General features: G+C 36.9%; 3 protein-coding genes across 6 annotated transcripts; 1 reads left to right on the forward strand and 2 right to left on the reverse strand.

Annotated features, from left to right (window-relative positions):
* Positions 1-2474: 2474 nt before the first annotated feature.
* On the reverse strand, positions 2475-3792 carry LOC110908343 (transcription factor MYB60). Its single transcript, XM_022153269.2, has 3 exons — positions 3619-3792; positions 3377-3506; positions 2475-3187 (listed from the first exon to the last, which is right to left on the reverse strand). Exons 1-3 carry the CDS (start codon positions 3749-3751, stop codon positions 2596-2598), a joined length of 855 nt encoding a protein of 284 aa, XP_022008961.1. The 5' UTR covers positions 3752-3792; the 3' UTR covers positions 2475-2595.
* An 11715-nt stretch (positions 3793-15507) lies between these two features.
* Positions 15508-20207, forward strand: LOC110908344 (signal recognition particle 14 kDa protein). 4 transcript variants are annotated; one of them, XM_022153270.2, is made up of 5 exons: positions 15508-15618; positions 15848-15941; positions 19125-19218; positions 19314-19423; positions 19770-20207. In XM_022153270.2, the coding sequence occupies exons 2-5, from the start codon at positions 15939-15941 to the stop codon at positions 19959-19961; spliced, it is 399 nt and encodes a 132-aa protein (XP_022008962.1). In that variant the 5' UTR covers positions 15508-15618; positions 15848-15938; the 3' UTR covers positions 19962-20207. The 4 variants fall into 4 exon arrangements, with proteins under 4 accessions (XP_022008962.1, XP_022008963.1, XP_022008965.1 ...); XM_022153271.2 differs by having other exon boundaries at positions 15575-15679; XM_022153273.2 differs by having other exon boundaries at positions 15575-15614.
* Positions 20208-37373: 17166 nt separating this feature from the next.
* On the reverse strand, positions 37374-42556 carry LOC110908345 (transcription factor TGA2.3). Its single transcript, XM_022153274.2, has 10 exons — positions 42335-42556; positions 41410-41477; positions 41154-41270; positions 40859-40924; positions 40579-40638; positions 39002-39079; positions 38850-38901; positions 38320-38591; positions 37908-38153; positions 37374-37818 (listed from the first exon to the last, which is right to left on the reverse strand). Exons 3-10 carry the CDS (start codon positions 41217-41219, stop codon positions 37672-37674), a joined length of 987 nt encoding a protein of 328 aa, XP_022008966.1. The 5' UTR covers positions 41220-41270; positions 41410-41477; positions 42335-42556; the 3' UTR covers positions 37374-37671.
* Between the last annotated feature and the right edge of the window lie 29533 nt (positions 42557-72089).

The raw sequence follows: 72089 nt of genomic DNA on the forward strand, positions 1-72089 counted from the left end.
TTTTGTGCTTGGGAATGTTATATATATAATTTGTGATTATAGTTTCATTTCATATAGTATAAACTCTAAATAAAACAAAACAATTTTCATCGTCTCATCCTTGACTTGAAGATGATCATTACATGAAACTATAAGCATGTATATCAACATTCTTTGCGTGTACATGTATGTATATTAACTCGTTACCTGTTGGAATCAGTATCACTAATGATTGTGGGACTTGAACCATATGATGCTTGAAAAAGTTGTGGGCACGTAATGTTTATAGCATTCTGTAATATAACAACCCTAAAGTTAGCTAGGCGAATTTATACATACACATGCAAAACAGGCACAAAAATATACACTTATGGTAGCATTTTAAAAGCTACATTGTATATCATTTTTCTCCATAAACTTGGAAAATAATTTATCAGAAAGGAAACTTAAGTATGTAACTGTACATATATCTTTACACACACACATATGTGTGTTTGTGTGTACACAGAGAGACGTTAACTTAAGAACCAATTGAGAATCGTGAGAAACGTATAATGCATTTGTACCGATTGTTTTGAATATTATCATAGTGTAATCGCCTATGTGTCCCTCTCACGCTAATCCAGATTATATTTTATGCATCATGTACAGTTCTGAAACAAACTTTCCCTGTATGTGTGTGTAGAGATGTATGTGTGTGTTATTTAGATTTTAGCTGGGAAGCAAGGCGTACCCACCCCAAGCCGAGGGTACGCATGCGCATCCCTTGAAAAAATAAATTTTAGTGTTATTTTTTGCTGGAGATTTCGACCGCACCCCTTAGAAATTTTCACCCGCTTCCTTGAAAATTTTCAACCGCCTCACTTAGAAAAAAATTATTATAAAATTATAAAAAATCAAACAATGATTGTTATTTTATGAGTTAATTACACAAATAGGTCCTGTGGTTTATACATAATTTCGCCTTTGGGTACTAACTTTATTTTTTAACAGATTTAGGTTCTATGGTTTCAATTTTGTAACACCTTTGGGTACTAACACCAAAATTAGTTAATTAATGACTAAAATACCCTTGCATTTTTTTAAGTTTATCAATGTAACACATTTGGGTACTAACACCTAATTTTATTTAAGTTTAAATCAATTTTACAAAATCTATTTTTTTTATTTTCATCTTTTTATTATATCTCTTAATTAACATAAAGTCTATTTATTTTTTTTATTTTCATATTTTTATTAAATTTCTTATTTAACATAAAATCTACTTGTTACACCAGTATTTTTTAAATAAAATCTACTAGCTATATAGTTTTACGTAAATTAAATTTCTTACTAGTTTTAAATAATGTAAACCTTAATTGTTTTCAATTTTGGATATATATGATTGATAATAATAATAATAATAATAATAATAAATATCTTTCACGTAAAAAAATTAAGCCATTTTTAACTTGTTTTTTTGTTCATTTACATTTTACTATTTTAGAAAGATATTTAATTTACATAAAATCTACTAGTTGCACCAGTAAAATCTACTAGCTATATAGTTTTATGTAATTAAATATCTTTTTTACAAAAAACGAGTTAAAAAAAGGCTTAAATTTTTTTAGTTTTATCTAAAATACCTAGCTATATAGTTTTATCTAAAATATCTAGCTATATAGTTTTATGTAAATTAAATATCTTTCTAAAATAGTAAAATGTAAATGAAAAAAAAAACGAGTTAAAAAAAGGCTTAAATTTTTTTACATGAAAGATATTTATTACTATCAATCATTTCAATCAAAAATTGAAAACGAGTAAGGTTTACATTATTTATAATTGTTTTTATTAACCTAATCAAAGCCCAATCTATAATTTATTTTTATTAACCCAAGCCCAAACCCAACCCAAAGAAATTTGAACTAAATAAAATAACCAAAAGTCATCCACCCATTCTAATTCCAACTCTAAATCCCGCCCTAAAAACTCCCAACGACTTGACGCCACTGCTCACTGCCGGACGACTTTATTTTGCTGGAAAAACCAAATTCCGGCGAGACCGCCCCATATTACGTCAGAATTCCGATATAGAACTAGTATGGTTTCTTTATTGATTTTTTTTGTTTTATGTGATGATTAGGAGAAAATATAGACGTATAAGGGTTTGATATTTTTATGTCTTTTTTATATTTTTTCGGTTCTAGACTTGTAGTTATATGAATTTGTTGTTTGATTTATAGCTTTGTTTGTTTGAATGATTAGAGTTACAAGTAATCAACATTTAATACTAGGGCCTGAATGTTTGAAAATAAAATTGAAAATTTTGGACTATGGTTGATCATGATTGTTTATTTTTTAAGTGTTTAGTGTTATTTTATGAACTTATGGAGCGATGTATATGTGATAGTAACCATGAGTAAGAATGTAATGAACTTCTAGGGGCCTAAAATCTTTTAAAATATTCCGCACCCCTAACAAAAAATTTCTTGGGTCCGCCACTGCTGGGAAGCAACTTACTAAGAATTCAAGTTAAGGATTTTATTAAGGTAGAATGTTATTCTACCACTTAAAATAGAGTTACAGTTGGATAGAAGAATTGGAAAAAGGAAAGAAACAAATCCATAGCTAGAATGGTTAGTTTACTTGCTGTTCTATGGCTCCATCTAGTTGACTTGCAGATTCATCCAGTAGCCATCTATCAAAGAAAGTCAAAGAGGCATTGTTCAGGCTTTCTTGTTTCTGAAGCTTTCTTTCATGCAAAATGCATGCAGCCTTATCATTGTTGCCATACCCACCTTTTGGATAATAATCCCCACTCTTCATCATCTTGTCCCAGCATCCGTTATCAAAAGCAAGGACAGACTCGAATTCGAAGTCAACACCTTCCACAAGACCGTTCAGACACTCTTTGTTTGTTTCTTGATCAGCAAGTTTCTTCTGTGGAGTTGATGATATCATCCATCCTTCTAACAGTCTTGAAATATTTTGAGTGCTTGAAGCGTAAATGTTGGGATAATGGTGAGCGTTTTTTGCGCTTGGCATGTTCTGGTGGCTTTTGCCTGCTGTTGATATTGACAAAGGAGGGTATGTAGTTGAATCACTTGGCGCCATCTGTGAATCGAATGCTGATTGCAACTTCTTGATCTTCTTCTTCAAATGTGTGTTCCAGTAATTCTTGATATCGTTATCTGTTCGTTGTGGAAGATATGATGCGATTGCAGCCCATCTGCAAATTTTAAACTGCTAATTAATTATTCAAAACAATTTATTTAGAAAGAAGTCCCAAACAAAGAAAAACACATGTTGATGTCAAGACTGAGCCTCCGGCGCCCCACACCCATTCGACTCGATAGACCAACTGACACTTTTAAAAACTTGCTAGTCAAGAAATCTCACCCAAGATGAATAAACTTACTTGTTACCCCACAATGCTTGGAGATGAACTATCATCCCTTCTTCATGTGGAGTGAAGTTGCCTCTTTTGATACCCGGCCTTAGATAATTAGTCCATCTCAGTCTGCAACTCTTGCTGCACCTTAACAAACCTTAAATATTGAATCAGAATCAGACTTTGAGTTCCAACACTTTACCAAATGAATGTGAAAGATGCATGGATGTGCACAAAGGAGAATTAGGGGTGATAGATCAAAGATTTACCTGTGTTTGTAGGAACTGATCTCCAGTTTCCAGGACCATGTTCTTGGATGTAAGTGACCAAAATGATGTCTTCTTCAGGGGTCCATGGACCTTTCTTGATGCCAACCTTATCACAGCATGGTGGTCTCCCCATGGCTATAGCTTAGCTCCCTCCCTCCAAAGCACTCACTCTTTTTGCTGTTATATATATTTATACACTTAGCAAGGATTAATGAATGCTCTTTTCTTTTCTTTGTATGTTGTTCTTACACCCCTTATGTTTGGGACTATCTACACTTTGTACCCGTTATGTTTTACTGTTTCCATTAATGTTTTCGATTCTGATCGGACAAGGATGAGTAAGGTGGACTCGGTAGTTGTTTGTTACTTGATTATTTCATAATAAAAATAGAAATACATCTTATTACTTCGTTGTGTCGTCATATATAGTCATTCGCACATTCTGCTAACTTGAAAAGCCGCTACTTTTCGTAAAATGGTTAGGCTTTAGTATCATTTGTGTTTATTTTTTAAAAAAATCGGCGCAGTCTCTTCTATAAGCGATGCACAAACCACGCACAGACATTGTCATATGTAGACTGTTTGTTTTACCAAAGTTTCATTAAAAAACGTCTGTGCGAGCTCTTTTTGGTGCAGACGTGACTCAACCACTTCTAAGATGTCTACATAAGGTTAAACACCACCATCGTCCACCACCCACCACCCACCACCGTCCATCATTCAGCACCACCACCGTCCACCACCATCGTCTACCACCACCGCCCACCACCGCCCACCACCACCCACCGTCCGCGTCCAGCACCCATCACCACCATCGTCCGTCCATACACTACCACCAATTTATTTTAGAAGTCTACAAACGTTAAAAAACAAACAACCTACTTCTTGCAAACTGCAAAGGTTTAGTTCACTTCTTCTTCTACAAATGTTTGCAGATTGCGGATATGGTCCCACCCATCACCTGAAAACATTTTCCATTCTTCCACAAATATGAAAGCCTAAAACACAATGCAAAAATAACCCTTGCAATAAGAAAAATGGGTGACTTGTAAAAATGAGAAAAAAACAACCCATAAATATGAGCTATTGTAAATGCTCTTAAGTTTGCTCGAGATTAAAATGGTTAGAGGGGAACATATAAACTCCATTCAGAGAATTCATTAAGTAGTAACCTTCTTCCAAATGTTTCGTATCATTTGATTCACCAGTCTTACCCGTTTATAAAAGGGCAAGTACTATAAAAAAACTAATATACTTTTTCAATTTTCTTATAAAAGTCTTTCAAACATTTTTTCACGTAAAAAACCAACATACTTTATGTTTTATTTCATAAAAGTCACTCAACAATTTTCTTAAACCTTAAAGTCCCTTCACATGTTAAATTTGAACAAAATTATTATAAAACTTATTTAAAATTTGCTACGTGAAGTTATGTTTCAATCTAAGATATGTTTGAAAATTCATAGGTCATTGCTACAGAACTGAAAACAGTTAAATACAAAAATAAAAAAAATGATTAAACCCGAACCAAATAAAAAGAATTCGGTTTATATCCCAATAAACCGAGTAATCAAAGTAAACTATACTTTATATTTAGTCGAATAAACCCAGTTATATTAATTCGATGTATTCAGTTTAAGCCGGAAACATAATCAAATTCGAATGCGTTTTGTGATTCAGTTTTAAAGTATATGTAATAAATTAAGCCCAGTATACTTAATGTTATGAATCTACATCAAGATAGTTGGTAAAATTATTAAGGGACTTTTATGAGAAAAATGAAAAAGTATGTCGGGTTTTTATGATATTTCCCCTTTATATTAAACTTTTTTATCATTTTTAAACTTAGCAAACAATTTAAGTGACGTTATATATTTAAAGTGATGTTAGTTTATCTATATCGTTACTTGAGAAACATAGTATAATATTTTATAAAATTTTAAATATATTACGTTACAACGTACTACGATTGAATAAACTTTTACACAAACGAGTCAAATGTAGTTCATATTTTTGTTTTTACCATGACAAATTGAACTGATTTGTCCGAACAACGCCGGTACCGGTGTCGTATTCGTTTGGTTGGTTTTCTTGATGTGGTGGTACAAGATTTGTAGATTTTTAATATAAAGTAACTTCATTTACCATTTTCATTATTTGTGTAACATAATATAGTGTTTTATATAATTTCGAATCTATTGTTGCAACGTGCTTTTTTATCCACGGTTTGATAAAAGTTTTACTCGGACGGGTTAAATATAGTTGTTCTTTTAATTTACCTTGATGCACTGAATCAATATCATCCGAACAATATCGGCACCGTATTCATAGTATGTGGCGGTATAAACTTCATTGAAAACAGAGTTGTATCGTAAAAAAAAATTAATTTTAATACTTGGATGTTTTATTGAATTCATCTTTTATTCACTCACAATCACAAATAAGACTTGGTACTGTAGGCTATAGCGAGTGCCAGTAGCTAAATTAACGACTACTGAACAATATCGGTACATGTACCCCTATCTGTTTTATGGTTTTTTATCAATGTAAAACACGTGTAGATATCTTCTTGACAGTATTTCTTCCGGTTACTATACCAAGTACAAGTATCATACTAATACTTTAACAAACCGAGTTCATACCAACCAAAAACCATCTTCGGAAGCGCGAAGATTCCTAGTAGTTCTTTTATATTTTTCAGAGGCAGTATCTTATATTGAAACAATAAATCTTATGATAGTTTTTTATGCTTGTATCTGAAGTTAAAATTGAGGAACTAAAGGTGATCATCTGAAATCTTAAAGGGTGTAAGTAAATATTAGATGATTTTTTTTTTATTTTTATTTTTATTTTTTTTTTGTATATAAAGGGCAGTGGGTGACAATTTATTAAACTCACAAGTCAATTGGGTGGCAAAGTCAGAAAGAAGAGTTTAATATCATGCCCATCATCTTTTTCTTTCCTTTAAAGGTCACATGCCACACCACCTCCAATGGTTATCACTTATTACGGCTCTTTTCCTATTCTTTTTAGTAAATTCTATTTTGTTTTTTACTTGTTTTGTTAACTGATATCTAATATAATGAATGGGAAATAAGTTTAACATTTTTATATCCTATCACATTGTAATTGTTCAAGGAAGCTATTCAACAACGAAATAAACACGTTTTATCCAAGCTCCATAACCTAAAAAAGTCAGCGTATTTAATAGCGAGCGAACTCGATCAATTAAAAAACAAAATTACATTTTTCATGTCAATTTTTGGTAATCAGGGATTCAAACTTTACTAAAACTTTCAAAAATTGTACAAAAATCAAACTGGAATAGATAAGAACTCTCAACCTTACCAATAGAACATGAGGATCTCTCTGAAATGACTTAAAGAACTTTCTGAATAATAAAATAGACCGATGATGAGCTCTTTTGTAATGCTCCACGGACCCGCAACAATCTTTCCTAAGCCCAACATCATTCCAAGCCCACTTGACTTCTTTTTTTAGCCCAGCTACAATCCTTTATCTCTACTAAAAGCCCATATGATATACCGCAACCCATCAACAACCAATTAAGTCCAAGCCCACTTTGACATATTGTATAAGACCAGTCCTCATGTGTAGTCTTAGCATGTCACTACAATAAAACATATTATAGACATACAAATTGAAGATATTAACATGTCCATTATTAGAAAATATTAACAGAATTTGTAAGTTTGACATTTAAATCGAAGATATAGTAGAGACATATTTCAACATTTCACAAGCAACTTTTCACTTCTAAAATATTAGATAACCTTGCACTAAATATTTAAACTAGTATCATTCTTGTGAGGGACAAACTCTAGACAACAAGATCACTAATAGTAAACAAATTACATAATAGGAAATTTATAAGAAAAGCAATAAGAAGAACTTATCTAAAAAGATCAAACATCCATGATTCAGTGTTCTAATAATATAATGTTTGTAAAAATGATGTGAGTTCAAAATCTTGCAAATACAAGATTCTATTAAGGGGTTATTGTTAAAAAAGTTGAAAAGGTAAAAAATATCATGTATCTTACTTATGACAAACTTTGCTAATTCACAATTGATTCTTCATCTTCTTCTTTATAATTATACAAAAAATCACTATATTTTCTCTCACATTTTCGATTAAATAACATTTTTTATAATGTTATCATTATCTTTTCTCTCTCCTCACTCACAACCATTTTAAAAAATATTAAAAAATTATAGAGAGTGAACAACGCTTTCTCTAAATTTACTGATGAACACTAACATTTTTTTCTCCTCCACACACAACCACTCTATATAATATAAAAAAACTCACTCACATAAATATGAAGGATCGAATGTGAATGCTCTAGTAGATGGTTTAAAGTGAAGATAAACTATTGGTCGGGACGAGATGAGATGTCACCTGTTAAATTGTCACACCAAACATTAAAGTTCAAATATTCAACAATATTCAAAAAAGAAATAACATAAGAAATTTCTTTATCAAACTTCTAAGCCAATGCTATGTGACTTCATTCCATGCATTATCAAGTTTCGTTCCATGTACCACGTGTAAAATATTTCGGTTCAACTACAAAGAGCTGGTGAGTAAATCTAAATTCAATAAGAGTAACTAGTGGTTTTCCCCTGCGCTGTGCAACGAGAGCTTAGTTGGTATCAGTTCTGTTCGTTTCGGTGCTATAACAACTGAAAGAAAAAACTACAAATATGACGTCGTGATATGTCCAAAACGATATCGACACGTGTTTTACATCAATCGAAAATGATAAAAAAAAAGAGTATTGGTTCTGCTACTACCGATATCGGTACCATTGTCGTTTGGTCGAAAACAGTTATGTTCCACGTATTGATACTCATATATTTTACGACTAAAAAAATTACGTTTTTTTAATATTGTTACCGGCACTCGTATAGTTTAATATACAAAAAATTGTATTGTTTTGAAAACCAAAAATAAATTAACATTCTTCGATTCAATTTGCTACGATAGCGGCAAGTATCCCTTTCTAATAAAAAATATATCGTAATATTGAAAAAAAATATAGCTGCGGATAACATGTTATTAAAAATTAAAAAAAAATACTTAAAAATTTAGATCAAAAATTAAAAAGAATACTTAAAAAAATATGATCACTATTCATCAAGGCTTTAAAAACTATAGTTGGAGTTAAAAAAAAATTTAAAAGTTAAGGTACGCAAGTTATAAAAATAAATTAAATTAAGTGATAAATGACATGTTATTAAAAAATTACAAAGAATACATAAAAAGATAGATAAAAAATAAAAATAATATTTTAAAAATGTTAATCACTATTCATGGGGTGTTTATATTCATATGTGCTTTAAAAAATATAGTTGGGAGTTAAAAAAAAATTAAAGTTAACGTACGCAAGTTGTAAAAAATAAATTAAATTAAGTGATAAATGACATGTTATTAAAAAATTACATAGAATACATAAAAAGATAGATAAAAAATAAAAATAATATTTTAAAAATGTGATCACTATTCATGGGGTGTTTATATTCATATGTATAACTTATTTTGAAAACAAACATGCAATTCATGTGACACCCGGCTATTTTGAGTATGTACTGTACTAGTGTGACACGTGTTATGAATTAGGGATGAGCAAATACCGATACTGTCCTGATCTAATACCGATCCCGAATTTTGTGTAAACTTGGCACCGATACTGATACCGAAATATGTCGGTACGGTATCGGTATTTTAAAGGTAAAATTCGGTATTTTACCGATACCGTACCGTACCAATACCGAAAATGACAAAAAGTGGATACCGATTCCGGTACCGAAAAAATCGGGATCGGGATCGGGATCGGGACGGTATTTTATATCAATTGCTCATCCCTATTATGAATAAATAAAGACAATATCTTATTGAATTTGGTGTTAATATATAGTATTTGATGTGTTGGTAAATTTCAACTTCGTTAAAAATTATGTTGGCAATAATAAAAGATAAACGATTATCGCGTAACGAACAAAATGCGAAATGAACGTCGAGGACCGCCCAATTAATATTATGTAACACCTCGGAAATTCCTGTCCAATAAAATAAAGACACGTGTCATGAGAGACAGACGTGTCAGGAAAACCGGGTCAAATAAAAAGATGTATGGTAGGATTTTTAATAAAAAGGGCGTCATGTTATTAAAATACCTCTGAACGACCCAAGGGGCGACATGTTATTAAAACACCTCTGAGCGACCCGAATTCATAAATCCCAAGACCCTTAAATTGTTTGATAAACATCTTATATGCCAACCAGTTGTTCCAAATAAATAAAGTTCCATCTTTATTATGAACTTCGGATTAGTAGGTTTGTTACTACTGAAAATGCTAAATAAAGTCCTTATAAATAGGGAATCAAGAATAGTTATGTAGCTTATTAAACTATTATGAGAATCCAAGACATGTTCTTGGTATTTCCGTCATCTTGCAAGTCCCTTAAGAAGTCAAATAAAGGAGGGGACATGTAAGAACCATCCAAGCATGCAATGGCTGAGCAGATGGCCCCACAACTGAAAAAGATGGACTGAATTCGGAATTGTTTTGGTTGCATGGTCATGACTTAAAAGTTTTAAAAGTTTTGTCCTCTGATCACCGGTTATGGACCGCAAGGCCCTAGTCTTACGGTCCGTAAGGAGGGTACCTGGGCGATTTCAGCAAGGGTCGGTTACGGACCGTAACTGTTTCAGCATACGGTCCGCAAGAGGAGCTTACGGACCGCAAGGCCTTAAGCTTAAGGTCCGTAAGGCAGTCGCTGGCAGCAGAAAATGGACAGCTGCCTGTTCAGCCTGTTACACCGACTTAAATGAATGGTTTTCAAAACCAGGGACTTGCTAGGCAGTTTATAGCATCATAGAGACACCTGGGATGATCTTGTAACCACTCTAGACTATCTTGGCATCATCTTGGACCCCAAGGTTCACTATATAAGAGCTTGAAGTTGTGAACACTTTACATGCTCATTTGAAACATTGGTTCAAGACTTCTCTGGAGCTTCCCTGGACAGCAACCAACTTTCATTAGGTCCCTAATCCTTCTTAGGACTCTTGTAAGTGCCCTTAACCTCCCTTAATCCTTTCTAGCTTAGTTAATTAGCTAAAAGTCAAACCGTCGTAATTAAGGTTTGACTTCGTGATTAATTATAATGTGCTCTGTCAAATCACGAATTAAAGATACCTTTAAGTAGGTAATTATGTGGGTAACAAACCCTCAAAAGGGTATTTCCAGAATCCCACTCTAACTATGTTAATTGTCGAGTCAAAGTTTATTATAAAAAGTCAACAGAAAGGTTATTTGCGAATTAATGCATAATTAGCAATGTAGGTTACATGAAACCTATTTGATCAGTAAAATAACTTGGTAATTAATGTAAGAACATGTTCCAACATGTTCAACTCGACAATTTTCAGTTTAGGCTCGGTTTGGAACCGAAAGTCGCAAAGTTTGACTTCTGCTTTGACTTTCAGTTCTGACCCGTTTAAGCCAAGATTAGGATTGCCTTAGAGCTTCTTTTGAACCTATTTACATATTAGTATAACTCTCTGAGTTTATACAACTTGGTTCATTGGATATCCTATTCACATGCATGTTTCCGTTAATCGCTTATATGTTGACCATTATGCCCATTTGACCTTAAAACGTGATTTTTGAAAATGTAAAAGGGTAAGCACCTTAGCTACTGATTTATAAACTTGCAACCAAAATTTGAAGTCAGTTTGAGGTCTAGATTAAGAGTTATGCTCAATAGCGTAATTAAGGGCTTCTTTGATAATTAAATAGCGTAAATTATGTATAGCCTATCAAAACCCAAATTTTTATACCAAACTTTTTACCCACTGTTATAAAATAATATTTTGGGATTTTTGGTGATTTTTATTTATTTTTAGGCTGAACATAACTTAGTGTTCTAAGATTAATTCGGTTTATGCCGGTTTTACCCTTTTTAGCCATAAAATGAGTTTTACAAATCCTTTTGACCTAAAACCAATTTCTACTGATTTGTTATGATAAATAAATTATTTTGAGCCTTCTGGAATATTAAAAATATCATCTTTTTACAGAAAACCCGGAAACGGCTCCAAATCGCCTTTTAGGCATTTTTAAACGCATAAGTGTGCACTAGAACCTTATTAAGCTTAAGGGGTTGAACCTACTGATGTAATTAGTGAAATTTTATATTTTAAACAGTAGGCAAATGTTTTGAACTCAGAATTCCAGAATTGATCTTTTAGGCACATGTGAAATTACCAAAATGCCCCTACGGTGCATAGTAAGGTTAAAAATAATAAATTTCACATAAATTTGATACCCTACTGTTATAACTTAGTAAATTAAATATATTTACTAATTAAATCAGACCTGTAACTCAGGTTATCATTTTAACCCTTTTACACCTTATAAAATGACCAAAACGCCCTTTTGAGGCATAGTTTTGGTTTATAACCATTTGGGGCATAATGGAAGGTATCATTCTGATATCACAACATATTTTAAGCATATTGACTTCAGAAACTTGTATTTGACTCTTATGGTTACTCGTTACGCATTATACGCGTTCGGATCGGCTTATGTGACTAGTTTGGCCATTTTAGCCGAAACGGGTAAAACCATATCTTTTTGGTCTCAAAATTCAGAATGTGATTATATTACCCATATAAAACAAGTGTGCAAGCTTGTTGGGTCAAAACCACATTCTAAAACGGTCTTCGCCTTATTGTGCGTTTAAAACCGTAATCTTTATATAAAACTAACCGGTCTAAGCTTAAGACCCTTTAGGATTCTAATAGGTTATTAAAACCTTAATTTCCAGATCTAGGAGCCCAGTAAAAGCTACGTGCACTCGTTATATTGGTTTATACTTTGCTCAGGTAAATACGTTTAACTTATTTTCCCTATACGGGCTTGGGGTACGGTATATAAAATACCGCTTGGTCGGGGAATTGACCTTAACCGGTCTTGGTTATGTGCAGTCAAATTAACCCGTTTGAAAATGCTGTTTTGTTTGTTTAACGCCTTTGGGGGCTTAATGACCATGTCCCGGATATCCTTGGCATCATTCAAAGAATGGCCACGACCTTAGCACTCGGGTGTAGGCGTACACCCGTAGTGTTGTACAACATGTATAATCATCGGTACGAGAGAAGTCTCGCGGCGGAATTATATTAAGTGGTGTGTCTATTAATCTTTAACCCGGCACGAGCCGGGCTACCGAACGCAGAACGAACATGTAATTCTTTTACAAGATTATTAAGCAAATAATTATCCCAAGTTATAAAAAGTTTTATGCCATGAGCATTTAAATCAATTTTAAACATTTTCAAAATGAGTCAGTTAAATTGTATTTACCAGTGTAAACTGACGTATTTTCCAAAAAGACTAAGTGCAGGTACTACGCGTAATAGGCTGGTCACTCCTTAAGCATCCATAGAAGTCTCGCAAGCTTAGGATGCATGAAGTCTGTTGAAATGAAGTTTCCTGTTTATTTGATTCTGCATGTGGATTCTATTTCGACATTTTGTGATACTCGAATATTACAATAATTTAAGTTGAAATGAATCTATCTTTGCTTCCGTTGTGCATTATAATTTGTGTTGTTTGACTATGATGATATCAACTACGTCACGTTAATCCCCCACCGGGCCCACCAGTGACACGTGGAAATTAGGGGTGTGACATATTAAAATCCTAAAAATATTTCGTTATAATTAAAATGCTATTTTTAATCATATCCGTGAAGAAAAAATTAACTAAAACGCTTAAAATCTCTATTTGGCGAATTTAAGCGCATACTGTACAATTACGTGCGTATACTGCAAAATACAAACAACGCAGTCAGTCAAGACAAATAAAATATTATTTAGCAATATTATGGCGAGTTAATTTTTATACATGTTTTATTACATATTTACACCTTACTAACTAGGTAAATTTATTCCTAGTTATTTTGTTTTACGGGTTAACTTTTACCAGCTACGGTACTTTACCCGTCTTTTAGTATTATCATGATTTGATTACCAAACCCGTTTTTTGGGTGTTACATTAGTGGTGATTTAGGGTGGAGAATGGTGGTGAGGTGAAACAGACGACCCAGTTTGGGGGTTTGTTTTTTAGGATCTGGTAGCCCTTTGCGGACCGTATAGGATTAGCTTTGCGGTCTGCAAGGCTTTTATTTTATTTTTTTTTGAAAATTATGGTCCCTTGGCGGACCATATTGGGAACCCTTGCAGTCCGTAAGGCCTCTTTTTAATTTTTTTTCATATTTTTTATAAAAATAAAACGCATTTACTTGTTCTCCGAAATTTGCTATCTTCACATATGAGCAACGAATCTCAACAAACTGTTTAGTATGTCCGACCAAAACCGACACAAACTGAAAAAGAAAAATATACAAAAACAAATACAAACTCTTCAACTCGGGAAAAACTCAAGTGTGTTAACCCTCTCAAGTATTAGCAACCGAGCGATCAATCACCTCTTCCTCACTCTCCTCGGTCGGTCCTTCAACAAAAAGTTTTAGCCTATGATCGTTAACCTTAAACCGCTTAACACGAATTATAAGAAAATATATTAAGGTGTTTTAAAGAAGATCAAAATTGACAATTAACACGTTAGAAAGTTAAAAATTAAAAACACCCTTATATAAATATATGTTAAGAAAGAAAAAAAAAGTTTAAGCAAATAAAGAAGAAAAGAAAAAGAAGATGGCGTCCGCTGGCCCTAATTGTTCATATATATTAATTTCTAACATTTGGATGAATAGTGCCAAAATTGTCTTTTTGTGTATTTTGTTTTGTTTTTTTTTTTTTCATAAGCATAGTAAACTTTAGGGGTTTTGAATGTTGTAACAAACTTTGGTTTTTTATAATTTCAGCCACAAGAGTTAAATGAGTTTAGTTTTTTATGGTTTAAGGTTTACACATTGATATTATTGAAAACGTTATCGTTATTTTCTTTCATGGTTTCTGATTAGCCTCACCAATAAACCCCTGGGGGCACAATTACGGTTTTACGCCCATCTTCGCAACACGGAGGCTTAACACTAGTTTACATTATTATGTAGTACGCGGGTTTATAAACTAGTAATATATTAACATGCTTATTTTGATATTATTATTGCTAATCATGTACTCAACACCCCTCGCTTTTTATTCCCTTAATTCTCACATTTCCCCCCGGTCATTCCTCTAATCGCGAGATCCAGCTGCAGATCCCGCAAATCAAGAACACGTCTTCGGGGGTGTTTGGCCTATCTTTTATTTTTGGCTTATGCTTATATTTTAAAGTAGCTTATAGCTTATTTTCTATCATTTGATAAGCTATTATTAAGTGTTTGGATTAGCTTATAGCTTATTTTATATCATTTATCCTGACACAAAGAAGCTTCTTCAAATAAGCTAAAAAACCATCTTCAAATAAGCTTTTTCAAATTAGCTTATATAAGCTAATAAGCATAAGCTTAAAAAGTTAAACCAAACACCAAATTAAGCTTATTTTGTAAAAAAAGCTATAAGCTTTGTTAAAAAAAGCTAGGCCAAACACCCCTTCGCCAATGATCCTTTGGTGCAGTGGTGGAAAAGATTGTTGTCCTCAATAGAGGCGGCAGTTCGATCCCCACTCACCACAAGAGGTGAGGTCAGGGGGGGTTTACACTAGCCATGGTTGCGTGGTTTCCTTCTGAAGCGGACCGGATGAGAATGAAATACCTATGATATCCATTCTGAGTGGGTTGTTACCCTCAGGTGGATTGAGGGCCAGGATGTACCTAGCCCAAAATGAAGGGTCTCCTGATTTCGAACCCGAGTCTCTCGTGTACCTCTGAGTTTGGTGCGAAAGCCCACCAGTTGTTCGTCTAGCCGTTAAAAAAAAAAAAAAAAAAAAAAAAAAACACACCCCTTCGCCTCATATATCAAATCGTGCAAACCAAACCCTAATTTCATAAATCCTCTGTATGTAAGTTGATCTATCCGCATTTCAATCTCCTTTTATTGCAACATCTTCGATCACCATTCGTGTAAATCTACTATTAACATTCGTAATCTAAACCCTAGCTGTTATTTAGCAGTAAACTCTCGTGATCTGTCATCCGTTTTACAATTAGATGGAAAAATTGAAGATTTATGTAGCTTATTAATCTTAGGATTTTGATCAATTGTTGTTGATTTTGCATGTATTGTTGCAGATTTCTAGTTTCCATTAACATCCTCCTCCTTACCACTTGGCCCTCGACGTTGACGAATTTCGCCCCTACGATTCAACTGCCGGCGATCCTCATGGTAACTCATTCTATCACTTTATAATTTATATGCTTCTGACGCTCGCTCGCTCGCTAGGTTCATTCTTCAATTTACGATCTATACTTTACTCTCTGTAAAAACTTTATATGAATTCGATATGATCTACCATCAAGTTACGGATCTTCTGTGTTGATGATATGGAACTCGGTCAATCTAAACCCTAACTTTTGTTGTGCATTGTTATTTTATATAATGTGCATTTTTACTCTTGATGATACAATTGTTGTTTAGGTTATATACATTGATGTTATCTTTAACAGCCATTAATTCCAGTGTTCTGGTTAATTATGTATACACATGATCTATAAGGTTGGGTTTATAACCACCATTGTCTGCTGGCATTTTAGATTAGGAGTCAAAATGTTTTTCTGGTCACAGATTATTCAAGAAATATTTTAAATTTGAATCAATATAGGAACTCATATCTTTTTTGTCTGGATACAATCCTTTAAAGTTGAACATCCATGTTGCTGAGCTGGTAAATTAGCACTTTTCACAAACCGAAATTACTCTTAATACTTTCTATGGTTGGCCAAATCATTGAGCGGGGTTCAGGCCAAAACCTAGGTTGTCAATGGCACTTAAAAGCGCACGCCTGAGTCAGCCTTTTTTTTGGCTATGTTCATGGTTTTAAAAAACGTTTGAGGTGTGCGCTTCAAGGCGCGCCTCGAGGCGAAACGGCCAAAAAACGAGTCTGAGGCGCGCCTCATGGTGTTTTTAATGTATATGCGCCTCAGAGGGGCTGAGGCGCTAAGAAAGCTGCGCCTCAAGGGATTTTGATAGTTGTTTTTGATGTTTTTGACTTTTTGTGTCAATTTCAAGCTTGGTTTTAAAAAGCGCGCCTAGGCGCAAGGCGCAGGGCTTGGGGCTTTTTTGCTTCTCGCCTTGTGTAATTACAGGAAGCGACCAAAAAGCGCATTTTTTGATGTTTTTTTGTGGGCTTTTTGGCCTGAGGCGCGCGCCTCATGTAACTTGGGCGTTTTATTGCATAAAAATGTTGTACCTTGGGTTTTTTGACTTGTACATGTAATTAAAATTGTATAAAAGCCATACTTATAGCTATATTTTGGTTAAAGGAAGCTAAAAACCTATGGGATATGTATGGGATATATAAAAAAATTATATAAACATCTTGCGCCTCGGGTACGAAAAGCCCACCGCTTTTGCGCTTTGCACTTTGCGCCTCAATTTTAGACCTCGTCGCTTTTGTGCGCCTCTCGCTTTTTAAAACCAAGATTTCAAGCATTTCATGTGTTTTTGATGAATCTGATGATGAAATTAGTTAGTAGTATTATTTTTATAATATATATAATTTTTATATTTATTTATTAATATCGCCTCGGCCTTACGCCTCGTTTCGCCTCGAGGCTTACTTCTCGTGAGGCGAAGGGAAAATGCCTCGAAACTCGTTTCCGTTCTTTTAAACCTTGGCTATGTTAGAGTAGTTTAGACTGTTTTTTTTTTTGGCTTGTTTAGGCTGGGTCTTAGTACATATAATAAATTGCTGACTGTTCTTGGATGGCAGATTTTTAGTCTTGTTTCATTATACAGCTTAGCGTATAATCCTTGACTCTTTTATGAACTTTCTAGAAAGTATCTTTGTGAGGGAGATAATTTAGCCTCTTTTTCCAACTTGCAAGAACTTTGTTTGTACTTTGTTCAACTTTTAAGATTGTGTTGTTATTGTGCTGCTTAAGGGCATTCTAGATTGCTCTTGGATTTTATTAAAGATAGCATATAGATCTTAAGCTACTGGAGAGTGTGTGCTTGATGTGATCTCATGAATTAATCAACAATGGCAGCAAAACCAGGTTCATTTTGTTTATTTAAAAAACATAATTTTATTGAGAGTCTTTTAGGGATTGGTTAGGAGTAGCTAGTATATCAGACAAGTTAAAAGAGGGGAGTTTGAGATTGTTTGATCATGTGAAGAGGAGACAGTTGACAGAGCCACTCCTGAATAATAATGAAACCCTAGTTGCAGCACGGTGGACGTAGGTCAGCTGACCGAACCCCTTTAAATCTTCGTGTCGTTTACTGCTTTCGTGTGTGTGTTCAATCCATCCTAACACCGGTTTCTTGTGTTGATACCATATGTAATATGTCGGTTTGGGTTGACCAGTAGCATTTCTTAGATATATAATAGAGGATTAGGATCAAATACAAAGGATCCTAATTGTAAGAAGTGTAAGAAGGATTTATAGAGTGACAAGTGTCCAATAACCTAAAAAAACCCACTACACAAAAAAAACCCCACTACAAAAAAAAAAAAAAAACCTTAAACATCCACCACCACCAAAAACCTAAACCCCCCCCCCCCCCCATCACCCACCCTAAAATTTTTTTTTTTTTTTTTTTTGCCGAGGGGGTGGAGGGTGGGGGGTGGGTGTTTAGTTTTTTTTTAGATTTTTTTTTTTTGGGGGGGGGGGTTAGGTTTTTTGGGGGTTTTTTGGTGAGGTATAGTTTTTTTTTTTTTTTGTTTTTTTGCCGGGGGTGGGGGGGGGGGGTTAGGTTTTTGGGTGGTGGTGGGGTGGGTGTTTAGGTTTTTGGTGGTGATGTAGTGGGTTTAGTTTTAGGTTATTGGACACTTGTCACTCTATAAATCCTTCTTACACTTCTTACAATTAGAAGCCTTTGTAGAATAACTTGACCCAATAGATAGATAATGAATCCGCTAGATGTGGTTACAAAAACACTATTATCACAGTAGTAATCCGAATCTTGGAATAAGATGTTAGGAGGTTATACCTATTAATAAATAGACTTTTGGCAACTTTCAACCTGCTTGACCCGTTACCCTTTTAGTTAACTTTTTTTATTCCACCAGTTTGATTAACTTTTTTTATTCCACCAGTTTGAGATGAAACACAATTTACGAGCCAAGTCAATCTTTTTATAAGTTTATGGACCCAAACTGTCTACTAACAAGTATAAACTATATGCATACTTGATTTAGATGGTTTGAGTAAAGCATTAGGTACTAGAAGAAGGCGGGCATATGTAAGTGATCGAAATATTGTCTTATATTATTGCATGTCGTGATCGATTAGTACTGACATTTTATCAACAAAGTGGCCGTAACATGAATATATAAGATTTGTTGATAAACTATTTCTATATCTGGAACATGTCTGAATTGCTTGCTGTTCTGTAAAATGTCAGGTACGTTTACAGCTCGACCCGTTCCTCAATGAACTAACTACTATGTTTGAGCACACAACAGAAAAGGGATCTGTGTGGGTTACACTGAAACACTGTAATTTTCTTCTTCTTTTGTTTCTCTGACCTTCGATGTTTTTTTCTCCAACTACTGTTTTCTGTTCAAAATATTGATTGTAGTTTTTTTTTCAGCCTCTGACAAGTCTAAGGTGCAAAGGAATAAGATAACAAGTGCTGGTAAAGAACTTGAGTTCAAATGTCTTGTTAGGGCAACTGATGGAAAGAAGAACATTTCCACATTGGTAATAAGTTTAAACCAAGTTTTTTTTTTCTTTCATTTTTTATGTTTTTTTCTTCTATGAATGATGTTTTTTGCGGGTTGGGTAACCAATCAAAATGGGTTGGGTGAGGTCGGCTGACCTGCATAACTTACTATTTATTTTTTTAAAGTTTTCTATAAATATTTATGTATTATATGATTACAAAAACTATATTATTGACTAATATCTTTAATATAACAATTTGGAGGTTCTATGCATTTGAATACAACACTTAGGATGACTTTGACCGATTTGACCAAATAAAGTGATAGTACGCAAAATAGTTACACTGCTTGAACATGATGATTTTGGTTTGAATAACAAACAGGTCGGAACAAAGGACCATCAACGGTTTCAAGCATCATATGCTACCATTTTGAAGGCGCGCATGACATCTTTGAAGAAGAGAGAGAAGAAAGACAAAAGAAAGGCTGTGGATGTTGTTGATAAGAAAGCCTCAAAGGCAGCTAAGCCTATGGATGTCGATAAGAAGCAACAATCGTCAGTCAAGCGTGTTTAACTTCAACTGTCGACCCGTAGTCTTATCATATACTTTATCATATTTGCATGCTTTCTTTTGTTAAAAACGGTTTTGCCCCTCACCCTGGATCCTTTTGAAGAATCGATAGATACAAGTCGTTAATACCCTTGGGTGGATAATCAACTTCTTTTACCAATGAATTTTTGTTTTGCTTTGCTTTTACTGGACATGTATTATCGATGCAGAGTTACATGATCCTGATCTATGCATTAGTTTGGTTTTCTCTATTGGTGACTGAATTGACTCCTTATAGTCCAAAGGTGAAGTTTGTCATAAATAATTTGTTTTAAGAGGTATTGTTTGAATCTTTGTTTCGACCCTGTTCGCGTCGAAACGGGTCGAGTCGAAATGGTATGGGTCGAAACGGGTAAGGTCGAAATGGTTCGCGTCGAAACGGGTCGAGTCGAAATGGTATGGGTCGAAACGGGTACGGTCGAAATGGTTCGCGTTGAAACGGTTCCCGTCGAAACGGTACGAAACTCGTCCCGACCTGAAACTCGTCTCGTGTGGAAACTCGTGTCGGCCCAAAACCCGTTGAGATCTGAAACCTGTTCCATGCAGAAACCCGTGTCGACCCGAAACCCGTCCTGAACTGACCCCGTTCCGATCCAAAACCTGGGTCGTCCGAAACCCGTCTCGGCCCGAAACTCAATTTGAACTAAACTCGTTCCGATCCAAAACCCGTTTCGTGCCAACTCGCCTCGTGCGGATACTTGTGCCGGCTCAAAACCCATTCCGATCCGAAACCTGCCCCGTTTCTTTAAGACACTGACCCACATCGACCCATTTCTTTAATGTTGTCGACCCGCTTTGACCCCAAAATAACAAGATGGAATTTCAAGTGACTCATTGTGACCCATTTAGTTAAAATATCTTACCCAAACCAACCCATATAACTTTAAAAGCAACCCAAAATGACCCACTTGGAAGGCTTTAGGTCAAGATTGCTCCCTCTACAACTAATCAGCTAATTCAGTTGAATTGAAACTGATGGACTAAGCATCTGGCAAGGCAATGAAATGCAACTGAGCAGTACACAATGTCCAGTACACATGTTCTATCAAAATACTTCTCGTGTCATTTAGGATACCAAAGTAAAAGTTTGGATGATCTAAACTTACAAATCAAGAGTGTCACGTGGTGGTTGATGAAATGCTTGGAAAAGGTTAAAAGTGAAACGAGTAATTTTACAATAAATCAAGGTGGGAAATGATGTGACATCACTTATACATATTTTTCATGCATATTTACTCCCTTTTTATTCTACTTTTGGGGCATTATCATTGGATACACAACAAAAATTGTTCCTACTTGAAAATGTAGGTTTTTAGACGCTCCAGATGCAAAGAGGTCAAAGAGACCTAAAAATGAGGCAAAATCCGGAAATCTGAAGACCAAGCACGGCCATGCACATTCTAACCTTTTTTTCGGTTTCAAAACGGTTTGGCGGGGTACCTACCGGTTGGGGGGGGGGGTCGCTTTCCGTTCCTTTCCAAGCCAATTTGGCCGGTTTAAGAGTTGGTTTTTTGACCCGGTCTCGGTTTGGTTTCAGTACTATTACAGTTTCAGTTCCAAACCAGGTCGTATTTTTTTCATGCATTTAGTGGTTGACAAAAAAAAAAAAAAAAAAAAAAAAAGATTACATAAAAACAAAAATAAAAAAATTAATCCCCAACTTCCAATATAATTTGTTTAACTTGAATACATATTACAAAATTAATAAAAAATGTGGTCGACTATAAGTTTCTAAATTTCTAACTTAGTAAACAGTCTTCCATTAATTCGTGCATATTCGGGACAATATTCTTCAACAACAGCCTCAACGGTTTAGTCATCTCCCAAATTGTCCATCTACCTACGACAAATTCTATGAAATCTTTCACGAACTAACGATATACCCATCCACTTTGACAATATTTGATCATTTCCTCATCAAATTTATCCTTAACATGATCCCAAAAATTAGTGCCAAATCTATCCTTTGTACCGTCCTCATTTAAGTATAAGGTCCTAACGTGTACAAAAGCAAGGCGTAAGGCTTACTTGTAACGCCCGGCTATTTTGTACTTTCCATTTATAGAAAGTTTGATTCGTAATTCTATTTTTGGAAACTTTGTATTCTTGTAATCGTTTCTTTCCTTGTAATCTTTATCAAATCGAGACTTGGATCATTAATGAAGCTTATATTTTGTTACATCTATGTTAAACGCATTCTATGTATACTCGTATGTTCGATTTGGTGAATCAGTCTATGTTTAATCATGATTCTTGAAAACTATGTGCGAAACTTGTAATTAAACTAAACTTATGCATTGAACGTGTTTTGAACGAGAACGATACTTAATTTCGACATTCATGCACTCAATTATACTTGGTTTATGATAATCATACTTGTCTTGCCCTTAAACAATGCTTATATGACAAGAACATCCCCTAAAACTCTTAAAAACCCTAAACTATGAACTACAGGGGCCAAATTGTCATTTTTCAAACTTAATTTCATAATCCATGTGCTAGCGTAGCGCGACGGGTATAGCCTGGTTGCTAGCGCTACGCGAGCGCCTTGTTTCGGCAGACTTGTGTTTTCTTTCAAATTTTGCACGAAATCCAACTCTCCAACCTCACCCAATCACCTTTAATCCACCTCTAATCACCTCCAATCACCTTCTAACTCTTCCATTATAAATACCCACCTTCTCCAACCCTCTTTACACTTTCACAACTCCTAAATCTTCACTAAATTGCTCTCTAATCAGCTGAGAATCTGAGTTTTGGACAGATTCGTGAAGCTTTACTAAAGTGAGTGTAACTTGCTCATTTCTCAACCAAATCACTTGGTTCTTCTTCCTATTGCTTTATTATTTCCTTGGGTTTGAATCCTTGGTTTTTCCTTGGAAGAATCAGGCTTGGATTTGCCCTAAAATGGACTAAAACTTTCTGTTTTGTTTCAAACTTATGCAAACTTCATCTAACTTGTGTGAAACACATCTCAAACCAATGTCCTAATGCTTACAACCCCTCTCATGGTTGGTTAAGCTTAAAAACATGGTTGAGACATCTAAATCAGAGGTTAAAACCTCATAAACCTTCTGTTTTAATTAGGGTTTTACCCACAAGTAATGTTCAAATGTGAAACTTGTTGAATGTGTGATGGTTGGATTAGCTTGGGCTATCCTTCATAAGAATCCACTCATTACTTGATGTTTTACCATAGATTAGTTGTTGATAATACCTTAATACTTGTATGTTCATGACCCTCCTTGTTGTTTATAACAACAAGTGTAGTAGTGAACAATAGAGGTGCCTAAATGGAAGCTTGTTCTTCCTACCTCATGTATGTATTCTATGACACAAAGAGGTACCTAAATGGAGACATTAATCTCCTACCTCATGCTTGAATCTTAAGACTTGTAAAACTATATAATATCTAAGTTATTCTATATGTATACATCTAAGTAACTAAGACTTGATGATGATTTAATAGTTATTTATTAAGTGGACGTTACATCATCTATGACCATGCCCTTGTTACGACTCTAATGGATCTTAGAATCCATGAAATCATACCAACTCTTTTGAGTTTCAATAGTGTCAAGAACAAGAGTTATGTGTACAAGATGATTATTTTCACCTATGTTACTTTCTTTATATTTTAAAAAAACTCCGAATCTATAATCTTCCGTATACGCCAAACTCACACACCTACGTTTCCTTGTGTAGAAGGACAAGGTGCTCCAAACTAACTCATCTACAAACTTGCTCTCGGAACTTCAAGTCACCACTTGTAAACCGTGAGTATACTCGAACCCATTTTTACTTTTAAACACTTTGGGTGCAACATGTATTCTATATTAAACGCACGTGACACTTGAAACTTATTTGAAACTTACTCTATCCATTTAAACATGAAACATGAAACTTGTGAATCTTGAGACTTTTTGTGCAATGTGAACGTTTAATTCTTGTGTGTAGTTCCGCCTTAACAATAGTAGCGCTATAGGAGTAATGCACCTCCCCGTTAGTCTTTGGGGTATTGTTAGGAGGAGACATATCAACCTCCCGTTAAACTTTGGGTTAGGTACTTTAAACGCATTGGGAAACTTGGGCTATCACTTGGACTACGTAAACTAGCACGTTGAAACTATTTTGTTATGTTCATGTTGGATATGAGTTTTATTCTATTATGCTATGTAAACAAACTAGTATACTCGCTCTTTGCTTTTGCATTGAAACTCTATTTTAATACATGTTGCAGGTTGATTATTGAAGTATGGATGATTCATGAAACAAGTTTAGGGTGGACTAGATACACACCTAGATTAATCTATCATTTTGTTTGTTATGTTATGTTATGAAACAAAGTTGTTATTTCCTTTTGAATTATGTATGACATTTAGTTTTGAAATGAAATTTGAATTTAAATTAATTATTGTCACATAGTGTTATGACGTTTTGAGCAATCTACACACTTCGTCTCATCCCGATGTTTCCGCCATCGGTTGGGGTGTGACAGATTGGTATCAGAGCCATAACTATAGGGAATTAGGAAAATTGCCATGCTTTTGCCCTAATCTATAGTTCTAGGAATTTTGCCTCTTATTTGTTGTTTAAAACTTTGTACTCTACCATGCATGCTTCCTAGCTATACTTTTGATTAAATTTATGTGCCTTTCCTAAGGCTAACACGAATACACTTATGCTATTTTTATACTCTTGTAACACCAACGAGAAGAATTTACCAAAATAGGCGTGAAACCCACAATTTGGTAAACGACTCTCATTCTACCTTTGATCTATTTTTTGCACGAAATTTCACCATTAAGCTAGGAGTGACATCCACAACTTAATGGTAATTTCCATTTCAACTCTAGTGGACCCTCGTCATAGTGTCAAAATTTATTTTGGTCGACGAGTACCAACCACATTTAGGGTACGAAATCGTCAAGTTAGGGGTGAAACCCGCATCTTGTCGATTAAGTCCCATTCCTTGATTTTTATTCTCGCCAAAGTCCCGAATGTTTCAATCATTTAGAGATGTGTAGTAACCGGAAGGGTAAGATACCGTTAATCGCTTCTCGACGAGAGTATCTTACTTATAGGCCAAAGCACAATATCTCTAATTCGAAAGAACTTTCGACCCACTTTGGAATAGTCGACGTTTCTCTACCCGAAACACTCCAATGTTTTATTGAGCCTCTCTTTTATGTATCTCAATTTATATGTGATTTTTATACTTGAACGTTCGTTCATTTCGAAATGTCGTTTTAAACATTTCGCACGTTATCGCAATCACAAACAATAATAATCCCTCGTGAACAAACTAAATTTACAATGCTTTCGTTTATTCATGTTATGCTATGTGGAATTCATGACTATGCTATATGAAACGTTTAAACTTTTATGCTATGAAAATCAACTTGAACCTTTATGCTATGTGACTCTTTATGCTATGTGATCATTTCGTTTTCATAAACAAACATTATGACCAAGTCTCACTCATTTCGTTCTTTAAATCTTAGATGTCTTCTCGTCTCTCCAACGCGTCTAAGAAGTCAAAGTCTCGCTCCACCAAGAAGATGATGGCTTTCATGGCCGATCAATTTGCGCGTGTCGTTCCAAAGGTCATTTCCGAGATTCGTGCCTCTGAAACTCCTCACTCTTCCGTCGACTCTAAGGTCGAGATACGCAAACCCGCCTCGTTCAACTTTAAGCACTTTTCTTCGTGCAATCCCAAGCCATTTACTGGCAATGATGGGGTGACCGCTATGCTTGAGTGGTTTGACAGCATAGAGGTCACATTCATCAATAGCAATTGCCCTGACGAACTCAAGACACGTAGCGCAACCGGGGTATTCCAAGCCCGCGCTCTTGAGTGGTGGTCAAATGAAAGAAACATACGTTCGAACGAGTTGGCTTATGCGTTAACCTGGGAGGAGACTAAGGCCCTAATGATGGATGAGTTTTGTCCCCCGCATGAGCAAAGAAAGTTGGAAGAAGAATTCTGGGTATTAAAACAGATTGGTGATGACAACCTAGCTTACACCACCCGTTTCAAACAACTCAGTTTCATTGTCCCTCACCTTGTTTCGACCCCTGATCGCAAGAAAAGCAAGTATATCAATGGTTTACCCCCTAGTATGCGTGACACAATCGAGGCAGCCAAACTCGATAGCATCGAAGACATTTACCGTTTGGCCGCGTCCTTGAACAACAATCGCGTTCGCGATAAGCAAGCCGCAAACCCCGTTTCTTCTAAGCCAGCCCATCAAATTACCCAACAATCGAATAATAATAGGGGAAAGAAGCGAAAGCAATCAAACCCCGTTTGTAACGCGATTGTGTCGCCTGTTAACCCAAATCCTGTTGCTCCTGTTGATGCCCCCAAGCCGTACACTGGGATTCACCCCAAGTGTGCCACTTGTAACTTCCATCATCCCGCTAATGCTAGGTGTCGTCGTTGTGAAAATTGCAACCGTTATGGTCATACCATCAACTATTGTCGCCAAGGGCAGCCAGCTCAACCAGTTCAGCCAGCGCAACCAGCTCAACAAGCTCAACAAGCTCCACCTGCTCCCCAAAACGCAAGACCCGCTAGGGCATGTTTCAAATGTGGGGATGTTAATCATCTTCGTCCCCAATGCCCTCAATGGATCCAAGAGCAGCAGCAGCCTCCTCGTGGACGCGTCTTCAACCTAAACGCAAATCAAGCACGCAACGACAATGATGTTGTTAACGGTACGTTTCTTGTTAACCATTTTTATGCTTCGATACTATTTGATACTGGTGCGGACAAAAGCTTTGTGTCCTTAGAATTCGAATCATTGTTAAAATGTGCACGCTCTAAGCTACCTAAGTCGTTTTCCGTTGAAGTCGCCAATGGCAAGTCTATCCTAGTCGATTCCTTTCTCCTCGATTGTCGTCTTATTCTTAACGAGCACGTTTTCTCTATCGATCTCATACCCATGCAACTGGGTAGTTTCGACGTCATCATAGGCATGGATTGGTTACAAAAGAATCATGCTGAAATCGCTTGTCACGAGAAATTCGTTCGCTTACCTCTTCCCTCTGGTGATGTTTTACACGTTTATGGAGACCGACCTTCAAGGGGACTAAAGTTGATGTCCTGCACACAAGCAAACAAGTACTTACGCAAACAGTACTTTGCCTTTTTAGCCCACGTTGTGGAAGAAAAAGGCAAGGGAAAGAGCCTAAGTGATGTTTCAGTGGTGCGCGATTTCCCTGACATCTTCCCTGAAGATTTGCCCGGTCCTCCTCCTCCTCGATCCGTTGATTTTCGTATTGATCTCGTACCTGGCGCAACTCCTGTGGCTAAGGCTCCTTATCGTCTTGCACCTTCCGAGATGCAAGAATTATCTTCGCAACTTCAAGAACTCCTCGAGAAGGGTTTCATTCGTCCAAGTACCTCTCCTTGGGGTGCTCCCGTGCTCTTCGTTAAAAAGAAAGATGGTTCTTTTCGTATGTGTATCGACTATCGTGAGCTCAACAAACTCACCGTCAAGAATCGTTACCCTCTTCCGCGTATCGACGACCTCTTTGATCAACTTCAAGGCGCTACCTGTTTCTCCAAAATCGATCTTCGTTCTGGTTATCATCAACTTCGAGTCCTCGAAGAGGACGTTCCCAAAACCGCTTTTCGTACTCGCTATGGACATTACGAGTTCGTGGTTATGCCTTTTGGCTTAACCAACGCACCCGCTGTGTTCATGGACCTCATGAATCGTGTTTGTAAACCTTACTTGGATCGCTTCGTGATCGTCTTTATTGACGATATCCTCATTTATTCTAAATCTCGAGCCGATCTTGAGCGTCATCTTCGTCTTATACTCGAACTTTTGCGTGGTGAACGTTTATACGCTAAGTTTTCTAAATGCGAGTTTTGGATCAAAGAAGTTCAATTCCTTGGACACGTTGTTAGTGAAAAAGGAATCCATGTCGACCCTGCAAAAATCGAAGCTGTGAAGAATTGGACCGCGCCTAAATCTCCTTCTGAAATCCGTTCTTTCTTAGGATTGGGGGTTATTACCGTCGATTCATCTCGAATTTTTCAAAGATCGCCGTTCCTCTCACTTCGTTGACTCAAAAGGAGAAACCTTTTGCTTGGGGTCCTGAGCAAGAGGAATCTTTTCAAACTCTCAAGAACTTGCTTTGCAACGCTCCTATTCTCGCTCTCCCTGATGGGAATGATGATTTCGTGGTGTATTGTGATGCATCAAATCGTGGTCTTGGTTGTGTGCTCATGCAACGAGACAAAGTCATCGCTTACGCCTCTCGCCAACTCAAAATACATGAGAAAAATTATACTACCCATGACCTCGAGCTTGGCGCAGTTGTTTTTGCGTTAAAGATTTGGCGACACTACCTATATGGCACTAAGTGTGTGGTTTTCACTGACCATAAGAGCCTGCAACACATCTTTGACCAAAAAGAACTCAATATGCGACAACGACGTTGGGTGGAATTACTTAACGACTATGATTGCGAGATTCGCTACCATCCTGGTAAGGCGAATGTCGTGGCCGATGCACTTAGTCGTAAAGCTCATGTAGATGTCATTCGTTGTTTTCATATCTCGAGCGATCTTCACAATCGTATTCGTGAAGCGCAATACTCGTCTATCAATGAAGGTTCCATGGCTGTAGAAATACGTGGAGCTTCTGAAAGTCAACTCGTTTCGAAACCTGATGGTCTTCTCTATTGTTGTGATCGCGTCTGGATCCCAGATCGCGACGATCTTCGTGACCTTATCATGAACGAAGCACACAAATCTAGGTACTCAATTCATCCTGGCGCCGACAAGATGTACCATAATCTACGTACATCCTGTTGGTGGCCTGGTATGAAGAGAGACATTGCTGTGTACGTTTCCAAGTGTCTTACCTGTTCGAAAGTCAAAGCCGAGCATCAACGACCTTCTGGTCTACTCGAACAACCTGAGATCCCTGTTTGGAAATGGGATAGCATTGCGATGGACTTCATAACTAAACTTCCTCGTACACCTGCTGGTTACGATAGTATTTGGGTGGTCATTGATCGTTTGACCAAGTCCGCACAATTCATCCCCATTCGTGAGGATTTCAAGGTTGAACGACTTGCTCGTATCTATACCAATGAAGTCATACGCCATCATGGTGTTCCTCTCGACATCATTTCTGATCGTGATGGTCGATTCACTTCGCGTCTCTGGCAAACTTTTCAGTCCGCTATGGGTACTCATTTAAATCTCAGTACGGCCTTTCATCCTCAAACGGATGGACAGACTGAACGTACTATCCAAACCCTAGAGGACATGCTCTGTTCTTGTGTCATCGACTTTGGTGGTAGTTGGGATGTGCATTTACCTTTGATCGAGTTCTCGTACAACAATAGCTACCACTCTAGTATTCAAATGGCTCCTTTCGAGGCATTGTATGGTCGCAAATGCCGATCTCCTTTAAGCTGGCACGAGATTGGTGATAAGCATTTTTCTGGCCCTGAGATCATACAAGAGGCAACGGATAAGATTCTCCAAATCCGTGACAATCTACTCAAGGCTCGAAATCGTCAAAAGAGCTATGCTGACAAGGGACGAAAACCAATGGAGTTCAACGTTGGGGACCATGTCCTACTCAAAGTATCTCCTTGGAAAGGAGTGGTTCATTTTGGTAAAAAGGGAAAACTTGCCCCTCGTTATGTCGGTCCTTTCAAGATACTCGAAAGGATTGGTAAAGTGGCTTATCGACTCGACTTAACCCAAGAGCTCAGCAACGTTCATCCAACGTTCCACGTCTCGAACCTAAAGAAATGCCTCGCTGATGAAGGACTTCAAGTTCCTCTCGAAGATCTTCAAATCAATGATACTATGCATTTTGTGGAAAAACCAGTGGAAATCGTTGAGCAAGAAGTCAAGCTATTAAGGCGCAGCAAGATTCCTATCGTCAAAGTTAGATGGGAAGGAAAACGTGGCGCTGAATTTACATGGGAACTCAAAAAGGATATGAAGTCAAAGTATCCTCATATTTTCCCTACGTCTTCCTAAATTTCGGGACGAAATTTCCTAAAGGAGGGGAGACTGTAACGCCCGGCTATTTTGTACTTTCCATTTATAGAAAGTTTGATTCGTAATTCTATTTTTGGAAACTTTGTATTCTTGTAATCGTTTCTTTCCTTATAATCTTTATCAAATCGAGACTTGGATCATTAATGAAGCTTATATTTTGTTACATCTATGTTAAACGCACTCTATGTATACTCGTATGTTCGATTTGGTGAATCAGTCTATGTTTAATCATGATTCTTGAAAACTATGTGCGAAACTTGTAATTAAACTAAACTTATGCATTGAACGTGTTTTGAACGAGAACGATACTTAATTTCGACATTCATGCACTCAATTATACTTGGTTTATGATAATCATACTTGTCTTTCCCTTAAACAATGCTTATATGACAAGAACATCCCCTAAAACTCTTAAAAACCCTAAACTATGAACTACAGGGGCCAAATTGTCATTTTTCAAACTTAATTTCATAATCCATGTGCTAGCGTAGCGCGACGGGTATAGCCTGGTTGCTAGCGCTACGCGAGCGCCTTGTTTCGGCAGACTTGTGTTTTCTTTCAAATTTTGCACGAAATCCAACTCTCCAACCTCACCCAATCACCTTTAATCCACCTCTAATCACCTCCAATCACCTTCTAACTCTTCCATTATAAATACCCACCTTCTCCAACCCTCTTTACACTTTCACAACTCCTAAATCTTCACTAAATTGCTCTCTAATCAGCTGAGAATCTGAGTTTTGGACAGATTCGTGAAGCTTTACTAAAGTGAGTGTAACTTGCTCATTTCTCAACCAAATCACTTGGTTCTTCTTCCTATTGCTTTATTATTTCCTTGGGTTTGAATCCTTGGTTTTTCCTTGGAAGAATCAGGCTTGGATTTGCCCTAAAATGGACTAAAACTTTCTGTTTTGTTTCAAACTTATGCAAACTTCATCTAACTTGTGTGAAACACATCTCAAACCAATGTCCTAATGCTTACAACCCCTCTCATGGTTGGTTAAGCTTAAAAACATGGTTGAGACATCTAAATCAGAGGTTAAAACCTCATAAACCTTCTGTTTTAATTAGGGTTTTACCCACAAGTAATGTTCAAATGTGAAACTTGTTGAATGTGTGATGGTTGGATTAGCTTGGGCTATCCTTCATAAGAATCCACTCATTACTTGATGTTTTACCATAGATTAGTTGTTGATAATACCTTAATACTTGTATGTTCATGACCCTCCTTGTTGTTTATAACAACAAGTGTAGTGGTGAACAATAGAGGTGCCTAAATGGAAGCTTGTTCTTCCTACCTCATGTATGTATTCTATGACACAAAGAGGTACCTAAATGGAGACATTAATCTCCTACCTCATGCTTGAATCTTAAGACTTGTAAAACTATATAATATCTAAGTTATTCTATATGTATACATCTAAGTAACTAAGACTTGATGATGACTTAATAGTTATTTGTTAAGTGGACGTTACATCATCTATGACCATGCCCTTGTTACGACTCTAATGGATCTTAGAATCCATGAAATCATACCAACTCTTTTGAGTTTCAATAGTGTCAAGAACAAGAGTTATGTGTACAAGATGATTATTTTCACCTATGTTACTTTCTTTATATTTTAAAAAAACTCCGAATCTATAATCTTCCGTATACGCCAAACTCACACACCTACGTTTCCTTGTGTAGAAGGACAAGGTGCTCCAAACTAACTCATCTACAAACTTGCTCTCGGAACTTCAAGTCACCACTTGTAAACCGTGAGTATACTCGAACCCATTTTTACTTTTAAACACTTTGGGTGCAACATGTATTCTATATTAAACGCACGTGACACTTGAAACTTATTTGAAACTTACTCTATCCATTTAAACATGAAACATGAAACTTGTGAATCTTGAGACTTTTTGTGCAATGTGAACGTTTAATTCTTGTGTGTAGTTCCGCCTTAACAATAGTAGCGCTATAGGAGTAATGCACCTCCCCGTTAGTCTTTGGGGTATTGTTAGGAGGAGACATATCAACCTCCCGTTAAACTTTGGGTTAGGTACTTTAAACGCATTGGGAAACTTGGGCTATCACTTGGACTACGTAAACTAGCACGTTGAAACTATTTTGTTATGTTCATGTTGGATATGAGTTTTATTCTATTATGCTATGTAAACAAACTAGTATACTCGCTCTTTGCTTTTGCATTGAAACTCTATTTTAATACATGTTGCAGGTTGATTATTGAAGTATGGATGATTCATGAAACAAGTTTAGGGTGGACTAGATACACACCTAGATTAATCTATCATTTTGTTTGTTATGTTATGTTATGAAACAAAGTTGTTATTTCCTTTTGAATTATGTATGACATTTAGTTTTGAAATGAAATTTGAATTTAAATTAATTATTGTCACATAGTGTTATGACGTTTTGAGCAATCTACACACTTCGTCTCATCCCGATGTTTCCGCCATCGGTTGGGGTGTGACAGATTGGTATCAGAGCCATAACTATAGGGAATTAGGAAAATTGCCATGCTTTTGCCCTAATCTATAGTTCTAGGAATTTTGCCTCTTATTTGTTGTTTAAAACTTTGTACTCTACCATGCATGCTTCCTAGCTATACTTTTGATTAAATTTATGTGCCTTTCCTAAGGCTAACACGAATACACTTATGCTATTTTTATACTCTTGTAACACCAACGAGAAGAATTTACCAAAATAGGCGTGAAACCCACAATTTGGTAAACGACTCTCATTCTACCTTTGATCTATTTTTTGCACGAAATTTCACCATTAAGCTAGGAGTGACATCCACAACTTAATGGTAATTTCCATTTCAACTCTAGTGGACCCTCGTCATAGTGTCAAAATTTATTTTGGTCGACGAGTACCAACCACATTTAGGGTACGAAATCGTCAAGTTAGGGGTGAAACCCGCATCTTGTCGATTAAGTCCCATTCCTTGATTTTTATTCTCGCCAAAGTCCCGAATGTTTCAATCATTTAGAGATGTGTAGTAACCGGAAGGGTAAGATACCGTTAATCGCTTCTCGACGAGAGTATCTTACTTATAGGCCAAAGCACAATATCTCTAATTCGAAAGAACTTTCGACCCACTTTGGAATAGTCGACGTTTCTCTACCCGAAACACTCCAATGTTTTATTGAGCCTCTCTTTTATGTATCTCAATTTATATGTGATTTTTATACTTGAACGTTCGTTCATTTCGAAATGTCGTTTTAAACATTTCGCACGTTATCGCAATCACAAACAATAATAATCCCTCGTGAACAAACTAAATTTACAATGCTTTCGTTTATTCATGTTATGCTATGTGGAATTCATGACTATGCTATATGAAACGTTTAAACTTTTATGCTATGAAAATCAACTTGAACCTTTATGCTATGTGACTCTTTATGCTATGTGATCATTTCGTTTTCATAAACAAACATTATGACCAAGTCTCACTCATTTCGTTCTTTAAATCTTAGATGTCTTCTCGTCTCTCCAACGCGTCTAAGAAGTCAAAGTCTCGCTCCACCAAGAAGATGATGGCTTTCATGGCCGATCAATTTGCGCGTGTCGTTCCAAAGGTCATTTCCGAGATTCGTGCCTCTGAAACTCCTCACTCTTCCGTCGACTCTAAGGTCGAGATACGCAAACCCGCCTCGTTCAACTTTAAGCACTTTTCTTCGTGCAATCCCAAGCCATTTACTGGCAATGATGGGGTGACCGCTATGCTTGAGTGGTTTGACAGCATAGAGGTCACATTCATCAATAGCAATTGCCCTGACGAACTCAAGACACGTAGCGCAACCGGGGTATTCCAAGCCCGCGCTCTTGAGTGGTGGTCAAATGAAAGAAACATACGTTCGAACGAGTTGGCTTATGCGTTAACCTGGGAGGAGACTAAGGCCCTAATGATGGATGAGTTTTGTCCCCCGCATGAGCAAAGAAAGTTGGAAGAAGAATTCTGGGTATTAAAACAGATTGGTGATGACAACCTAGCTTACACCACCCGTTTCAAACAACTCAGTTTCATTGTCCCTCACCTTGTTTCGACCCCTGATCGCAAGAAAAGCAAGTATATCAATGGTTTACCCCCTAGTATGCGTGACACAATCGAGGCAGCCAAACTCGATAGCATCGAAGACATTTACCGTTTGGCCGCGTCCTTGAACAACAATCGCGTTCGCGATAAGCAAGCCGCAAACCCCGTTTCTTCTAAGCCAGCCCATCAAATTACCCAACAATCGAATAATAATAGGGGAAAGAAGCGAAAGCAATCAAACCCCGTTTGTAACGCGATTGTGTCGCCTGTTAACCCAAATCCTGTTGCTCCTGTTGATGCCCCCAAGCCGTACACTGGGATTCACCCCAAGTGTGCCACTTGTAACTTCCATCATCCCGCTAATGCTAGGTGTCGTCGTTGTGAAAATTGCAACCGTTATGGTCATACCATCAACTATTGTCATCATGTGACCTTGCCTGTACATAATTTGGGACTCCATTAACTATCAAAAAACGTTTAATATATAAATAAAAGTTCATTTAATTTTCACCCCCTTAGAGCACCTGTAGTGGGGCGCTATATGCCCCAAAAAGCCAAACATAGCGCTCAATGGCGCCCTCTACACCATGACGAGGGGCTTTATCGGACAAAAAAAAAAAAGATGGCAGCGCCATCACCTTCGCGGCGCTATGGGGGTTGTTTTCAAAAAATGGACCAATCAAAAACTAGTTAGTGTTTTTTAATTAATTAATAAAAATGAAAATTAATAATTAGGTAATGATTGGTAGGGGCTTTATGACTACGGACTTTAGTGATATAACGCCCCATAAAGCCCCTGTGTGACGTGGCATGACACGTGTCGCATAACGCCCAGAAAGGGGCTTTATAACTATGGAGTTAGTGTTGAATTTCTAGTTTTGAGGTGTTTACGATGAATGTCATCATGATCAATTTTCTTTTATTTATTTATTTTTTTTTTTTGAACGTCAAATTTGGTTGTGTGGGCACCAATACTATTCCAACTACTCAACTCTTTTGCAACTTGATATAAAAATTTGCAATAAAGTTTCTCCACCCATCTCCTTTTGCAAATGCCCATTTATCAATCATCATTTTGCCTTTCCAAAAATGCTAAAAGCATTACTTCTCCTTTTGGATATAAAATACTAACTAATAATTTCACAAAAACTTTCATTCAAGCGGTCAATGTCGCATTATAGTTTTTAAAACAGTGTCATTTTAAAACTATTTAAAATAGCGTCATATTATTAGTTAAAATCATATTACTGTCTAGTTATAATTTTAAAATAGTATCCCACTATGGGTGGAGATACAATAGGAAGTTTATTTGGCTAGGAAGGATAGGAAGTGATCTTGACCATTCATTAAGTTAATCAAGGGCTAAGATTAAATCAGGGAAATTGAAAAGAATAAAAGAGGCGCGTGAGTTTGTTCAAGGGCATTCTAGTCAATCCAAGCCAATAGTTTCTCTCTCCTCCAATTCCCCCCCATTTTTTAAACGTTAATAACTCTTTCATACGACATTATTTTTTTATAAAAATTGCACCAAAAAAACGAGCGTTTTTTTTTCTTTAAAACGAGTATACTATTGCTATATTTTAAAAAAAAAAATTAAAACCCAGTTGCGTAAAACGCAATAGAAAAACCACCAGTTACGTAAAACGCAATGAAAAAAAAAACCTAAAAAATGACATTTTTCTAAAACGCAATGCACCAAAAACACAAAGAAATGACTTATTTGTAAAACGCAATGGCCAGAAAACACACAGAAATGTCTTATTTGTAAAACGCAATGGCCAGAAAACACATAAAAATGTGTTTTACCTAAAACGCAATGCACCAAAAACACAAAGAAATGTCTTATATGTAAAACGCAATGGCCAGAAAACACTTAAAAATGACTCATTCTAAAACGCAATGGACTGAAAACACCTAAAAAATGTGTCACTGTGAACTGTCTGAATTGTCTACGAATTACTGTCTTCGAAATGAGCCAATTTATGGAAAATTAATTTTTCTGATGCGTTTTTAGTACAGCAATTTAATCGAAAAAAAAAATTTTCCGAGCTGACCTGGCAGCTCAACCCCAGCCAGGGGCTCTGCCCCTTGGACCCCGCCAGGGGCTGCCGCCCCTGGGACCCCGCTACCGGGGGCTGCCGCCCCCGGACCCCCGCAAAGATTGTAAAACGCAATGACTAAATCAAAAACCCAGATCATGAAAATGAAATTAAAGAATTTCTTACATGGATCGAAGCCGATTTCTTCATCAATTGACAAATTTTGAATGATAGAAACACTTATCAACGCTCGAATCGAACGAATCGAGTGATTATCTCCAAAATCACCGGAAAAAACGAGATTTTTTTATGAAATTAAACTGGGTTTTCTTCAAAAAAAGCTAAAGAACACGTTGATCGGGTTCTGAATCATTGATTGGTGATGAAAATCGCACTATAATGTAGTGATTATTGAGATAGAAAGTGAAGAAATAGTTGAAGATGGTGGGTTTTGAAAATGGTGGGTTTTTGAATTTACTGGGTTTTGAAAAAGGAAGAAGAAGGAGTTGGATTGACTAAAATACCCTTTCTCTTTATTTTAAAATTTTCCACATGTCATAATCCTATGGCTTCCTATCCTTCCTAGCGAAAATTAACTTCCTATTTGATCTTTTCCCATCCCACTATAACTGTACTAAAGTCATTTATAATTATTAAAATAGCGCCATATTATAGTCGTACTAAATAGTGTTATTCTAATTTAAAAGAAAAATAGTGCAACGTTAAAACTACATTACAGTAGTATAATATATATATATATTTTTAAATTAGTCACGTTAAAACTATATTATATTCCTATTATTATTATTTTTGAAATAGCTTAATTTAAAACCACATTACACTAGTTTTATAAATCATTAAAATTACGTCAGTTTAAAGATTACAAATACATTTTAGAGACCTTGTAAGCATGGCCGGGCAGGAAGGACCACCGGCCAGGACCCTATATTTCGAAGGAGACGTTATTTAGAAAAAAAAGTTGATATGTATATATAAAAAAAATAAATTAATATGGTATACCCATTCAAACACTAACATAGGTCCACTTACAAAACTATTTTTAAGGTTTAGAGTAGTTATTAGCCCATTGTCATAATTTTGTTAAGGCCTCAAGGCACGTTTTTTCGAGCTCGAATAAAGTATATGAATTCTTAGGGTCGGTCTTGTTTGTAAGCTCCCAAAATTTAGACTAAATCGGGCGTTCAACCATTCCTTCAAGTTGTAGACGAAACCATAATATGGCATAATGAAACATGTAACCACAAACTTGCTATTAACAATAACTGTCTATTTCCACAACATACTACTACTAGTACCAAATACAAACCAATTTCAAAGCTGACACCAAATTATTTATTATTGTAATTTATGATGAGTTGAAATATGATTCATAAAAGACTAAAGAAAAAGTCAACACCATCACAGCAGATTTGAAGAAGAAAATACCAGGAATGAATTTGTTATAGATAGATGCTTGGGCCCCGCTTTCTTGTACACCAAGTTATCTTCTTTTTAATGTATACAACGACAAAAGGATTTGGTGAGTCACTCACGAGGGCGTGCAAGCCATAAGGAGCTCAGAGCTCGAAGCCGAGAGGAATAGTCATGAATGGCAATGAGTGCTCGAGCTGACTGGCGTGTTGTCAATATCCTATGCATTTGTTGGAAGGTTTGTTGCCTCAAATTGTCCGCCTGGTAAAAAAAAAAAAAAAAAAGATAAATCAGAACGAGATACATACAGAGGTTTAGGGTTTAGGGGATGGATGATAAGCTAAGCTAACCTGTCGAATGAAGCCCTCTAGGGTTCCGAGTTTACCCATAGCCATAGCCATCTGACCCATGTAGTTGGCTACATTGCCGGATGAATTTGAGGAACCAAGAGACCCTGCTATGGTCTCCGCTAGTGACTGCTGCAATGCTTCCATCCCTTGTGACAACGCGTCCTCCGCCTGCTGTGATGACTGCTGTAGGTTGCCAATCGCCAACAACTGCTGCTCGGTTAAAGGTTCCAATTGTGTTATAAGCAGCTGCAACCCAAAGTTTCACACACATCACTATTTGTCTTTCTTTTTATCAATCAATGTTTGATTGATACCAAAAACCGGCTGGCTTCATAAACAAATATCAAACTTATTCATCTAATCAAAATCAAGAAGACGCATCGAGACTGAAGACGAATGGGATATTATTGACCTTTAAGAGTTCTGATGAACGGAATCCACCTAACCAGAGAAAACACCTTTCGGCGGGTGTTTTCCACATTCCCGAGAGAACATGAAAGACGTCAGCCTTAGCAGCATCGCTTTTTATTCTGAAAATATCTTCATAATGTGCAACAACACCATCAACTATGATCCTCAGTTCACCATCACCCGCATGATTACTAACTGCCCCTTTCAGCTCATTGATTCGGCGGTTGTGTTCGTCCAGCCACCGTCCATATTCAACATCAAAAGCCAACGCTCCTGTGCCGATTTCGGTTATTACTTTATCTCAAATGAAAAAAAAATATATATATAGCTAAAAGTTGTTAAGTGGGTTAACTGTGTCAACCCATTTATTTAACCCTGTTTACTAGTTCAAATTCTTAGTGTTTCCTACAGATATAACTCTATATTCTTGATCAAGAAAGGTTGCTATATTTATTTATTAAAATCTAAAACTCCTACTTTAATGATAATATTCATTTAGAAGAATGAATATTAATTACAGAAGGGTCTTACCATTTCCACTCATTGATTGAGATTGTTCCCCTGAACTTGAAATGAAGATGCCCTTCAGAATGGAAAAAGGAATTCAGTTAGACAATTGAGATAATTTTCAAAACTGAAATTGAAAAGAAACGTGGAGATGATAATGAGTAGTCAAACCGTACTTGCTGCCGAGCGCGCTGAAGCTCCTGCTCAAGTTGGGTCAGCTTCATTCTACTACTTTCCAGCTGTTGGACATAAGCCTATAAATCACAAATTAATAGGTAATTAGTTTCAATGTTTTTTCACATGAATTAAGCATATTATCCCATGATGAAAACAAACTACTTATACTAAATATGGTTGCACCGCAAGTAAATACACCAAATATAAGGCTATTTACGGAGTTTTGGAATTTTAAAATTAAAAAAAAAAAAAAAAAACAAATCCTTAAAATAAATGACCAAGGAACATATGTTAAGCAATAGACTAATTATTTGAAAATCATCTCAACTGTTATTGATTATTTATGTTGATGCAATTTGACTGAAATTTGATGAAACTGATTGAAGTTCATGTGATTCCATTAAAATTTATTATTTCTCATTTCTCAAGGTTTAGAGATTTATCATTTTAATTTCCATGTCCATCCTTTTACATATATAAAGGTTCCCGTTAAAAAAAACATATTTAATGATTCATAATTAGAAATTCTCTTCGAGCCGGGGGAAACAGCCTCTCTATTCCTACGGGGTAGAGGTAAGGCAGTCTACATCTTACCCTCCTCAGACCCTATCTTAGCTTCGCTATTGCTGGGATTTACTGAGTATGATGATGATAATTAGAAATTCTCTCTCTAAATAACCTATTAGAAAGTGTAAGCACATATTCATGTATAATCTATTTCACTATCAATTGTTTCAATCTCTAAATCCATCACCTGACACATTTTTGATGGTTCACAAATAGAAATCCAAAATAAATTTATTTAATATGATATAAATATAACTACATAATAACATATATACACAAAATAATATATTGTGTTATATGTATAAAATTATATTATAAATGTATAAAAAAATAAATTTGCAATTATGCATATACATACACATCGTAAGTAAAACTTCTATCTATAAACTCGTATTACAACAATGCATGATCCTGTTTGTTTACATTCACTATTTATGTCAGTATGACTATTCCTACTGTCAAAAACTTTAAACGGGTGTTAAACTTCCTCGGATCTTGCATAACTATTCCTACTGCCAGTAGTATAAGATCGGTCTAGATATAACCAACATATGATCATAACTATTATGAAAATAAAATAATGGGTAGCCCACACATTACATTTTGAGTATGAAGTTTATCATGTCTACCCTTCCCACAATGCTGCTAATTAGGGGTGTTACTTTTTTGGGCCGAACCTACAAACACAATTTGGTAAGCGGGTCGGGTTTGACTGGTCAAAGTGGCAGACTCACGGGTGGCCCATTTAACCTGTTTATTTTTATAATTTTCAAGGAAAATATGTTTTATGTAACAACTTAAACTGTTTGTGTCAAATTTTTTGAAAAGAAATAAGGATCAGGTTTTATATATTAATATGTACTTGTATATTTGTTTAATATTTTTTTAACTTTGGAGCATTATTATGAGCCGTTAAGTTTGTGATTAACGTCAAGTAATTTCACTAATCCCTAAAATACAGCTAAAAAACAATTTGACAAACCATAAAAACAAACTAAAGAAAATTTACTTTCTTCCGCAGACGGCTCTTTCTTGCAGCTTCACGATTCTGAGCAAGCCTACGAAGTGTCTGAAAAATACGGTTAAATAAAAATCAGAAAAACTAAAAAATGATTCCAAAAACACATTACGTGTCCCATTACAAAAGCAGTTTATTGTAAGTAAAACTGTTTCCTTTATTACAAAATCTAGCTACGCGTTTTCTTTTTGTTTTCAAACTTGGTTACCAAATGTTTAGCAATTAAAAAGAAAAATATGAATTTGTAACTGATAGATAGTCTCAAACAAACCTTTTGATCCCTTGACTTATCACTGGCATCAGAGACCACAAGCCCATGTGATTGACCGCTATGAAACTGCAATAATATAACACACACTGCATATTAGAAAATTTCAACATAATTTCCACACTAGAGGCGGCTATTTGGACCAATTTACTTAAGCGAGTCGAATAAAAAGCTTACTAAAAGGGGAACATGTCATTAAATTTTATTCTCAAAATATATTTAAATCTCGTTACTTAGCACATACCAATTACTCTAAGTACATTATTACGCTAAGAATACTTCAAAAAAAACATATTACCCCCAAAGCTTTGTCTTCGGTATCCCCATCCGTTGAAGTATCAACACTGGGACTGAGTTCTGCCATTGTCGATTCTCAGGTAACACAAATGATTAAATCTGTATCCAACAACTGACTCTGCGTACATATAATCTCAAGACATTAAATTAAGCAAAACTAAAGGTGAGGCTTAACGAGATCTTAAGAAATGGAATTATATATATAAAGAAACAAAATTAAATAATGTAATGTAAATGAAATAAGAGCAACTCTTCACCTCATTAAGAACTTGCAGTGGCACACGTCAGAGATACAACAACGAGGCAATTAATCTCGGTTTACGATCTGAGCATCATCAAAAGAAAAAAAAAAAATCTGATTTAGTTATCCACCCAAATACAATGTTGAAAAGGCTCCTAATTTTATTCAAGCAGACAATCTTTTATGAATTGAGGAAGTTATGCATACTCCTGACACATGAACTACCTCTATGCTTACTACAAGACATGATAAGAACAGGGCAGGCTACATGTATATACCACTAACAAGTCATACGGCTGGGATTCTCCATAGCCCGTATAACATAACAATAAAATAAGGTTTTGTTTTACTAGTGGTCTGCAACAGTTATACTACAGCCCGTGGGGGTGGTGGTGTGCACCCCATCAAAACATGTACCTACTGCTACTACTACTAACCGGCCCGAGGACACTCGAGGTCACGGGTTCGAAACATGTTTCAGCCCCTCGGGTTGGCAGGGGTTTCACCGCCAGGCAGCGTTGTCGGGTCGCTAGCTTGGGAAGGGGGATCCCTTCCGTGGTCGGGGGTACCGTGCATCTACCATTTTTTTTTACTACTACTACTACTAGAAACCACAGCTAAAGCTATACCCAAATGAACTTAATGTGTAGATAATAATTAATGTCAACCTAGTACTTGACAAACACATGTTGGTTCATAATCAAAACCCCAAACAAACAGTGGGAAAACAAAAGACTACTTCCACCATAAATTGAGAATCTTGAAGCTTTATCTCAATTCCTTTAATAATAACAGACACAAAAACCCAATCCGTCTGCAACATCAAAATTAAAGGGTAAAAGAGGATGAAATGAAAACCCAATTTCATTATCATCAGGTCAAGTGAATCACAAACTTAATATGTATGTGGGTGAAGAACTTCAAGGGTTTAAACAACTTACCCAGAAGTAAAAGGTGCAAACTTTCACCGATTGATTTGAAAGAAACAGGGATCAGGCGAAGAAGGCTGGTGACCCAGATGGCCAACCGTAAGAGTTGTAGCAGAAATAGAGGGTGAAATCGCGAAGAAACGAGTGTGTCGCAAGGTGGTCTGCGATTTTGACTTTTTGATCCAGGAGACTTCCCAACGAGACTGGTCTAGGGGTTTGTTTTTAAAACAATTGAAATTATGAGAAAACAGTGGTTTTTTTTTCCACTTAAGCTTTCTTTTAGTTTAGTGGTCATTTGTTGGGAAACCAAAGTTTAATATTTACAAGGTTTAATTTAGTATCATATTTAAAGAGAGGGGTATTGGACTGTAATTATCTTAATTAGAGGTTATTAGTTATTGACAGTCCCACTTTTGAATATTCATTCCATCAGTCTCATCTTTCACCTATTTTTCCTACACCGATCCCCTGTTAAAAAAAGTTAACGAAGTTAAACTTTTTTCCAAATTACAAACAGTTTTTTAGGGCTTTTGATCAGAACAACGATACAAGTTCATTTATGTAAAACTTACCTCGAAATGGTGCTCCAAATGGCTTGATTTTTGTTAATTTGAAATTTAAACACCCGAATTGAAGCGTCGTTTTCATCGTTTGGAGCGCCGTTTTGAGGTAAGTTTTACATCAATGGACTCGTATCATCGTTCTGATCAAAAGCCATAAAAAACTGTTTGTAGTTTGGAAAAAAAATAACTCCGTTAAGTTTTTTAAAGGGGGACCGGTGTAGGAAAAATAGGTGAAATGTGGAATTGGTAAAGGGAATATTTAAAGGTGAGATTGTCAATGGCCAATGACCTCTACAGGCCAATTCGCCTTAAAGAAAAAAAGTTTAGAGTATTCACATTCGAGCTTCTATATTAACAAATACTATATAATATAAAAAAGAAATAGAGGAAATAACAAAAACACTACTACATTGTAATCTTTATAATAGAGAAAATTTTATAGATATTAAAGTAAATCTTTGTATTTAGAGGCTCATATCCAAACCTCTATATTATTATTGTGAATGTGTATAAAAGATAAAGAAATAATAAAATAAGTTACTGTAAGTATGATAGAGATATAAATAGAATATTTCATGTGGGAAAGTTTTGAAAAGTAAACATTATTCAGAGAAAATGTGTTTTTTAATTAAATTATACAAATGGAGATAGAGACTCCAATGTGAATGCTCTTAGCTGTTAATATATAGATGGAGATAGAGACTCCAATGTGAATGCTCTTAGCTATTAATATATAGATGGAGATAGAGACTCCAATGTGAATGCATTAGCTGTTAAAAAAAGCTCTATTTTTTTAGTTTAGCAATCTTTAGCAACTAGCACATTTTTAGATCTTTGTTAAATGGTGCATTCGACTACTAGTTTTCATTAGTCATTGTCTATTTTTTATGTACAAACACGACCTATATAAATTTTTTTTAACATAAACTCATATAGATCAGAGAATAACCTTTCTTTGTTTTCTAAAAATCAAACAATCGACACACTTTCTTTGCCTTTCATCGTATACTATAAACCTGTTTTAGGGAATATTTACTTCATAAAAATAAATACGTTATAGGAAATCAATACTGACACAAGGACACTTTTGCGAAATATCAAGAGAATTTTACACAAAACCTAGCAACTTTTGTGCCTGACCAATTGACGACTAATCACACAATTACATGAGTCATAATTGGTAGAAATCTTGCCAACTTCTGCCTACGTTTCACAGTTTATGTCATGTGTTTTAATAATGTGATTGGTCATCCATTTATCTAAATTGGGGAGTTGTTGAATCATAAAAGAACTAGTCAGTCAAAACTAAATAACTGATCAGTTGGGCTTCACAGAGAATAAAGATTCAAATTAAGTGTGAAAGAACTGCCCTTCCCAATGAAATGACCGATGAAGACATAAGACTTGTCGGATAAAAAAATTGTTGAAAACAATAACAATTGCTAATGTGAATAACTGTTGTTGAAGGAACAATCGTTGCTATTAGACAATACTTGTTTTGTAGGACAAAAGTTTTAGTTTAATGTAACAGTCTTTAATGTAAACACTGGTTTGTAAGATTACTATTTATTTTATAACAACAACTCAGTTAGTTATTTTGATTGTTAGAGCACCCATAATAGAAGGAGAGAAAAAACGGGTGACATGGCACACACCCAAAATGTTTCTCTCTCCTACCCACTCACAATTATTTCTCTCTCTATAAAAACAACACCTACTTTCCTCTCTTCTTCCTACACTCACAACACTCATGTTTTTTTTTAGTTTTTCCTCACATATAAAAGAGTAAATTGCCATTTTAGTCCCTGAGTTTTGTCCAAATTTGCCACTTTAGTCCAAATAGTTTTTTTTTGCCTCTGGGTCCTTGACTTTTCCCTTTTGTTGCCATTTTGATCACATACACTAACTCAATCAAAAAACTCCATCTTTAACCAGGGGTATTTTTGGGATTTTCATTTTAAATGTTTTCAATTGCCATTTTGATCCAATTCCAAAAAATCAAAAAAATTAAAAAAATCTAAAAAATAATAAAAATTCTAAAAAAATCATAAGAATTCTAAAAAATTCTAAAAAAATCCAAAAAATCCGTTTCGCGCGAACCGTTTCGAACCCGAACCGTTTCGAGCTGAACCGTTTCGACGCGAACCATTTCGACCCGTACCATTTCGACCCGTACCGTTTCGAAGCCGAACCGTTTCAAGCCAAACCGTTTCAAGCCAAACCGTTTCAACCCGTACCGTTTCGAAGCCAAACCGTTTCAAGCCAAACCGTTTCAACCCGTACCGTTTAGAAGCCGAACCGTTTCAAGCCGTACCGTTTCGAACCGAACCGTGCCTTATCGAACCGAACCGTTTCGAGCTGAACCGTTTCGGCCCGAACCGTTTCGAACCCGAACCGTTTCGAGCTGAACCGTTTCGTCGCGAACCGTTTCGACCCGAACCGTTTCGAGCTGAACCGTTTTGACGTGAACCGTTTCGACCCGTATCGTTTCGACTCGAACCGTTTCGAGCTGAACCGTTTTGACGCGAACCGTTTTGACCCGTATCGTTTCGACCCGTACCGTTTCGAAGCCGAACCGTTTCAAGCCGTACCGTTTCGAACCGAACCGTTTCAAGTCGTACCGTTTCGAACTCGAAACGGTTCGAGTCGAAACGGTACGGATCGAAACGGTTCGCGACGAAACGGTTCGGTTCGAAACGGTTCGCGTCGAAACGGTTCGGTTCGAAACGTTTCGCGTCGAAACGGTTCAGCTCGAAACGGTACGGGTCGAAACGGTTCGCGTCGAAACGGTTCGGCTCGAAACGGTTCGGGTCGAAACGGTACGGGTCGAAACGGTACGGGTCGAAACGGTTCGCGTCGAAACGGTTCAGCTCGAAAGGGTTCGGGTCGAAACGGTACGGGTCGAAACGGTTCGCGATGAAACGGTTCAGCTCGAAATGGTTCGGGTTCGAAACGGTACGGGTCGAAACGGTTCGCGATGAAACGGTTCAGCTCGAAATGGTTCGGGTTCGAAACGGTTCGCGCCAAAACGGATTTTTTGGATTTTTTAGAATTTTTATGATTTTTTAGAATTTTTATTATTTTTTTAGAATTTTTTGGAATTTTTTTTTTATTTTTTGGAATTGGATTAAAATGGCAATTGAAAACATTTAAAATGAAAATCCTCAAAATACCCCTGGTTAAGGATGGAATTTTTGGATGGAGTTAGTGTATGTGATCAAAATGGCAATAAAAGGGAAAAGTCAGGGACCCAGAGGCATAAAAAAACTATTTGGACTAAAATGGCAAATTTGGACAAAACTCAGGGACTAAAATGGCAATTTACTCCATATAAAACTTAGTTCTCTCTCTTTAAATACAACTCCACCCATAACAAAAACACCAAAGAATTGCCACATCACTAAAACAAAAACACAAAACATCCTTATTGTGGATCGTCTTATATGTCACTTTCTAGATGATGTTAACTGATGTCGTCAGCTGTTACTCTATGTGTGTAAATAAATCATGACATAGTCATGATACTAACCGATTATTTTAGATTTTTAGGAGTACAGTTGTGAGGTCATTAGGTGAGGGGATCATAAGTTTGTAAACACATGATTTGATGAAATGAAAATTTGTGATGACTTCTTTGTAGATGTTCCTTGTATTTGATTGATTATTATTTTGTTGCATAATTCTATTTAGAGTTAATTACATCGTTAGTCTCTTTGGTTTATGGAATGTAACAACATGAGGTACTAATAGTTTAAAATAACATTCTAAGGTTTTAACGTTTGGTTTTATAACATCCTAGGCCCTTAAGGCTAACTTTTGTTAACTTTTTAGTTAAATTTGAGTAAAGTGACTAAAATACTCTTTTAGGAGTATTATTGTCATTTATCTCTCTTTATTAATACATGGACTATTTTTAGTTGCAACTAAAAATATTTAATAAAATCATATTTCTTTATTTAATAAATGGGAACTAGGGTTGATGTCATAAAGCCAAATTCCCCTAATCTAACGCAGGAATTTCAAAATCATGATGTCAATTCCTAAATTGATGGTGTCATGATGTCAACTAAAGCAATCGGATTAGAGCGGGATCCGAATAACTCCCCTTGACCCGATCTTATAACTTACGCATCGTATAGAAAACCCTAATCTACCGAAACCCTATTCTAAAAATTCCGCCGCTCTTTGCAATCGAGCTTCGAACAAATTTAGTCAATTACTTCGGTATTTTGGTCTCAGATCCATGGCTATAGAATCAGTTTACACAAGTCGACCTTCGAGCTTGAAATCGCATGTAAGTAGCTACGATTCCTTGAATTTTTTTTATGTTAATCAGTGATGATATGGCAGATTCGTGTTCAATTTCATCGCATCTGGGTTTTTCTTCATTTATTGTTCTGATGAGGTGTTTTGTTCTGGTTTTTATGTTAACCAGTAATAATTAGAGTTTGAGATTGTGATATTTACAGGTTGGGTTGAAGGAGAATTCTTATGTCAGAAAGTATTGAAGGGTTTGATTATTGAAGTGGGTTCCAATTGTAATATTCCGCAATTATTGTATTATTCGTTTCCGTGTTTTTCGTACTCAACCATTGTAATCCGAGACTTTTGATCATAATGGAATTCATTTTTTTCTCAATAATTGTTCAATCAAACATAGGTGTTATTCATATAATCATCAAGACACGTTTAAATCATTCAAAAATTGACTTATGTTGTGTAAATTCGATATTCGAGACCCAATCAATCAATTATTGTGTTATACTATGTTTAAAAAAATCTTGTTGGAAACTCAAATTTATATAAATAATAAAAGAGAAATACATAAAACAAACAAATCCATGACATTAGGGCCCAAAAAAAATATATTAATGAGCCAATTTTTAACTTTCCATATTTTTTCACCACCTTTAACCCTAATCTCTTCCCTATAAATACCCACTTCATCCATCACTTTTCCTTTGCCATTTCTCAAAGAATTCTTCCCACTTGAAAGTGAGTTCCATCTTCTTTCACCTTTTTCTCTTCTTCTTGTTTTTATTTGTGTTTGCATAATTCCCCATTTTGGTGAAATCCTTATGGAATGTCACCAAATGTTTGCCATGGTAAACAGATATGGTGCATCACCAAAATAAGGACCAATCTTGGGTCTTCTTTTACATGTTTTTTAACCTTGAATTGTGTCATCTCCATCTTACGCTTCTAACGATGATCAATTATTATAATGCCTAACTTAATATTGTCTTACTCTTTATTATATGTCTAACATTACTAACCATGCTAACTTCTTTAACCATGCTAATAATCAGTAGCATTTTATTCATGCTACTAACCACTAACCCCTTTAATTTTGTTTCTAACTCATTTAATCCTGCAATTTAATTTTGGTAAGTTCATTCATTTATTCTTGCAATTAATTATTATTATTATTATTATCAAAATCATTATGGACTACAGATATATATACATACATATATATATATATATATATATAGGGTAAGGTTCATGCGAGAACCACCTTTATTGCGAGAACCGCGAGAACCAATGTGAACACAACCTAAAATAGCTAAAAAAAACCCTAAAAAATCTAACCCCCACCCCTCCCCCCCCCCAAAACCTAAACCCCCCACTGTCACACCCCGGCCGCGTAAAACAACAAACCGCGGCGGAAACACCGGGGAGTGATGCGACAGAATTATTGTTTCAACAACCATGGTAATTAAAGTTATGCATTATTAAGATTAAAGTTCATATTGTCTTTGAGTTCAAACTAAAATAACATAATTAACAGTCTTTTAAGTCACTAAGGCCCGAGTCCGCCTAAGTGAAGTACAAACATCATCATGCATTAGCACCTGAAACACATGTAAAAATAAGTACGTCAGCATAAAAATGCCTGTGAGATACATAGGTTTTGTGTTGGGATTGAACCCTGCCAAAGGAACAGATAATAAAAGCCAAAACTGGATCAGAGCAGTGGATCCAGAATAAGCAGATGTTTGGTTGCAAGTCTCTCCCCTTGAAAGTGGTTTCAACATCTGCTGACCTCCTATCTGCTGATCATGCAAACTGCTGACATACAACTGCTGATCAAGTCAAAGTCTGATTGAAGAACTAAAGCTCTGCTGCTCAATCTACTGCCTTGTTTCAAGCACTGCTGATCATGACAAGTACTGCTGGGTTCACAGCAGTGGAAGGATGCAGCAGCACTTTATGCTTACTTTATGTATTGAATTGTAACATCAGTAGTTAGCATAGCAGTGTTTGTATAGATCAGAGGTTAGAGTTTGTTAGGAGGTTAGATGTCACTTTCATGGTGACGTCAGCCTAGATGCTCAGTGGTTTGCAAGTGCCTATAAATAGAACAGTACTCTGTACTGTTCTGTTTAGCTCTTTTCACCATCTTCTTCCTACACGAACAAACACTGAGCTCGGGCTGAGGGGGAGTTTGCGAATCATACATGCATTGTAATCAGAGTTTAAAAATAAATTTAATCATTTGATTCTGTGTTGAAAATGTATGATTGAAAGCATTTCTTCTGTTTGATTGTGAAAAGTTTGCTTCCATTTAAATTCCGTTGCACTACTCTTTCATTTGTTCATCTAAATTCAAACATAAATCACAATCAATCCAAACTCAGATCCTAACAATTGGTATCAGAGCTTGGACATTCAAATTTGATTCAACAATCATTTTGACGTAAATAGTTCAGCTCGAAATTGTTGATACTGATAGTTTGTTCGTTGTGTTGAAAAACAGAGTAAGGTTTAATCACCGATAAAGTTGATTAATCAGTACCTGTAAAACAACCAGGATGTCGTCACAGTCTCAAGATGATAAGAATAACATTGGCTCGCTTTTTAGACCTCCTATGCTTAAAAGAAATGAATACAACATCTGGGAGAGAAGGATGTGTCACATCCTTGCTCAACAGAACACTGGATGTTGGAGGTCTGTTGTTTTCGGTCCTCATGTTCCTATGATGCCAAGTGCTGAGGACACTAAAAAGTTCGTTCCTAAACCAACTGAAAATTATACTGAATCTGATTTTCAGAAGTTCGAACTAGATGCCAAAGCATTTAGCATCATAGCCTCTGCATTGCCCAATGAAATCTATGCTGGGCTGTTACACTATAACAGTGCCAAGGAATTATGGGATGCATTGAAGGAACAATTTGGGGGGACAGAAGAGGTTATCGAAAACAACCGGGAAATTCTGAATCAGCAGTATGAAACATTTTGTCACATCAAAGGGGAATCACTAACCCAACAATTTGAACGTTTCAGTTGTCTCATCAGTGAACTAAGGCTTGTTAAGGTTACATTTCCAAATGCAACCCAAAAGAGCAGGTTCCTTAGATCACTACCAGAAAAATGGGACACAATTGCTTTTGTCACTAGAAATTCAGCTGAGTTCAAAGATATGACCCTGACCCAACTCCATGGTAGACTCCTGACCTATGAAAGGGAGTTAAACCAGAAAAGGAAGTTGCAAGAGTCTGGTAAAGTTGCTGATGACTATTCATTTGGCAGCACAGCTCTGTTTGGTCAGGAAGAATCTGGTAGCAGCAGTAAGGATCAGAGTTATGATCACTTTATTGACATAACTGCTGGGGGTAATTTTAACAACTCTGATTCTCACTCTGCAAATTATGCTTTCACTGCAAATACTGAAAACCAGATGTCAGACAATTTGTGCTTTGAGCTGAATGATTTGCAACATTTTGATCCCACTGACTTAGAAGAGATGGACATCTTGCATCAATTGGCTTTGCTTAGTGTTAGAACAAACAAATTCTACAAAAGAACAGGGAGAAAATTCCCAGGACTTCATGGGAATTTAAGGGTGGGGTTGGATAAATCAAAAATCAAGTGTTTCAAATGTAATAGGCTAGGTCATTTTGCTAGGGAATGTAGGAATTAAACCACTGGTCCCATAATCACTCACCCTGGCTCAAACCCTAGACCACAACAACAAAATACTGTGCACTATACCCAATATGCCCCTGCAACACATGTTAACATTGCTCATTATGCTGCTACCCCTGTGCCTGTGCATTATGTTCAAACCACTGTTCCACAAATTCAGTATGTTCAAGCCCCTGTTCCTCAGGCACAAGTGCAACCTGCTGCACCTCAACAAGCTGCTCCAATAGTGACACAACCAGATCATCAAAGCTTTTTCACACAAGGCTTTGTTGATTGGAGCAACATGCTTGATGAACTTGGTGATGAAAATTTTGCTCTCTATGCCTCTAATGATGCTTTTGATGATGAATTTTGTTTGATGGCATTAGAGTCAATACCAGAAGGGGTTGAAACTGAAGGTGAACAGCTAAGTGCTGAAACAGTGGATGAAGTTGCTGAAGCAGTGGTTACTGCAGTTACTAGTGAACTACTGCTGGGAGAAAATTCAGAAACCCTGCTTGAACCACTGTCTGACCCCTGGTCCAAAGAAGACAAAAGGGAAGAAGAAAAGAAGAAAGCTAGTGAGGAAGAAGTTAGAGCTGATGAAGAAGGTGATCATCAATGTGACTGTGCCATGATGGCTGCTGCTAAGGTATCACCTCAAGTTCTTGAAAAACTGTGTTCAGACAAATGTATTATTGCATTTGCTAACATCAAAGAGGTAAATGAAAACCTTAGGAATAAAGTCCTATCTGATGAAGTCAAATTTGAAAAGTCATTAAAAGAACTTAGAAACAAATTGACTGAAAAAGATAAAGAGATCAGCAGTTTAAAAGAAGAGCAGAGCATAACCAAAACTCAACTCCAAACTATGGTAGAAAAATACCAAGTTTGCAAAAAGGAGTTGGAGTCTACCCAGATCACCTGTGAAAGATGGGTGGAGTCTTGTAAAGGGTATGAGGTTATGCTTGCAAAACAGCTTGAAAGCAATGTTAAATTTGGTATTGGACATAGAAAATATGATGATCTTGAAAACACTGCTGGAAAACAAGCTAGTTCAACTGAGATAATTCCAACCAACAAAAATGGCCAAGAGGTTAAAATAACCGACAAACTTGGTAACAAAATTACTCTGGAAAGATCTGTGGGATCCTCAACTTTTGAGGAAATTGAGAAATACCAATTTAAACCCACATGGTCTGATGAGTGTGATATCCTGGAAAATTTCAAACCAATGGATTTCACAACCACTGATGGTGTAAAAGCTCCAAAAGCAAGAATCATTCCTATCAAAGATATCTCAACAGAGGTTCAAAACTCTGTTGCAAAGGAATCTGAGAAAAGGAAGAAAAGAGAAAAGATTAAAAACCTATTTTGTGATTTCTGTGAAAAGAAGAATCATCTAACAAAAGATTGTTTTCATCTAAAAGCACATGATCTAAACAAAACAAACGTCATTGTTCCTGCTGAAAGCTGCACCATCTGTGGTAAAAATAATCACAAAACTAAGGAATGTGTGTATCTCAAAAACTTTGATGAAAAGAAGAAAGAATACACTGCAAAAACATCTTTAAGTTCATCAGCATCATCTGTTAAATTCACCAAGAAACAACCACTGTTTGTCCCTGTCCAAACTGCTGTCACAAAACAGTTGAACCAAACATCTGTTCAAAGGGATGTACAAGTGACTGATGCACCTCCAGCCAATCATTTCAGAAAAGGCAAGGATAAAGCATCATACCAAAGGATTCCACACGTTTATGAGGCTTACAAAAAGCCCTCTAAACCAAGAGTGAACATGCATCCTTTTGGTTATCAACAGATGATGGGTCAAGACCCCCAACAGTGGTTAGAGAAAAACATTCTCAAAAATGTCCAAACCCCTGTGCTAACCACTGTCGATACATCTGCATCCATCCCAGACACTGTTGAGACCCCATCCAAAGCCCTGTTGGCTTTGGAGACCTTTATGAACTAATCCTTTTACTTCATGTGCAGGGAGCTTCTGCATGCTTAGATAGTCTTTGGTATGTAGATAGTGGAGGCTCCAGACACATGACAGGATGTAAAGCCCTTCTTCAAGATTTCAAAATTCATGGAGGGGGTGATATATCCTTTGGTAATAGTAGTAAAGGAAAGGTTCTGGGGTCTGGTACAGTAAAGTCTGGAAATGTAAAATTTGAAAATGTCAATCTTATTGACAATCTAAAATTCAACCTCCTGAGTGTATCTCAAATGAGTGATAAAGGGTTTGACTCATTCTTCACAAAGGATTGTTGTAGGATTGTTGGACCAGAAATGGTTAGTAAGATTGAAGCAATAATCAAGAAAGGCACAACAAAACTTGTTGCTCAAAGAAGTGGCAATGTTTATGTTGTTGACATGTCAAGAGAGTGTCCCAGAGCTGATGCCTGTCTGTTCTCAGCTGCCTCTAACAAAGAGACAGAGCTATGGCACAAAAGACTGGGACACACAAATCTCAAAACAATCAATGAAATTTCAAAAAATGGCTTAGTGAGAGGCTTACCACAAAAAATGTTTTCATGTCCTGAACACTGTGTTTCCTGTTTAAAAGGAAAACAGCATAAAAGCTCTTTTAAGTCCATTGAAGAGTCCAAAACAACCCAGTGTTTGCAAATGCTGCACATGGATTTGTTTGGCCCAGTTCAAGTCATGCGTCTCAAAAAGAAGAGATATTGCTTGGTTATTGTTGATGACTTCTCTAGGTTTACATGGACCTTCTTTTTACACTCAAAAGATGAGACTGCAGACATTTTGCAAGACTTTGTGACACAGGTTGAAAAGCAATTTGACCTTCCAGTAAAAGTCTTCAGGAGTGACAATGGCACAGAATTCAAAAATAAGGAGTTGGATGCCTTCTGTGTGAAGAAAGGGATTGTAAGGCAGTACAGCATCCCTAGAACACCAGAGCAAAATGGGGTTGTTGAAAGAAAGAACAGAACATTGATTGAGGCTGCCAGAACCATGCTTGCAGATTCAAGTTTGCCATTAGCTTTTTGGGCAGAGGCAGTAAACACTGCTTGCTATGTCCAAAACAGAGTTTTGATCAACCCTAGGCACAAAAAGACTGCTTATGAAATTCTGTATAAAATAAAGCCATTAATCTCATATTTCAAAGTTTTTGGTTGCCCATGTTTCATTCTAAACTTAAAAGATTCTATCTCAAAGTTTGCAGCCAAAATTGATATGGGATACCACCTGGGATACTCAACCACTGCTAAGGCCTACAAAGTGTTTAATACACGGACCAAAGCAGTGGAAGAGACTTTGAATGTAAAGTTCAATGAACTTTCATCAATAAAAATCCCTGCAAATCCTGCAGAATTGTTTGATCTTGAAAAATTCACTTTTGAAAATACTGCTGTCAAGACTAATAGTGCAGGTCCATCAGAAGATTCATTACCAGACTATGGATATGAGATCATCATTCCTCAAAAGTCTACTTCAATAGGGAGAGCATCAGTTGTTCAAAACAGTTGTCAAAGCTCAACCACTGCTACCTCAACAGTTGTTGACCAAAGTAGCCCTTTAACCACTGCTTCCACCTCATCAAACACTGCTGACAAAAGTCCTCAAATAGTGGATCAAAGTCAGCAGGTGTCCACACCTTTACCCCCTATGCCACCACCTTTTGAAGCCACTGCTGGGTCATCAAAGTCACCAGCAGTGGTTAGCTCAGATGATACACATCTGCAGCCCTCACCACTCAATGCCATTGTTCCATACCAAGGAGAGCTTATCTTCTTGAAATCTCATCCACCAGATCAAATCATTGGCAACATAAATGAAGGGGTGCTCACAAGAAAGCAGTCCCAAAACATTTGTCTTTTTGCAGGTTTTCTATCACTCCATCAGCCAGTCAAGTACCAAGAGGCACTGAAAGACAACAGCTGGGTAGAAGCAATGCAAGAGGAGCTCCAACAGTTTAGAAGACAACAAGTATGGGAGCTTGTTCCATTGCCAGAGGGTGTGAGTCCTATTGGCACAAAATGGGTCTTTAAAAATAAAACTGATGAAAGGGGTATTGTTGTCAAGAATAAAGCCAGGCTTGTGGTTCAAGGTTTCAGACAAGAAGAGGGCATTGACTATGATGAAACATTTGCCCCTGTAGAAAGAATTGAAGCTATCAGACTCTTTTTGGCCTTTGCTGTCAACCACAACATCAAGGTGTATCAAATGGATATCAAATGTGCATTCCTCTATGGTAAGATTCAAGAGGAGGTTTATGTTTGTCAACCTCCAGGTTTTGAGGATCCATTTAATACAGATCATGTCTACAAGCTAAATAAAGCTTTGTATGGCTTGAAACAAGCACCAAGGGCCTGGTATGAAACTCTGTCCACCGTTTTACTTTCCATTGGTTTCACCAGAGGCAGGATTGATAAAACACTGTTTTTAAAATGGAGAGGGAAGGATTTGATGATTGTCCAGATTTATGTGGATGACATCATTTTTGGAAGCACATGTAATAAAATTTGTGAAGAGTTCAGGCAACTCATGACAGCTGAGTTTGAAATGAGTGCAATGGGTGAACTCCAGTGCTTTCTTGGTCTCCAAGTAAGGCAGCTGCAAAATGGTACTTTCATCCATCAAGGCAAATATGCCAAAGAACTTTTAAAGAAATTTGATATGGATGATTGTAAGCCATGTAGTACACCCATTGCATCCAATAAATTGGTCATGTCTGAAGAAAAGGATGATTTGGTTGATCAGACCTTATATAGAAGCATGATTGGGTCCTTATTGTACCTAACTGCATCTAGACCAGACATCATGTTTGCAACATGTGTCTGTGCAAGATCCCAATCAGCCCTAAGAAAGTCAAACCTTATTGCTGTAAAAAGGATATTCAGATACCTCAAAGGTGCTCCCACACTTGGTATCTGGTATCCAGCTGATGGTAAAATTGAGCTTTCAGGTTTCTCAGATAGTGACTTTGCTGGATTCAAAATCAGTTACTGGATTTTGGTATCACTGCCTTGAAAACACCACTTATGTTGGACCGCCAGGCAGCAGAAAATATCATCAAAAATCCAGTTTCCCATTCAACCACCAAACACATCGACATCAGACATCACTTTGTGAAGGATTGCTATGAAAAAGGTTTGATTTCTCTGCATCATGTTCCAACTAAGGATCAGCTGGCAGATGTGCTAACCAAAGCATTAGACATATCCACCTTTGAAAGCTTGATCTCTAGGATTGGCATGCTAAACATGGAACAACAAGCAAAATCCTGTTTTTCTATGAATAAAAGCATTAAAATGTTTTCAGAAATAAAAAAATCCATCCTTAAACATAGCTAAAAATGAACTTTTCATTAAAATCCTAAAAGTCTGCCATAACCACTTATGGGTTCAAAAGTCTGTTCTACCTTAAAAGGCTGTCCACTGCTGAAAGTCATCCCCTGTTCTCATTTTCCTTTGATAAGCACTGATGTTCAAAATCAGTGTTGTATCCACTGCTGAGCTATCTACTGATAGTTAAAAGCATCCACTGTTCTCCATTATCATTACAACTACTGTCTTCACCAGTTGTTTTCACAAAATGTACTGTTCAAAAGTACTGTCCTTCATTTCGCCAGGGGATGGCATGCGGACAATACATAGTGGTCAGACCTTTTGTAACCGCTGCCACGTCAGCATTCACTTTTCCTCTATAAAACCCCCTTTTCAAAGCCCAAATAGGGTTTCACTGTCGAATTGAATTCTTAAAAAATTCTCTTCTCAAAGCAGTTTCCAATCCATTCCATCAAATTTCTTCACAAACTCATTTTCGATCCTCATCTTCAAAATGACAAAATCGAAATCATCCGCAAAATCTTCCAAAGGGGCCTCTCAAAAGGCTACCCCCACAGAAATCCCACACAAACCGTCTCATAATATGCCGGGTCTTCTCACAAAACCCGGCAACATCGATACATTTGATCCATCCTCGACATGATCAACGCGTCAAAGTACAAAACTTTGTTAACCGTTGATGCACCCATTTACCTGCAAACTCAGGGGGAGTTTTGGAAAAATTGTACCCTTGAAAAACAAGGTGAAAATGTCATAGCCATTAACTCCACTCTGCAGAAAAAGGCAGTTCAAATAACACCGCAATCCATATCTGAGGTCTTTCAGCTCGCTGATTAGGAAGGTAAAGATTCTTTCCCTAAAAACGAGTTAAAAATTGACTTCATTGAGAGAGGGTATGCAGACACAATGATGAAGAGGGATACCTTACAAAAAGGTTTCTTCCCTCCTGCAACAAGATTTTTATTCCATACCCTTCTCATGTGTGATTCAAATAAAACCACTTGTTTTAATGAAATACCAATGAAAATTCAAAACTTGGGATATGTTATTTTACAAGAAGAAAATTTCAACTATTCCAAGGTAATTTTCAATGATTTGGTTAAAAATGTTGAAACAAAATCATTCTTACTGTTTCCAAGATTTTTAAGTTATTATTTTGAGAAAAAATTCAGTAAGGATGATATTGCGGTAATAAACCAAGGTGACTCTTTTCAGATAAACAGCTTAACTGCTGAAACTTTTACAAGAATGTCAACACCTTGCAAAACACAAGCAGAGGTGCCTGAGCAGACTTTAGCAGCAAACACTGCTCCTCAGGCATCTGCTGCTGAGCCCACTGCTCAAGGTGATCAAGGTAGCAAAACAACTGCCTTGAAACCCACACCTACAATCACCAAAAAGCCAAAGAAAAAGAAAAATCAAAAACCCCCAAAACCTACCAAAAAGGCATCTCTGGAGGATGAGATACCAGAGCAACTGCCTGTGATAACACAAAAGTCACAACAAACCACTGCTGCTTCTTCCTCACAGCAGTTGGTAAAAATATCTCAACCCATACCTGAAACTCCTCCTGTCTCTTCACAAAAAGAACAGGTTGTACAAATAGGGTCACCACATCATGATGCTCTGGAAGCACTCGTTTCCATCATCCACAGCCCAATGCCCGGGGCAATTCCGCTTTCTAAACCTATCTTCACATCCCCAATTCCACCTAATACCAAACTACTGTTGGATGCAATTGATCTGAACCTGGCACAAACCAGTCCTTCTCAATCACCTCTCCATGAGAATATACCTCAACAACAGACTGGGCCTGATGTATCAATCTTTGCTAACCCACCAACACAACCTGAGGAGGTTACACCCCTTGAGTTACAAGTAACTCTTGGTGGTAATCCAAGTGAAGCAGCCACTACAAGTGTTGAACCTACAGGTTTACACTTGGACAGTGGTTACATCAATAAGACTTCCTTGGAGGCAATTCCTTCCATAACACCTCTGTTATCTGCTAGTGAGTTTGTATTAACCACTGGTTCCATCAAAAGATTATCAAGTGTTGAAGGAAGAAGACCCCAGTACCAAGAAAAAGGGGCATCAGTTGTTGATGTTTGGAGTACACTCCCTACCTTAACATCTGATAAAACCACTGCTAGTGGGAAATCAGATGATCCCATTAAATTGGGTGATGGTTTAAAATACCAGGAATTGACGGAAAGAGTTGAAAAACTAGATACATCTGTTGTAGAAATCAAAGAAATGCTGCAACAGTTGTTAACAGTTCAAATGGTACCATCCACTGCTGTTCCACCTCAAACACCTGTTCCACCATCAGCAGATGTTACAAATGAGCTCTGGAATCTTTTTCAACCATTTCTCCACCAACAACAACAGATGGCTGAGCAGCAGCATGAAAAACATGTTCAAGAGCTCAGAGAAGCAATGGAGTCCAGTTTCAAAACCACACAAGCAGACATCAAGGCTCTAAAAACGCATCTGTTGGCAACCACTGGCACTGCTCCTCCAACAGTTCTGTTCATCGATGAAATCCCCTCAGATAATGCCAAAAAGGGGGAGAAAATGAAGATAAAGAAAGGGATTGATAATGGGGTGTATCTTGAACCAGAAAAGGATGCAATGCTTAGAAAAATTCCCTTGCCAGATGGTAGCAAGAAGGTTGATGTTACCCAGAATGCACTTGATGATGGTGTCATAAGTGTAAAAAGGGATAGAGCGGCAAAGGATTTATCAAGGTGGAATGAGGAGAAGAGAGTTTCATGGAGCTGAATGAGCAGGGTTGTTCTGGTGAAAAGGATGATCAAAATCCTGTTCCAAAAAGAAATCTTACTAGAAAAGTAAGGAAACCCAAATCCACACCATCCAGCCTTCCTAAGCATACTTCCAAACCACCATCCAAAAGCCACCAACATCAAACCTCCACCCAAACAGCTGTTGCAACTTCTATTGTACCAACATCTGCTGGTACTTCAGTTGTTACAACAACTGCTTTTACTACAACACACACCACTTCAACACACACCACTACCACTGCCCTATCAACATCATTTCCTGCCATAAAGCAGAAGACAGCGGATGTTAAAACATCTGTTGTAATGGCAACAGTGGTTGAAACACCAGTTGTTTCAACAACTGTTAGTCAGCCACAAACCACTGCCACTCAAACCACCTCCACTATTCCACCCAAAACATCATCTGCCTCTCCTAAAATAAAAAGGAGAAGGATTATCATACAGATGATGATTCTCCATCACCACCACCAACAGCTTCAAAATCCCAAGCACTTGTCACAATTCCAAAACCCATTCCTCTCTCTTCAGCTCAAATCCAAAAGCCATTACCTCCTGCAGGTGTTATATTCCCTTTGGAACTTATAGCAGTTAGGGAAGAGATCAAATCTTTCTATTATGAGGATGACCCTGCCAAAAGGAGTTTGCCATCGATTGAAGGATATCCCAGGCCAAAAAATATTGAAGAATATTTGAAAATCAAAGCCAAGCAGGCAGAGGATATCTCAATCAAAAATAAACATGGGAAATCTGATAGAGAATTTCAACAAAACTATCAGTTTCTACTCACACAGGTCAGATCTATGGAGCAGTTTGCCAAAAATGTATGTCAGCAAATTTCTGAAAGGGCAGATGAGTCCTTGAGAAAAGACTACATTGAAAACATCATGACCTACAAGAAATACAAGGGGGAGAAATACATGTACAAAAACTGGACCATTCCTGAGCTTGAAAAAGAAGTAGCCAGGATTCATGAAATGATCAAAAATAAGGTCAAGCAGTCTCCCCCTGAAAAATTCAAACAATTTGAAGCTGACAAGGCCTTAGAGTTGAAGAGAATGAAAGAGGAGCTGGTAACAGCTGATTATGGGTCTAAGAATTCTGTGTCAAAGTGGGGAGAAGCTAGGGTCAGGGCCACCTATAAAAGGTTGGAGGAGCTCAGGAAGAAAGATCCAACAGCTCCACAAAAACCTGACTACTCCAAAGCAGAGGTTTCAAAAAGACTACCAAAGCTGCAAGCCAAAAGAACCACTGCTCCTACTGGTGTTGCCATCTACAAAAGAAGGAGTCAAAACCAGTTGGGTGCTGAAACAGTTCAAGATCTAATTGCTAGTAATAACCTTGTAAAAGAGGGAATTATGTTAATGATGAAAGAAGAATCTGAACTGGAACAATCTGCAAGTACTGCTCAGCCAGTCATGAATAGGCCAGCATCACCAAACTCCTCATCAAATAAAAATCTCCCAAGAAACCCATCAGGCTCAAAAGTACTAAAGTGGAAAACTGATAAACAGATCTACGTACTGACTGTGTTCAGGTCTGATGGCGAAGTGAAGAAACTAACAAGGGAACAAGCTCTTGGCCTGAGTCTTGAAGATTTGCAGGATCTCCTTGATCTTCCGCTTAGCAGGGATGATGATGGTACAGATGCCTTAACTTTTGAATTGCAATTCGAAGGGCAAATAAGGGAATTGTTGATGAGGCAATAAAGATCTACAATAATGAAGAGTTTTGGCATTATCTGTTCCAGGGGGAGATTGTTGGGATTGAACCCTGCCAAAGGAACAGATAATAAAAGCCAAAACTGGATCAGAGCAGTGGATCCAGAATAAGCAGATGTTTGGTTGCAAGTCTCTCCCCTTGAAAGTGGTTTCAACATCTGCTGACCTCCTATCTGCTGATCATGCAAATTGCTGACCTACAACTGCTGATCAAGTCAAAGTCTGACTGAAGAACTAAAGCTCTGCTGCTCAATCTACTGCCTTGTTTCAAGCACTGCTGATCATGACAAATACTGCTGGGTTCATAGCAGTGGAAGGATGCAGTAGCAGTTTATGCTTACTTTATGTATTGAATTGTAACATCAGTAGTTAGCATAGCAGTGTTTGTATAGATCAGAGGTTAGAGTTTGTTAGGAGGTTAGATGTCACTTTCATGGAGACGTCAGCTTAGATGCTCAGTGGTTTGCAAGTGCCTATAAATAGAACAGTACTCTGTACTGTTCTGTTTAGCTCTTTTCACCATCTTCTTCCTGCACGAACAAACACTGAGCTCGGGCTGAGGGGGAGTTTGCGAATCATACATGCATTGTAATCAGAGTTTAAAAATAAATTTAATCATTTGATTTTGTGTTGAAAATGTATGATTGAAAGCATTTCTTCTATTTGATTGTGAAAAGTTTGCTTCCATTTAAATTCCGTTGCACTACTCTTTCATTTGTTCATCTAAATTCAGACACAAATCACAATCAATCCAAACTCAGATCCTAACATTTTGTTTGTGCAGGTTCATGACTTGTAATTGAAAGAAGTGTTTAACAAAATGTAGTCATGAACCTTGTAAAATGTTTTCCTTTATGAAATCATGTGAAAATCGATATGAAAATCAAATGATAATAAAAGGATAATGCATGGTTAAATGAATAACCAAGTATAAATGAAATTTGTATAAAATGTGAAATTTGTAAAACAATGTCATGTATTTGTATAAAATGTTTCATGTCCATGTCAAGTGGTTTACATAACACAACGATGTGTAACACAATAAAAGCACTTATATATAGGAAGTACCAGCGGCGTATCCACCATGCTTTTATCATATAACACATAGTCCTGTTACATAAATCACTTATCAATAACCAACCAAAATGTCATGTTTAATGTCAAAATGTTCATGCGTAAACCATGTTCAAGGTCATGTGAGAAATGTATCATGTAATAACCAAATGAAATGCATAGCAAGTAGCAAGTACCTACTCAAACTATGTGATGATGTCAATGTGAAACAAATGTCATGTATGGTGAATAACAAGTAATTATTCAACCCCATAGAAAAATGTACAAAACAATGTTTTTGAATAAACCTAAGTTTAAATAAAATGTTATGTTTTGCAGAAAACAATGCTTTATGATTACAAACATTTATGCAGTAATGTTAATCGCATAAATTCAAGCCTTGCGACTGTGGCGACAAACCTTTAAACAAATTAAAGGTTCAACTAAGTTATGTAGTCGGATTCTGTCACTCCCAACTTCCAAACAAACCTAGGAAGTCGGAACGGGAGTTGTCAATTCCTATGGTACCATTACATACTACCGAGCGGCGTGATCAATGTTAATGAATGTATTATTGTCCCGATTAAACACACAAAATGTCATAACCAATGTAAGCATGCTATAAAAACCATGTACTAGGTATGCTAAGTAAACATGCCTAGTAGAAATGTCCATGTAAAACAATGTGCTAGCATGCTCAGTAAACATACATAGCAGAAATGTCATGTAAAACAATGTGTACATATGCTAAGTAAACATATGCAATAAATGTGTAATAAATCAATGTGTTAGCATGCTTAACATACATAGCAAAACATAATTGAAAACATGTACTAGATATTTACTAGCTGAAACTAGCATGTTTATGTCATAAAAGCATGAAATGCACAAAAGTAACACGTATGTACATGTGTATCACCCCAAAGTATTTGAAAACGGTAAAAGAGGGGAACTATGTACTCACTTGGGATTGCCTAATAGTCTTGAGAATAAGACCAAATAAGGCTTCAAGGATCACGAAATCAACCGGCACCTAGTATAGGTAACTATGTTAATAATCGGATCCTAAATCAGAAGATAGGATAGAATCAAGTTCTATAAATCAAATGAGTATTTGAACTCATATGGTATGATTTAATAGTCCAAACATTCTGATTTGGAAGTCTACCTAAGTGCTCTTGACCCGTTTCGACACATTATGGTAACATAAGCCACTATAATGCGTTGTTTGCGTAAAACTATGTTCGGATGGTTATCTATGTGCTATGTCAAGTCTTACATGCCCAATTATCCCTAAACATGTTACTAAATCAGATAATATGTCAAAAAGTTGATCACATATTCAAAATACGGATTTATGCTTCAAAAGGGCATTTTGGTCATTTCCTATGGGCATACAAGCTAACTAGCAAATGACTGACCAATCCTATGTGATCATAAGGTATAACCTCAGAGGTTATTCCCTATGCAACTATGATCACTAAGCAAGCTTGGTCGGATCCTAATGATCGACCAAACGGGTCGGGTTCGAAAGTCTAAGCGGTTGTTTAGACCGCTTACCTTACGACCCTAAACAAGCACTAAACTAATAGTGACGAGTTAAACATGTCAAAACATGTTTAACCTACTGATTTGGTATCAAAACAAAGTGTTTTGATACCTAAAAGTAGTTCCGTGGCAAAATGCGTGCTAAAACGCATTTTGACCGAAACTTTGACTCGTCACTACGCCTAGTTAACGTGGTAATCAGTAGGTATAATCACTAAGGATTATAACCATCGTGATTACAATCACGTTGCAAAGTTCAACCGAACTATGCGTTGACCATTGACTGGTCAAACTGAAAGTCAAACACTGTTTGACTTTTTAAACTAGTAAGCAATAAAAGAATGAAGGAATGCTCACTAAAGGTCCTTGCTATCTTTTCTACAAAGAATAAGTTCCCAAATCAGATGAGAAAGCTCCCCAAAGCAGATGTAGAGGAGAAATGAGAAGAATGAGCAAGGAAAAGAGTTGATGGACCTTGCTATTTATACTTGAAGGGAGTTCATAGGATCAATACATGTGTTTGTGTGGTCAAGAAGCAAGAAATCCTAGCCATACAAGTGTTAGAGGCCAGCTAATTTGCTTGGAGAGGTGTTAACTTGGCTGCCACACCAAGAACTTGCAAGAACAGCCCCTAAAGTATCAAACAGATTGCAAAAATTGATTTTTGGTCGCTGGGCATGCCTTATGGACCGTAAGGACATGTGCATACGGTCCGTAACCTACTTGCAGACTAGCAACTTTCAAAAATTGACAATTTAGTCCCTGCACTTGAGAAACTTGATTTTTGATGCATTTTTGACACGTTTAAGCCCCGTTAACCCCATTTCAAAGCTCTAAAATGAAGTTAAAGTATAGGGAACTTAAAATATGCTCAAAAATATGTCGGATGTTGGTTCGTTTGGCCGTACGGTTGCGTTGTTCGGCTAATTATGACGGAAATCGTAACGGGCGCGAAAATGATCCAAATTGCCAAACGAATGGAATTTTTGCATGCCGATCACTATAATAAAAATATTTTAGTGTGTACAAAAATTTTGGATTTCCAGATGTGGTCAGAATGTAAGATATACGCGAAAATGCAAACTTACACCGTTTTTGACACTTTTAGTCCCTGTAAGATCATATAAGCATGTTTTCGCACACCGAACCTCTATATTATTAAAGTTTTATAGATATTAAAGTAAATTTTTGTATTTAGAGGCTCATATCCAAACCTCTATATTATTATTGTGAGTGTGTATAAAAGATAAAGAAATAATAAAATAAGTTACTGTGAGTATGATAGAGATATAGATAGAGTATTTCATGTGGGAAAGTTTTGAAAAGTAAACATAATTTAGAGAAAATGTGTTTTAATTAAATTATATAAATGGAGATAGAGACTCCAATGTGAATGCTCTTAGCTGTCAAAAAAGGCTCTATTTTTTTTTAGTTTAGTAATCTTTAGCAACTAGCACATTTTTAGATATTTGTTAAGTGGTGCATTCGACTACAAGTTTTCATTAGTCATTGTCTATTTTTTATGTACAAACACGACCTATATAAAACAATTTTAGCATAAACTCATATAGATCAGAGAATAACCTTTCTTTGTTTTCTAAAAATCAAACAATCGACACACTTCCTTTGCCTTTCCTCGTATACCATAAACCTGTTTTAGGGAATACATACTTCATTAAAATAAATACGTTAAAGGAAATCAATACTAACACAAGGACACTTTTGCGAAATATCAAGAGAATTTTACACAAAACCTAGCAACTTTTGTGCCTGGCCAATTGTTTTGACGACTAATCACACAATTACATGAGTCATAATTGGTAGAAATCTTGCCAACTTCTGCCTACGTTTCACAGTTTATGTCATGTGTTTTATTAATGTGATTGGTCATCCATTTATCTAAATTGAGGAGTTGTTGAATCCAGTGGCGGACCCAGAAATTTTTTCCTGGGAGTGCGGAATATTTTTAAAGATTTTAGACCCCTAGCTGTATAAAAATATCGGTTCATAGCGGGTCGGGTCAGATCATGTAAGACAAAAGAACATTAAACTAAAATTTACAAATCATCAAAAACACGTCAAACGTCATTACAAATTACAAACATATTTAAAATTGTGCCCTACAGGTTTTTTTTGATATATATCCAAAATATCATCTAAAGATACTAAACACGCCATAAGTTCATTATATTCTTACTCATTGTTCCTAACAGATATAATTTGCTCCATTAGTTCATACAACAACACTAAACAGTTAAACAAAATAACAATCATGTTCAACCATAGCCCATAACTTTCAATTATATTTTTAAACATTCAAGCCTTAATATTAAATGTTGATTACTTGTAACTAGTCATTTAAACAAACAAAGCTATAGATAAAACAACAAAGTCATTTAACTACAAGTCTAGAACAACAACAAAAAATTAAAAAAAAATATAAAAAGATTAAACCCTTACACATCTATATTTTCTCCTAATCATCACATAAAACAAAATAAATAAATAAATAAACCATACTAGTTCTATATTGGAATTCTGACGTAATATGGGTCGGTCCAACCGGAATTTTGTTTTTTCTGGTAAAAAAAGCCACCAGGTCGTGAGCAGTGGCGTCAAGTCACTGGGAGTTTTTTTGGGGGCATGATTTGGAAATGGAATGGGTGGATAGGTTTGGGTTATTTTATTTAGTTCAAATTTCTTTAGGTTGGGTTTGGGCTTGTGTTAATAAAAGTTGATTGCAGATTGGGCTTTGATTGGATTAAATAATTAAGTGAATAAGTGGTTAATAATTATTTTTTTTCTAAGTGGGGCGGTTGAAATTTTTCAAGGGGCGCGGGTAAAAAATTCCAAGGGGTGCGGTCGGGATTTCCGGCGAAAAATAACACTAAAAATATTTTTTTCATGGGGTGTGCCTGCCCACCCTTAGCTTAATGTGGGTACGCCCCTGGTTGAATCATAAAAAGAACTAGTCAGTCAAAACTAAATAACTGATCAGTTGGGCTTCACAGAGAATAAAGATTCAAATTAAGTGTGAAAGAACTGCCCTTCCCAATGAAATGACTGATGAAGACATAAGACTTGTCGGATAAAAAAATTGTTGAAAATAATAACAATTGCTAATGTGAATAACTGTTGTTGAAGGAACAATCGTTGCTAATAGACAATACTTGTTTTGTAGGACAAAAGTTTTAGTTTAATGTAACAATCTTTAATGTAAACACTGGTTTGTAAGATTACTATTTATTTTATAACAATAACTCAGTTAGTTATTTTGATTGTTAGAGCACCCATAATTGTCACACCCCAACCGATTGCGGAAACATCGGGGCGCGACACTGAGCGAAACAGATTGTTCAAGAGAAATTCCATTACAACTAATTTACCAGATAGTTTAAATATCACGTCCATACCATAACCCATCAAGTAACAATGTTATTACAGACGGGGAAGGTTCATTTGAGAAGAAATTTAATATGAGAAGAAAAAGAAGAAATGGCATATGAGTAAAATACTATTTCATTTATAACTCACATCATTAATTTTTCTCTCTTTAATTAATTAATTAGTCATTAATTATCCTACATATAATCTACAAAACCTACACATATCAAAATTTTCCTACATATACCCTACACATTATAGAATTTTAACTTACACAGTCGAAATTTATCCTACACATCTCGAAATATATCCTACACAACTCGTAATTTATCCTACACAACTAGTAATTTATTCTACACTTTAAATCAAGTTGTTTTTTTTTTTTTAATTTGGAAAAGGTATATATTTTGAAAAGGAGTTACAAAATTAATTTAGTTAGTTATTAAAGGGAAGAATACAAATTAATAATTTATGTAAGTTTACAAATATACCCTTATATTAAAATTAAATGCAAATATTAAATGAAGTAAAATAAAGCATTCTTATTGGTTGAAACTTCTTCTTTTTTCTTCTTACAAAAAAACTCTTCTCATTTGAACTCTCCTCTATTACAGACTTCGATATCTCAAAAACAATAAACATGTTCCGACAACTCAGATTTAAATAAGTACAAACAACTATTTGTTGGTAACTAAGACTCTTTCCTAGCCTTGATTTCCAAGAAAATAGACACCTTAAGCACCTGTCACATATGTTAAAATAAAAGTCAATACACATAGTGTAAAGGCGAGTATACAAGTTTGATAATAGAATATAGAGTTTGAAATAGTTTACCCATAACCAGCATGTACACAGAGGAAAACGAAGCATGTTAGTTATCGACATGAACCTATCGATACCAATGACTGCGGGTTGACTGCCCAAGGCAGTTCGTAATACATGATCACCACTGTAATCCATGCAAATAATTGTCCTTAACAACCCCCGTGTGAACGGGTGCTGAGTCCAAACTATAGTACTATCGTTGCTAAGGCAGTTAGACAGCATTCCATGTGTAAACATAACAACAACCATTCATTAAATCACGTATAACACGCGGTATCGGTTAGCGTTAAAATTATTGCGTAGTGTGTTTGATTGTGATTTAGAATAAGTAACGTATGTAACACCCAAAAGTGCGAAAGCAAAAAGGGATCGAGTATACTCACAACGGTTGATGGATTGAAGGGAGCGCTTAGAGAGTAGGGTTAGCCTGATAAGAATGATAGCATAACGATAAGAGATGCGTAAGACGATACAACGTGTGAGTGGATCGGACAGCAGTTCGATCGGATGGTAATCCGATCGGACGGCCGGTCGTGTGGATGGCAATCCGTTCGGACAGTGATCCGGTCGGATGGTAGTCCGGTTGGATGATTGTTCGAGTGGATTGTTTCTTCCTTTGAGAAGGATGTGTTTGTGTATGATGGTTTGACCTTTGGAAGTTTTTGTTGTAGCATTTGAAAACATTGAAGTATCTCTACCCTTCAGGTCGGTCGATTGGACGGTCGTCCAATCGGACGGCAATCCGACAGGTTGACACTTCAGTGATAACAAGTTCACAGCAGGTTGTCACTCGATCGGATAACAGTCCGGTCGGGTGGCATCCTTAGTGCATTGAACATGTTTTGAAAATCGTTTAAGTGTTAAAGTCAAGTATCTCATGATCCGAAGAGTAATCCGGTTGGATGGTAGTCCGGTCGGATACCAATTCGTTCAATACTCAACTTCAGATAAAGTTGGTTGAGTATGGGACCCAAGGTGTAAGCCGTTCGGATGGCCAGTCGCTCGGGTGGCTGTCCGTTCGGTCAGAGAGTTGCCAAAAGTAGAAAGAATGAAAGTGACATGGGTATTTATAGGATTCCAAAAGAGGAAAGGGTGGGTCGGTCGGACGATATCTCACCTGGGTGACAGCCCGGTCGGATGGCATCTCGACCGGATGGCAGACCGGTCGGATGGCAATCCGGTTGGCTGGCATCTGGTTTGGGTATGCGGTGCGACGATTTTTGATATTTCGATTTCGATTTCGAGCGATGCGAATACGATAGAGTTTCCTATTCAAATTACTTTTAATCCCAACTATTCATATCGCGCACTGTCTCTTCTCCACTAATTATCATAGTTTGATTTCGATTGAGTTCGATTGCGGTTCGATTAATTACCACACATAAAAAATAAACATGCACAAGTAACACATATGGCACACACACACGTATAACAATCACCAAAAATGCGTAATTCAAGTTGCGAGCGCGATTGCAATAAGTGATAAGGCGATTAAACATGCGATTAATAGCGAAATTATTTCGATTATTAGTAGATACTCCACATAATACAACCAACGTAAACGATAAATCAGACTAACTATAAGTCAAAGAAGTCCAGACAGGAATTGAGCAAGGAGAGACAGATTGCAGTTAGCGATCTTTTCTTCCTTTGACTTCAATCTTGACTTTGACTTTGACTTTCGAAGCACGGGGTGTTACAGCCTCCCCTTCTTTAGGGAATTTCTTCCCGAAATTAGGCTGAAGCCGTAACAAACAACTGCGGGTACTTCGCCTTCATGTCGCTTTCGAGTTCCCAAGTGAACTCTGCGCCTCGTTTGCCCTCCCATCGGACTTTCACAATAGGAATGCGCGAGCGTCTGAGCTGCTTGGTTTGACGATCCATGATTTCGACAGGCTTCTCCACGAAGTGTAGTGTTTCGTTTATTTGGAGGTCGTCGAGGGGTACAATTAAATCATGCTCAGATAGGCACTTTCGGAGGTTCGACACATGGAAAGCCGGGTGGACGTTACTAAGTTCCTCCGGTAGTTCGAGTCTGTAGGCGACTTTTCTGATCCTTTCCAGAATCTTAAAAGGTCCAACGTATCGAGGCGCTAGTTTCCCTTTCTTGCCGAATCTGACCACACCCTTCCAAGGTGATACCTTTAGGAGTACGCAGTCGCCAATGTCAAATTCAATGGGCTTGCGTCGTTTATCGGCGTAATTTTTCTGTATACTTCGAGCTTTCAACAAGTTGTCTCGAATTTGGAGGACTTTGTCAGTCGTTTCTTGTAATAGCTCAGGACCGGTTAATTGCGAGTGACCGATCTCGTGCCATACAATAGGTGATTGACATCTTCTTCCGTATAAGGCCTCGAATGGTGCCATTTGTATGCTGGTATGATAACTGTTGTTATACGAGAATTCAACTAACGGTAGATATTTATCCCAATTACCACCGAAATCTAAGACACACGAACGGAGCATGTCTTCAAGAGTATGGATCGTTCTTTCCGTCTGGCCGTCAGTTTGAGGGTGGAATGCGGTACTTAAGTTAAGCGTAGTACCGAGGGCCGCTTGAAATGTTTCCCACAATCGCGAGGTAAACTGAGTATCACGGTCAGAGATGATGTCGCGAGGCGTACCATGATTACAAATGATCTCATCGGTGTAGATTCGGGCTTATCGTTCTACCTTGTAGTCTTCCCGTATTGGGAAAAAAAGTGAGCAGATTTGGTCAAACAATCAACGACAACCCAAATGCTGTCGTGAGCTGATGACGTGTGTGGAAGCTTGGTTATGAAGTCCATAGCTATACTCTCCCACTTCCACATAGGGATCGATGGTTGTTCGAGTAAGCCAAAGGGTCTTTGGTGTTCAGCCTTGACCCTTGCACAAGTCAGGCATTTCCCAACGTAGAGAGCAATATCCCTTTTCATGCCCGGCCACCAGTACTTGTAGCGAAGATCCTGGTACATTTTGTCGGCACCGGGATGAATAGAATATCGGGATTTGTGGGCTTCGTCCATCAAAATCTGTCGCAATTCGGTCCGCTTAGGGATCCACATTCGGTCTAGAAAATGGAAGATCTCGTTTGATTTACTTACAAGTTGAGCTCCATCGTGATAGATTCTTTCCTTCTTTAGAGTACGTTCATTGAAACAGGCGTGCTGAGCTTCGCGGATGAGGGTTTTGAGATTGTGTTGGGCTTGGGTATTACGAATGCTGAGCAAATAACTCCGTCTGCTGAGAGCGTTGGACTTCAGACGGGTTCTTAGGCGTAATCCAAATCTTAACGGCTTCAATCTTCGCGGGATCGGCATAGAGTTGATTCCCCTCGAGTAGCCCGAGAACCAAACGTAGATGTTGCGCGTGTCACACCCTGGCTTTGCGGAAGCGTGGTTAATTTGGTGTGACTTCTTAATACCATAGCTTAATCACAACAAAGCTATATGAATTAAAAACATGCAAGATCATCCATTGATAATAAAAATATAAAACATTGTCTTAACGGGTTAACACCCAACAACCATAACTTGTCTAAACATTACAAATGCAAACTTAAAGTAAACATGGTTCAGGGACTGTGACTTGTCCAGGAAAGAGTCACAAGCCTCGAACCCTGGATGACCTCGGGCCTAATGCAGCGGAAAACAAGCCATACCGCGCCAGATCGTTAGTTTCCTGAAATACATGTAAGTTGAAAAATCAACAATAATGTTGAGCGAGTTCATGCGAACGTGAGTAAATAAACCTTTATCTTTATCAAAAACCTGGTATGTAGCAAATAAGGAAAAAGAGATCACCAATGGTTTGCAAGGCCATTGATATGTGTGAAGTGCAAGTAGGGATGACTCAAACCTAGCGGATTTATGCGTCGGGCACTAAGTCACCCCGAGGTCCGTTATGCTGGACCTGGGGCTGGGCTCGCTACACCCAGATAGATCTACCGCTCCTGTCCCTCGGTCCTACTACGAGGATTAATGGCCTCAAGTTGTGCCTACCCACTCACATGATCTGAGTAACAAACCTCCTTACGCTAACCATACCATGTATAAACATATTCATAATCATAGTAACATGTATTTCACCCCCGCAGTTTATAAAACTGAAAACAGTTAAGAGAAAAGGGGGACATGAACTCACAGTGAGTGCGTCACAATACCAAGTAATCCAAATATCCAACTTATATAAAACATGATTTTCTCGACACTTGGTTCTACGAATGTACCACTTGTACATACGTAGATCGGCTCGTTTTAAATACTATTTTTCATATCAAAACACTTTTACACAAGTTCATGTTTCCCGTGTGGTGGAGTTTCACCTTTTAACCCTTGTACAAAAGAAACAAGTGTATGTCAAGATTCGGGATCTTAACAAAGTCGGGTTAAACGATGATAAGAGCCACCACATCGTAGATCGGGTCTCTACAACCAACATATTCGAATACTACGACTTTTACACGCGTTATATGCTTTTAACCAACAATATTCGAGTTTTTGTAGACTTTTTAGATTCAAAAGATGGGTTACCGACTTTTAACCGTTAAAAATCCTTTTAACCACTTTAGATACGATCAAGAGCGAGTTTTAAATGTTATACCTCTAGCTCGGGGCTAGGGAAGATCTTTGGCGAAAATGGCGTGGATAAAAGCAAA

Source organism: Helianthus annuus, chromosome 14 (assembly GCF_002127325.2).
Source record: "Helianthus annuus cultivar XRQ/B chromosome 14, HanXRQr2.0-SUNRISE, whole genome shotgun sequence".
Classification (NCBI taxonomy): domain Eukaryota; kingdom Viridiplantae; phylum Streptophyta; class Magnoliopsida; order Asterales; family Asteraceae; genus Helianthus; species Helianthus annuus.

Excerpts from the sequence above, each read along its gene's own strand:
- LOC110908344 (XM_022153270.2), top strand. Across the intron at positions 19,219-19,313 it reads GTGGGTTACACTGAAACACT|CCTCTGACAAGTCTAAGGTG; the intron begins GTAATTTTCTTC and ends TTTTTTTTTCAG. Across the intron at positions 19,424-19,769 it reads AGAAGAACATTTCCACATTG|GTCGGAACAAAGGACCATCA; the intron begins GTAATAAGTTTA and ends AATAACAAACAG.
- LOC110908343 (XM_022153269.2), bottom strand. The coding sequence starts at position 3,751 with ATGGGGAGACCACCATGCTGTGATAAGGTTGGCATCAAGAAAGGTCCA. Across the intron at positions 3,507-3,618 it reads ATCAGTTCCTACAAACACAG|GTTTGTTAAGGTGCAGCAAG; the intron begins GTAAATCTTTGA and ends TCAATATTTAAG. Across the intron at positions 3,188-3,376 it reads CAAGCATTGTGGGGTAACAA|ATGGGCTGCAATCGCATCAT; the intron begins GTAAGTTTATTC and ends TAAAATTTGCAG.
- LOC110908345 (XM_022153274.2), bottom strand. The coding sequence starts at position 41,219 with ATGGCAGAACTCAGTCCCAGTGTTGATACTTCAACGGATGGGGATACC. Across the intron at positions 38,154-38,319 it reads GTTCATCAGAACTCTTAAAG|CTGCTTATAACACAATTGGA; the intron begins GTCAATAATATC and ends TTTGGGTTGCAG. Across the intron at positions 37,819-37,907 it reads TAGAGGGCTTCATTCGACAG|GCGGACAATTTGAGGCAACA; the intron begins GTTAGCTTAGCT and ends TTTTTTTACCAG.